At 36.3% G+C, this 72,089-nt stretch overlaps 1 long non-coding RNA gene and 1 pseudogene across 1 annotated transcript; both read right to left on the bottom strand.

Moving 5' to 3' along the window:
* Positions 1-11,627: 11,627 nt before the first annotated feature.
* Positions 11,628-19,783, bottom strand: LOC114077654. The gene is made up of 4 exons (XR_003579000.1): positions 19,647-19,783; positions 18,923-19,066; positions 18,707-18,786; positions 11,628-12,261 (listed from the first exon to the last, which is right to left on the bottom strand). It is a non-coding gene; the product is annotated as an uncharacterized LOC114077654 (long non-coding RNA).
* Positions 19,784-21,079: 1,296 nt separating this feature from the next.
* LOC114077653 lies at positions 21,080-42,205 on the bottom strand (annotated as a pseudogene).
* Between the last annotated feature and the right edge of the window lie 29,884 nt (positions 42,206-72,089).

The raw sequence follows: 72,089 nt of genomic DNA, 5'->3' as shown, positions 1-72,089 counted from the left end.
TTCAAAAAAAGGATGTAGAATATGTTTAACACTTCGTATTCATCTCGAAAACGCGTTTTCTCCTCTTTGATTTAATTAACTATCTTCTATAGGAGACCCTTTTTTTGTCCAATCAAAAATGATTTATCAGTTCAGAATCTGCAATTCAATATAGATGGATATATACCCGATCTATATGTCTCGCTTCCTATCATTTTGCCATTCACTTTGGAGTACATTATCTAGTTCAACCTTTGAGAAGTTGAGCTATAAGATTAAAATGTGTCATCTTTGAACTGTTAAGTGATGTATTAATTAGAAGTAGTATATTAAAATGCATTGCACTATTTTCTTTCTTAATAAAGGTTTTCTCCCATTGAATTTTCATGGTAAGGATTTTAATGACTCATCTCATAATGCATATTATAAAATATATGTACTCTTTTTTCTTCACTAAGATTTTCGCAATTGAATTTTTATTAGTAAGGTTTTAACAAGGCACATTATCTATTAAGATATGAACATTGTTCAACCCCTTATCTAATGACTCAATTGGATGGAAGCATTGGCAAGGTTTTAACGCATGTCGACTTTGTCACTTGCATAAGCCAAGGGAACAAATATGCAAGGCTAAGTTGGCGACAGACTGTTGATAAAGCTGATATGCCCAAATTTACTTCTCGAAAAGAATTATTAGCGGTCGTATCAAGTAAAGAACTCAATTATGAGGTTGGGGTCGATCCAACGAGAAAAATGATTTAGACTTAACTTTAACCTACAATTACTTCTATTTAATCAAGTCCTTTCCGAAAACAGTTAACAAAAGAGGGGTTTTAAATGACAAAAGGAATTAATATTTCTAAGTAAACAAGTAGCAAGCATGAATATTTGATATTTATCAAGTGATGAGGGTAACTAGAGCATAAGTATTCCCCACAGGTTCATAACGCGGTAATTCTAGCTATAACAATTCTTTCCTAGTATCTTGCATGCAAAGTGGTAAGTTATGTATCTCTACTTACTTGGTCCGACAACTAGGGAATTTTACTCCGCACTTTGGTATGGATACGTGTGTATGCTTTACTAAACCTTACCTTTACCTCATATTAAGCATCATAATCGATGTATGGATTAGTTGTTACTTCGCACCAATCGACACTAGCCTATTTGATAGTGTATACTAAATCTACGTGATAATTCTTTTATTATTATCTACCTCCTTGGTCCGAAAAGTAGCAACAAGGCGAGTTCTAACACGTGCACTCGTTAAAAAAACTTCTAAACAAAAGAATTATCAATACATGCAAGACACTATTCTAGAATTGTTATTTTAGCTAGTTTTAACCTTGTTATTTACCCATGGTTCCCACAACCCTATTTATGGATTTAGTTACCCATGTTAACAATCACACAATTCATATTGATTAGACAAGAATTCATGTACTTACTTTGATGGGATTGAAGAAAATCCAGAAAATTACTTAAATAAATCAAAGTCTTGCAACAAATGATTCCGAAAAGTAAAATATTTCCCAAAATTTCAAGTTCAACAACTAGGATAATAAAACTGAAAAATACCAAAGAGTCTAACCCCAAAAACGAGGTTTTTACAAGTATTTATAACAAATAAGTCCTAACATAAAAAAGAAATCTATTCAAGGAAAATCTGCCCAAAAACACATTTGAGTCTATGACCGGACCGACAGTCCGTCGAGGCCTCCCGTCGTTCCACACTTAGAATCTTTTTCAGATGCTTTCTTATCCAACTAACTATTACCATCGACTGACCAGGATGACGGTCCGTTGACTGCACGACATTACGTCGATGGCTTCCGTTTCTCCACATTTATAATCTTTTCAAGACGGGTATTGGGGATACTTTCTGTTAGAAATGACGGATGTGCAGGATGGTCCGTCGATATATTCTATAGACCCACACTTTGTTAGAATTCCCCGATATTTCTTCAGTATCATTTTCTTCAGACAATGGTTGCTACCTACGGACCTTCGAGGGGTCGACGGACCGTCGATGGCTCCGTAGGTCATCACTTCTGCAATTTCAGCATAGTTCTTCCGTCTTTTCATTCTGGATAGTTTTCCAAAAAACAATGAGAAAAATACATTAAAACTACTACAAAAAGGCCTTAGACACACACTAAACTTGAAGAAAAAGCATTGGAAGTACCGTGAACCACGGTACATCAACACCCTCAACTTAAATTTGTTGTTTGTCCTCAAGCGACGCACTATGACTCACCATAAAACCTTTGTACAAGACTATCTTATTTTAGCTTTCGCAATCATCTAACTATCAATCCCGATTATTTTCATCATGTTTATGCATGCTATCACTATTAGGATCGCTCATGTGGATCAGACCATGACACAGACTCACCACACACCGACACCTATCCTCTTTGATCTCTCACCAAGGTACCAATTTTCTGGTATTGCAACTAGTGTCCTCACTTCAAAACAATATCCTCAGTTTTCATGCAATGATTTCAGTTTGAGTATAAGTATTATTTTTTTCAACACTCGTTCTCAAAATAACTACATACCTCATTTATACTTGTTTCCATAGGCTTGCCCTTATTTTCACTGTTTTAAGTTCATCATAATAGACTCTTAGGATCACGATAGGACTTTCTTAGCTTGTAACTTAGGCTCAGGGTCAGGTAGGGTACATTTGGATGTACTTTAGTGACTTATTTCCCTCCATTACATAACGGCTAAGCGTCCTATCTTTTCATAGTTTTATTCCTCCCTATTTCTTAATTTTCTTATATTCTTTCGCCTTACTTTTCTCCATTCTTTCTCCTTTTGTGTAAGTGATTTGTTTTAAAAAAATTCACTTTGATTTCATATTTTATTGAGTCACTTTTGTTTTGTTCTTTCTCTTTCTTTATTCTTTCAACCCCACTTTCCGGAGTATTCCTCAACTAGCCACCCTCTACTCATGGTTTTGTTATGAGTCAAGGTACACAATACCCAAGGTTGGTTCAGGGCCACGACAAGGTTGTTTTTCTGCATTAGTCACCCTCAACTTATGCTTTTGGCATAAGTTGAGTTGCACGTGTCCAAGGAGGGACCAGGGCCAACACATTGTTCCCGAAAAAGATCAGTTGGGGTGAAAAAGAAAGGTCTATTTTAAACTCAAATCATTTGGATCAAGAAGGGATTAATTTCATTCGGTTTTCGGTTATCTAGGCTAAAGATTGGCTGTCTTGAACAAGGGCCTATGATCTTTTCCTAATTGTCTATAACAGCTTACTTTTAGCAGGACTAAGCAGGCAAGTTCTAGCTCATTACCAATGGTGGACTTTTCAGATTTTCCTCACACTCACTTGACATCTCATTACTCTAACAGATTATCAGACACCTAGTTCGAGTTTTAGATTTAGGGTCATGCACTGGTGTATCTCTATGTCATGCTTAGAGCTACACATTCATCAGCTACTATGCCTAGTCATGCATCATTTTCTTTAAATCAGGATATCATTTTGTTTAGCCATCATGCTTCAGGTTCCATTTCTATACTATGTACAAAAGATACCAATATGCCGGTTCAACAATAAAATAACCATTCTCTTGGGGAAAATGAACACATACAAGAAAACCCCAAGAGAGGATCTTGAGTTGGGCTACTCAGACTTCACCCTAGCACTCACTTTCCATTTACCTCACCCCCAACAAAAAGACATGTAATTGTCCCCAATACATAAAAGTATATAAAATAGGGTGGTAGGTGAAGCAAACCTGAAGCGCAAAGCGTGGACGATCAACATGTTGACCCCTACGTCGACAGTACACTAACTTAGAAAAATTTAAATAACATACCTGGGCACAACGAATCCTACAGACGGTCCGTCGATGGGTGCACCAGACCAATTTTCTGCAGATTTCTGGTGATTTGGTCCCTGCACATTTAACACCCATTAAGCTAATATTTTTGTGTTTACTGGATATTTTTTTTAACACGGACACTACTCTAAGCTCTAGCCAACACTTATAAAGAAAAAAAAAGAATATGCAGACGTGACATAAGTAATAAAAGCAAAAATAATGCATCTATGCCTAGAAAATCACGAAAAACCTATAGATGGCTAGAGGATACATATTGGGTTGCCTCCCAATCAGCAGTTGATTTAACGTTGTGGCACGACGGAGGACTCTTGATTACTCAGACTTCATCAAGATTGTATGCCTGGATCACTTCATTCGTCATTTCAGCATGCCCTAGATAGATTTTGATTCGCTTCCCATTCATCGTGAACCTTACACCCTCCTTGTTCTCCAACTCAACTGCACTTAAGGGAATAGTTGGGTGATCAAATAGGGACCAGTCCATTTGGTCTTGAGTTTGCCCAGAAACAAGCGCAACCTAGAATTGAGCAAAAGCACTAAATCTCCAACCAAAAAATTGTGTTTCTCAATCTTTTGGTCATGGTATTTCTTCATCTTTTCTTTGTAGAGGGTTGAACTTTCATATGCCTTAAAGCGAAATTCATCAAGCTCATTCCACCCGTTTAACCTCTATTCATCAAGGTGAAATCTTCTTCTTTTTTTTGTTTCTTTTCCTGTAATCCATAAACACCCTCCATCCAGTCATCGATCTCGTCGGGACAAACTCATTTTTCTCATTGGGGACCACAGTCATTCCCCCTTTCTTAGGTACACACTGAAAAAAGGCATACCCAACCACTATCAGCGATTGGATATATCACTCCAGCATCCAACCACTTAATAATTTCCTTCTTCACCACCTCTTGCATAGGTGGATTTAAACGTCTCTGGTGCTCAATACTTGGCTTATGATTGGGCATGAGTTGGATTTTATGTGAATAAATCTCGGGATGGATCCCAATAATATCCGCAATAGTCCACCCAATAGCTCTTTTGAACCTTTTTAACACCTCCACCAAACTCTCAACTTGATGCACAGCCAAATCTGATGCAATAATTGTCGGCAATGTGTCACCTTTTCCCAAGAATACATAGCCTTAAGTTCTACTTTTCGAGCCTCCTCTATAGATGGTTTTACGGTTGGAGACTCGCAATGCTTCATTACTAAATCCAACTTCTTTGGTTTAAACCGAACATCACCTCGATCCAGTGTCACGACCAATGACCCATAGTCTTCAATGCAATCACTATCAAAATTCATGATCACTGCCTCTAGTGCTTCTACACCTAGACACTCTTCTATTTGTACCTCTCAACCCTGTAACATATGGCAGATACCGATTGGATATCACCACTCTGCCTCATGGACCTACAAATGTTGTAAGTCACTTCTTCGTTGTTCAACTGAAATTCTATTTGCCCTTTCTCCATATCAACCAAGGTTCTACTCGTAGAAAGGAATGGCCTCCCAAGAATAATAGGCACCTCAAAATCGATCTCACAATCTAGAAAAATCGGATGGAAATATGAATGATTCCACCTTTACTAACACATCGTAAAGTATCCCAATAAGCCTCTTCACCATTCGATCGGCCATTAGTAGCCGCATCGCAGTGGGCTTTGGGTCACCCAAACCCAACTTCTTGGTAATAGAGAGAGACATGAGATTTATGTTTGCCCCAAGATCACATAATGTTTTTGCAAAGTGTAATAACCCGATTATACATGGAATAGTGAAGGCACCGGATCTTCTTTCTTTTACTCTAAAGACCAAGTAGAAATATTACTACAATGCTGCATTTTATCATCATCCTCAAAACTGACCCATCTTTTCTTAGTGACCATATCTTCCATGAACTTGGCATAACCGGGCATTTGTTCAAGAGCTTCTATCAAAGGAACATTGATGGAATGTTGTTTGAGCATAATGATAAAACACCGTTATTTACCATCCTCGGTCTTTTCACTAACCGTTGTGGGAATGGAGGTGGTGGTCTAGGCATGGGGGTCACCTTTTGGAGTACCTCAACTTCTTTCCCCTTTTTGTCTCGTAACTCACCACTAACCTCCACTACCTCATCATCACCCCTTACAACATTTTCTACACTAGACGGCATCGGTGGGTCAATGGTTTGCCTACCACCTCGAGTTGTGACTGCCATACAATGTCCCCCATTTTTCGAATTTTGGACAGTATTGCTAGGAAGAGTGCCCAATTGGCGTGGGTTCATAGTCGAAGATAATTGGGCCATCTGCAACTCAAGATGCTTGATCGAAATTGCATGTGCATCAACTTTTTGCTCAATACTCGCTAAGTCACTCCTCAACTCTTTAGTGTGCTCTTCACTAGCATCAAACCTCATTATCATTTTTTGCAACATATCCTCAACTCGCGCCATACTGCCTTCACCATCCCTAGGAGCAACTTCATGATTTTGAGGTGGAATATAGGGCCACTCCTATCATTTCTGTTACCATAGTTACCTCGATTGAAGTTGTTGTTGCAATTGTAATTCCCATCTCGGACATAAAGACCCTCTCGGTTTATTATAGTTCTGACCTTGATTTCGTTGACCTTGGCGCCAATTCTCCTAATTGGAGCCTTGGGCGTTTGGTCGGAAACCCCCCGTCTGCTCATATACTACATAAGAGTCCTCCTCATAGTAATACTCATCAGTCGGCGGTGGTGGTTTAGACAAGTAGTTCACAGTATTTACCTTTTCTGCACCCCAGTGACGTGTTTCAACACAACGCAAGCTCAGTTCTCATTTGACCCATCGCGAATCTCATTTGTGGCTGGGTAGTGTGCAGATTGCACTACAAAAGTGTTTCGCCCAGTATCTGACTTCCTAGTGCTCCAAGCTTTATTATTTCGGGAGATTTTGTCTAACTTCTCAACGATCTCAGCATAAGGACACTCCCCATAAGAAGCACCCGCTATCATATCAAGTACTTCTTTATTATTATCATCTTGTCCCTGATAGAAGGACTCTTTCAGTGACTCATCATTTATGCGGTGATTGGCGAAACTTCTCAAAAACGAGGTGAACCTATCCCAAGAACTACTGACTGGTTCTCCCGGTAATGCCACAAAGTTGTTCACCCTATCTTTGTGGTTTAGCTTCTTAGACAATAGGTAGTAACGTGCTAAGAATACATCCCTCAATTGATTCGAAGTAGATTGAGTTATAGGGGAGCTCGGTAAACCATGTCGCATCCTCTCGCATCAGTGAGAGAGGGAACACTCTTAATCCAATGAAATCCATGTTCAAATCACGACTCCCCATTTAAATCTTACACACCGACCTCACTTTGGCGATGTGGGCATGTGGGTCCTCAGAAAATAGTTGCAAAAACAAACCTCTAGCTGTGTGCATTTGCATCAAACTACTAGTTACCACAAAAGTATGACCCTGTGGTAGAAGAGGTAGGACAAGTGGACCGTCAGAGTCAGTGATGTTTACATTTCCTCTACAGTACTCTTGATGGCATGGAGTGGGAGGTTGCCTCCTTATTTCACCTTCCCAACGATTTTCAGCTAATAATTGATCATGAGCTTCAACCGGTGGTGGAATTTCCTGGTCGATCTCATCCTCAAGATAACCCAGATTTTGGTTCGTTCTGCGCAGTGTACAGTACAGTTTGGGGTCGGGTGAGAGTATGGGTTCTCCACTACTCCATATACTTGGCATACACTGAAGTTAGATATGCAAGAGACAAAAACAAAGAGAAAAATTAAAATTAGGAAATTATTGACTAAAATCTGGCAATATGCTTAAAGTTAATCGAAAAGCTACTTTTCCCGGCGGCGGCACTAAAATTTGATACGCTCAAATTTTCTTCTTGAAAAGAAGTACAAGTGGTCGTATCAAGTAAAGAACCCAACTATTCGGTTGGGGTCGATCCCACGAGGAAAATGATTTAGACATAACTTTAACCTATAATTACTTCTATTTAATCAAGTCCTTTCCGAAAACAGGTAACAAAAGGGGGGTTTTAAGTAACAAAAGGAATAAAATATTTCTAAGTAAACAAGTATCAAGTATGAATATTTGATATTTATCAAGTGATGAGAGTAACTAGGGCATAAGTGTTCCTAACAGGTTCATAACGCGGAATTCTAGCTATAACAATCCTTCCATAGTATCCTGCATGCAAAGTGGTAAGTTATGTATTCCTAATTCCTTGGTCCGGCAACTAGAGAATTTTACTCCGCACCTTGGTCCTTATACATGTGTAAGCTTTACTAAACCTTAGTTTTACCTCATATTAAGAATCATAATCGATGTATGGCTTATTTGTTACTTCGCACCAATCGACACTAACCTATTAGATAGTGTATACTAAATCTACGTTGATAATTCTTTTCTTATTATCTACCTCCTTGGTCCGACCAGTAAAAACAAGGCGAGTTTTAACACGTGCACTCGTTAAAAATACTTTTAAAGCAAAAAAATTATCAAAACATGCAAGACACTATTCTAGAATTGTTATTTTAGCTAGTTTTACTTTGTTAGTTACTCATGGTTCCCACAACCCTAGTTATGGATTTAGTTACCCATGTTAACAATCACACAATTCATATTGATTAGACAAGAATTCATGTACTTACTTTGATGATATTGAAGAAAATCCAGAAAATTACTTGAATAAAACAAAGTCTTGCAACAAACGATTCCGGAAAGTAGAATATTTCCCAAAATCTCAAGTTCAAGAACTATATAATAAAACTGAAAAATACAAAAGTGTCTAACCCTGAAAACAAGGTTTTTACAAGTATTTATAATAAATAAGTCCTAACATAAAAAGGAAATCTATTTAAGTAAAATCTGCCCAAAAACGCATCTGAGTCGACGACCAGACCAACAGACCGTCGAGGCCACGACGGACCGTCAAGGCCACGACGGACCGTCAAGGCCTCCCGTTGTTCCACACTTAGAACCTTTTTCAGCTGCTTTCTTCTCCAACTAACTGTAACAATCGACAGACCAGGATGACAGTTCGTTGAGTTCACGACGGTCCATTTATGGCTTCTGCTTCTCCACACTTAGAATCTTTTCAAGACGGGTACTAGGGCTACTTTCTGTTAGCAATGACGGATGTGCAGGACGGTCCTTCGTGGAGATGACAGTTCATCGATAGCTTCCGTAGACCCACACCTGGTCAGAATTCCCCGATCTTCCTTCAGCAACATTTTCTTCAGACGACGGTTGCCACCTACGGACCGTCGATGGCTCCGTAGGTCATCACTTCTGCAACTTCAGCACAGTTCTTCTGCGTTTTCATTCTGGACAGTTTTCCAAAAAATAAAGAGAAAAATACATTAAAACTACTATAAAAAGGCCTTAGACACATACTAAACTTAAGAAAAAAGCATTGAAAGTACCGTGAAACCACGGTACATCAAAAGCTAAGGTGTGCACAATCGCAAGTGAAGCCCAAGCACTTGAGAGAAAGAAAGCTTGGTGAAGATTTGACAAGGTGAAGTCTTAACAATGTCACGTGGGAATGACATTGATATTCATAGAAATGACAAAGGAAAACGACCGGCAAAGATAAGGCAGCAATGCAAGGGGCATTCATGCCGATGTGAGATAAGGGACTGACATGATTTGGAATTGGTGTGACAACATTGAGTGGGAGCAATGGAAGACTGAAAAGTCTAAGTAAGGTGGTGGTATGCATGTGTATAACTCCATTAGAAGACAAGAAAAGCCAACGGCAGTTACAAAGCACATGCCAGTGACATGACTAGCGGTTATAAAAAGTGCAACCTTATCCTATTTCGAACGAGACTTGATTTTGGTGCCTAGTTTTAATTAACTTGAATATCCCAAATAATTGTTGGTTATCAACTACATAGAATAGGATCATGATAATGTCAACAAGTGTTTCCTTCCTTTTATGCCACATGTCAGTTCCTTTTATGCCACATTTCAGCAGTTGATTGCACAAAGAATTATGAATGTGCATGCTCAAAGAGGAATTTCAATTTTATTCTCTAACTATTAAGAAATACTAAATAGAGGGTGAATCTTAGCATAAAGTTTAGGGTATTCTTATAGTGCTGAGGCTGGTACAAATAAGTGTTCTTGTATTTACTTTAAATAATACGAGTTGGGGCAAGTTTTCTATAAAGTTGATTGTCTTATTCTCTTTTCCTACATTGTTTTGGCTATCTTCTATGTCGTTTGCCGAATGTTTTATGTTGCCTAATAACGTCCAAGTGCTAGTCTTAAAACATTACTACTTCTATTTCGAGTATAGCCAAACCGCTCCTAAATTTTGCTACAGGCGTGGGCTGCCGAACATAATAAATTAGTGAACTAATTAGTATTCAAATATCAACTCCCGTATCAAACATCCAAGTGGGAGTGTTGTAAACTATGTGGATGACCATGTGACCATTTATTGTACCTAACTATTATGCACCAGTAATGAGGTCAGCAGATTATAACACATTTCTATGGCTAAGTAGCTTGAATTCACGAGGCTCATAAATAGCTTATTAGTTACTCATCAGTATGAGAAAAACACAAAAAAATGAAAACCAAATTGCTTACTACTACGTTTTCTCTTTTTTTTTTCTTCCTATCATTTTATTGTACTACAAAACATGTTTTATCATATAGGCTATAAAATTTGGACACAAAGTCACTTGAAGCAAAGTTTACTTAAACACAACGTTACTTTATTTGGACACAAAATATATTGTGAGGCTACACATTGTATAACACAAAGTATACAGTGTGAATTAGGGGTGTAAGATATGTCAGTTTGTTTAGGTTTTTCATTAAAATAGACCTAAATCGTTTATGTTGGTTTATTAAATCTAGAAGCAAATCAAACACATAAAGACAGGTTTTCCGAATTTCAATTTTGGTTAGGTTTTTCAATTTTTTCAATTTGTTCGATTTTTAAGAAGTATACGATGTTTGATAAAGAGATCAACTATATTTTTATTTACCTGTATGATATAAAAATGTTAAATAAATATAAATCTTCAAAAAGACGATAAAATTCACATTAGTACAAAATATTTTTATTGAAATATTAACATTCATCATATTAAATTTACAAGATTAAAGACTATAGTCAAACTGAATACAAAACAAAATATTTAGGAAATAAATTGTTAACTTCGAATTTGAAAAATTATAACAATATAATTGTATTTTCCGATCTTAATACAAAATAAAATAATTACAAATTTTACAAGCCTAAATTTGAAAAAATATATCTATACATTAAAAACTATAAACTAACTAAAAGTATATTAACAAAGTAAATTATATATATATACACACACACATGTTTGAGTTTAGCTGGACTTTGTCATTTAATTCCAAACTAATCCAAGAGCGATCGATTTCTCTCAACATCAAACCAAGCCAAGAGTGATCAATTTTTCTCTAACACCAAAATCAAACCGCAAATCATTTTTTTTAAATTTAATTTAGTTTGTCGATTCCATTTGGCTTGTAAACCACTAGTGTGAATAACCGTTTTACTAACACATTTTCACTACTGACTTATTTATTGACAATATTTATTTTGTGATTTTAATATCATCACCCATATCTTGTACTATTTTTTATTCATTTTTCAATAAAAACACCTTATATAGTTAATTTTAATAGAATAAAAAAAATGTGTGAAGCACGAATTAATTATTTACATCACCATTACTAGTTTTGCTTTTGGTCTAGAGATTCAAAACCCGATACAAATAAGTTAATTTGGCATTTGAAAATTCCAAGCCAACCCAATCCATATACACCCCCTTTTTCTAATGATGAGGTAATTTTGTTATAAATGACCAGAACATGAACTTCAGGCTCAGAGCATAGGTTTACCAAAGACACCAAAAAGAATCATACAAGTAATAGAACGCAAATACTTGGTTTTTGCGGATACTTTTGCAACATGAAACTTCAGGCTCAGAGCATAGCCTCATCAAGACCCCAAAAGGAATCATGGTTACTAAACCTGTGGCTTTTTTTGACAGTCTATACATCATGAATGTGTGAATTTACATCGACAAGCAGATATTTCCAAAGAATTCCAGATTCTCCTGGTATATAATACTGCAGCACCTTGTATTTGTTAGTTTTACTCTCCAAGTATGTCAAGCGCCAATGCATCAGTCAATATCTGAGAGAAGCTGCTTCATTTTCTTATACGTCATAAAGACAATACCAATACTAGGCACAACCTTGTAATATTCAGGCAAAATTCCTCTGTATAAACCACGTAGGCCCTCTGTCCGGATAATATGACTGAATGTACCAAACAAACCAGTCTTATAAACATGGGCCCGACCACCTGCTCCTTCCAATTGTATTCGGCGCCTCACAAGATCCAAAGGAAATGTTACTGCAAAAGCATCCATGACATAGAGATGAAAATGCTAAAAACATCGACCACGTTTAATGTTAGCGGAAACGTGAAACTAAAGAACAAGGAATAACAACAATATTTAACGTGGTTCGGATCAAAATGATCCTACGTCCACCAAAGAACAACTGCACCAATATTTATTTCACTATACAAAGAATATAAGTGAAATACTACAAGAGAGAGAACACAATGCCTTAGAAGGTGAGAAGGCAAGTGAAAGGATGATTTGAAAATGAATTAAGAGCTACCTATTTATAGGAATAAATTCATCCTATTGATGTCATCCATGACATCACTATGTGTCAAAATTGTCAAGGTTAAGATAGCAAACCATTTTATGGTTTGCCTAACTTTCACCTACCAAGATACAATCTTTGACTTGTATTTTGTACTAATTATCTTCCTACCAAATATTCATATTAATTCATCTTCCATTTAGTTTGATTCCACAAGAACCAAAACCAACTCTTTCAATCTCCACCTTGGTTTGTGTTCCAAGCATGCGTATAAACAACTCCGGCCAAAACTTCTAAGCTTACTGGGCAATCCCATTGTAAGAAACAAGAAGAATCAAACCTTTGTTGAACATACCAGCTCCACCTAGCAGTTGTTCTCTTAGAGTTGCATCATACTCCCGCCAAGTCCTTGCAGTGTGCAAACTTGGCAAGCGGGACTATTTTGGTCAACATGTCTGCAGCGTTATCGTCTGTGATAACCTTCTCAACCTTGATAGCTCCCTTTTCTACGACATCTCGAATAAAATGAAATCTGACATCAATGTGTTTGGTGCGCTCATGAAATCTTTGATTTTTAATCAAATGAATAGCACTTTGACTATCACATTTTAGAATTGATTTAAGCTGAGCTGAACTCAATTCTGCCACCAAACCTTTCAACCAGATAGCTTCTTTCACTGCCTCCGTTGCTGCCATATATTCTGCCTCTGTTGTAGACAAAGCGACAATCGACTGTAAAGTCGATTTCCAACTAACGGCACTGCCAACGAGAGTAAAGATGTATCCAGTTGTGGACCTCCTTCGATCAAGATCCCCTGCATAGTCAGAATCAACATAACCGAGAATTGAAATACCTTCACTTTTCCGAAAGGTTAGGCCAACATCAGGAGCTCCTTTGAGATATCTCAATATCCACTTGACAGCTTCCCAATGCCTTTTTCCTGGATTTGCCATGTACTTGCTTACTACACTTACAGATTGGGCAATATCTGGACGTGTGCATACCATAGCATACATAATGCTACCAACTGCACTCGCATAAGGAACCTTTGACATATGCTCCACCTCATCCATAGATTGAGGCATTTGTAACTCTGAAAGCTTGAAATGAGAAGCTAAAGGTGTACTTACAGGCTTGCTCATATCCATATTGAATCTTTCAAGAACTTTTCGGATGTACCTCTTCTGAGAAAGATGTACAACACCATTTTCTCTTGAAATTTCCATTCCAAGGATTTTCTTTGCAACTCCTAGATCCTTCATGTCAAATTCCTTGCTCAACAGTTTCTTCAAAATATTTATCTCTGTGATGTTGTTAGCAGCAATAAGCATATCATCAACATACAACAAAAGATAAATCATAGAGTTACCAGACATCTTCTTGTGATACACACAACTATCAAATGCACTCCTCGAAAATCCATGTGTAGTCATGAATGCATCAAACCTCTTGTACCACTGTCTAGGGGATTGCTTCAAACCATACAAAGACTTCTTCAGTTGGCATACATGGTCTTCTTTTCCTTCAGCTAGGAAACCTTCAGGCTGATCCATATAGATTGTCTCTTCTAGATCACCATGTAAAAAAGCAGTTTTGACATCAAGCTGTTGAAGCTCTAAATCAAATTGTGCAACCAATGCTAGCAGCACGCGAATTGAGCTATGTTTCACGACTGGAGAAAAGATCTCATTGTAGTCAATTCCCTCCTTCTGACTGAAACCCTTTGCAACCAATCTCGCCTTGAACCTAGCAGCTTCCACTTCTGGAATACCTTCTTTCTTTTTGTAGACCCATTTGCATCCAACTGTCCTCATCCCCTTTGGCCTTTTAACTAAGACCCATGTCTCATTTCTGTGAAGAGACTCCATCTCTTCCATCATGGCCAACTGCCATTGTGCAGCATCTTTGCAAGAAGTTGCTTCAATATACGAAGAGGGCTCGAGATCCTTAATCTCTTCTTCTGCAGCTACGAACGCTTGTGCAATCAGATTTTCTTGCTCTATAAGACGTTCCGGTTTCCGTATCCGCCTTTTGTCCCTTCCCTTCGCAATTGTGTATGGTTCATTGGAAGCAAGTTCTTCTGCATCTTTTGACTCATCACTTTGAGTCTCTTGATCCCGTTTCTTGGTAAGCTCCACCGGTAGCTCCACCTGCTCGTTGTTCTCGTTTCTAGATAACTCCATAGAAACTTTACGAGGATCAAGTATAGAGGATTCATCAAAGGTAACATCTCTACTAACTACAAATTTGAGTAAAGACAAACACCATAGTTTGTACCCTTTTACTCCATCAACATACCCTACGAATATGGCCTTTTTAGCCCTTGGTTCAAGCTTACCTTCATTAACATGATAATAAGTTGGACACCCAAATATTCGCAAGTATGAATAGTTAGAGGGTTCACCTGACCAGACCTCATTCGGAGTCTTAAAGTCAATCGCTGATGCTGGAGACCGATTGACAATATGAGAAGCAGTATGAACTGCTTCAGCCCAAAATACTTTGGACATCTTAGCTTGTAAGAGCATACAACGAGCCTTCTCAAGAAGAGTTCTGTTCATTCTCTCGGCAACTCCATTCTGCTGTGGTGTGTGCCTGACCGTCTTATGCCTTGCGATCCCATGAACCTTGCAGAAATCATTGAACTCTTCACTGCAAAACTCCAAGCCATTGTCCGTGCGAAGATACTTGATTTTCCTCTCAATTTGATTTTCAACCAAAATCTTCCACTCTTTAAATGCTTCAAAAGCATCACCTTTTGTCTTCAGGAAACGCACCCAAACCTTTCGTGAAAAATCATCAATGAATGTGAGAAGATACCTCTTTCCTCCCTTTGATGGAAGCTTAGAGGGACCCCATAAATCTGAATGGATGTAGTCTAGCACCCCTCCCGTCTTGTGCTTGCCAGTGCTGAAGCTGACCTTTTTCTGCTTCCCTAAGACGCAGTGCTCACAAAATTCAAGTGTGCTGATCTTCTCACCATTCAAAAGGTTGCGGTTGCTCAACATCTCCAATCCTCGTGCGCTCATATGGCCTAGTCTCATGTGCCATAATTTTGCCTTGTCATCATTAGATAACTGCACTGTAGATGCATTTACAGAGCCAATAATGGTGCTTCCCGCAAGTGTGTAGAGGCCATCCTCCAGCTTGGCCTTCAACATGACTAAAGACCCTTTAGTCACTTTCATAGTTCCTCCTTCACTCATGTACTTATAGCCTTGTTTATCTAAAGTACCCAGGGAGATCAAATTCTTCTTTAGATCAGGAACATGACGGACTTCTGTAATAGTCCTCATGATTCCATCATGGCAGCGAACATGAACTGAACCAATGCCAACTATTTTACAAGTTGCATTATTGCCCATTAATACAGTTCCTCTGCTTGTTTCATAGCTGCTGAACCAATCTTTTCGGAATGTCATATGCAGAGTACAACCAGAGTCTAAGATCCATTTGTTGTCATAGACTCCATTATTGCATGATGTTGTTAGTACATAATCATCATCATTATCATGTACTTTCTCAACAATGGATGCACTCGCCTTTTCTTTGGACTTCGACATAGGGCAATCTCGTTCAAAGTGCCCCTTCTTGTGACAGCCCCAACACTCCGCATTCTTTTTGTTCACACGAGACTTTGATCTGTACTTCGATTTGCTCCTTCCCTTTTGGCTAGTACGACCTCTTACAAAGAGTCCACTAGCTTCGTCACTTTTGTCTCCTTCAAAATGCATCCGCACATCACAAGAGTTTAGTGCTTGCCGCACTTGCTCAAGTTTAATAGGTTGTTTGCTATACATCATTGAATTCTCAATATCACGATATTTTGAAGTCAATGAAAATAGTAAAGAACATGCAAGTGTCTCCTCGTCCTTTTTAATTCCAGCAGTTTGTAAGTCCATCACAAGTTTATTGAACGCATCTAGATGGTCTTGCAACAAAGTACCTGAATCCATCTTAAATGTATGAAGACGCCGTTGTAACAACATCCTTGTTGTCACTGACTGGTCCTGGTAAAGCCCTTCCAGCTTTTCCCATAACTCTTTGGCCGTCTCTTCGGTACTTGTACTCACTTCACAAAGTACGTTAGGTGCAAGGGACAGTTGGATTGCACTCAATGCATCTCCTTCAATCTTTTCTTTGTCGGAATCCGATATCTTATCGGGGTACTTTCCGTCAATAGCATGGATTGAACCTTCCCTCCGCAGTAACGCTATCATCTGGATTTTCCAGATATTGAAGTTGTTGCGCCCACTAAATCTATCAATTTCAAACTTCAAGGAACTCTTTTTTTTTTTACTTGTTCTTCCTTTTCTACTACAATGTATTTGGAACTATAGAAAACCAAAGTAATCCTTTTCTGATGTGGAAGTTCAGACTGTGCTGCAACCACAGAGCATACTCAGACAGAACCTTGCTCTGATACCAATTGTTAGCGGAAACGTGAAACTAAAGAACAAGGAAGAACAACAATATTTAACGTGGTTCGGATCAAAATGATCCTACGTCCACCAAAGAACAACTGCACCAATATTTATTTCACTATACAAAGAATATAAGTGAAATACTACAAGAGAGAGAACACAATGCCTTAGAAGGTGAGAAGGCAAGTGAAAGGATGATTTGAAAATGAATTAAGAGCTACCTATTTATAGGAATAAATTCATCCTATTGATGTCATCCATGACATCACTATGTGTAAAAATTGTCAAGGTTAAGATAGTAAACCATTTTATGGTTTGCCTAACTTTCACCTACCAAGATACAATCTTTGACTTGTATTTTGTACTAATTATCTTCCTACCAAATATTCATATTAATTCATCTTCCATTTAGTTTGATTCCACAAGAACCAAAACCAACTCTTTCATTTAAGTAATGAATTGAAAAGCAATTGATCACTTACGACAATCAATAATATCAAAATGGGAACACTGAAAGTGATTGCCCATCCATTAGACATCAAAATAAATTAGAAGACAAAACATGTGCTAGTTAGTGTTAACTCATCAAGTAGGAGAGCCACCATGAGGTGTAGGTATGGTGCCTTGGTAGAGCAAAGTGATGCGACTCTAAAAGAAGTGCTCGCCATAGTGGCGCAAGTTTTAGAGGCATCACATGAGAGCTCCTGTCTGGATTTCGGTTGTACTCGAGAAAAACAATGGAAAAAAAATAGAAGGAGTCTAGATTACTATCTGCATACACAGATGGAGACGCAGTATAACTGTATGCTGCTACAATGCAAGAAAAGGTGGAGAGAAAATAGGTCCTAAATGCCTTTTCACTTTGCTCCAGGAAGGTTTCTCATCTTCTTTCTTGATGATTAAAAATTCCATCAATTTTTAAGTTTTAATTTCTTCTCTTGCGTCCTCATCCTGTTATTGTTCAACTTCTGTCTGTCTAATTTCTTTTCTTCTTGTTCTTCTGATCATCTTTCCCACTTTGATCTTTCTCCTATTCCTTCTATTCTGCTAGCTCTTCTACAGCTATAGTATGTGTTCTTTTTTTTGTTCCTTGTTTTTTACCAATCGCCTCAGGATAGTTTTGTACCACTTTTTCCTTTTAAATCACGGGTGCTTGTTCAATGGAATAACATAAAACCAACTGGGACTACATAAACTATTTTTATATCCCAATTTCATATCACTATTTGTCAATATAAGTTTCTATTCTTTAGGAAGGAATAACATAATACTGGGATAATGCATCTAATCTGGTAAGATTTTAATAAAAAAGCATGCTCCACAATGCCGAAGCCTCCTATTCTATACCAACAGATGCATAATTGGGACTTCAGATATGCAATGGGATGGAATGGATGCAATCATGAACTTCTTATAGGTTTTCTCCTCACTTTGTTAACTTGTTATTTAGTTGGTGCCATTGACATTGATTCAGTTGCTCAGTGTATTCATGTTATTTCTCTGCGATCATGAACTTCTTATATGTTTTCTCCTCTCACTTTGTTAACTTGTTATTTAGTTTGTGCAATTGACATTGATTCAGTTGCCCAGCGCATTCATGTTATTTCTCTGTTGTCCCTATCTTTTTTTAGGGTTTCTGCGAAATACACGGAATTGTCCATATTTTACACACAAAGACCAGCATAAACAGATGTAGTTCTAGACCGGTCCTACAATTGATTTTTGAAACAGAACATTTCAAGCCTAATTGACAAGCATACCTCAATGAGGAAGCCTCTCACACTTTGATTACTGCAAATACATATGGCTCCCGTGCAAAGATCCACCATGGTGGAGCCAACTGCATGTTTGAAGATGCAAATTATCAATTTAATGAATGAGAGGAATACTATATCTGACATTTCGAGCCAGAAACAATAAGTTAGTGTCGAGAAAGACAAGGAAGCAAATTATTTTTTAGGAGTGAACTCTCTTACTAAATTCAAATGCCAGATAAAAGTGCTCAATCTCAGGCTCTAAGAGTCGGTCCAGTTAGAAACTTAGTGAGAAGCCAGCAGCCTAACCTCTTTGCATCAAAAGCCATGAGACAGCTCCATGCATCGACATCTACATTCAAATACCTGAAATATTGTGTAAGAGTATACTAGTTAAGGGTAAGGCCTAATACTGTATATGTAGAACAAAGTTAGTGCCCCACCAATTTTGAGCTGGAGAAACAACTTGTTGACCACAATGTCAGCTTTTCTATATCTTCATCTATTTTGTGAAGAATATAGAATCACAATTAAATATTCCATTTAATATGGAGAGCCAACACAACACATGTATCAAAGAGAAGCATAGTATAGAAAAGTTTCTTATAAGGTGCCAGACTGCCAGGAGAAATAGCCCAGAGGGAGATAAACAAGTGTTTTCTTCTGCCCCAACACATGGAATAGGAAGCATGTAGAAATTGAAAGCTTTGGCAGTATAGATATGTCTCCGTGTAGTAACCAGACATTGAGATAAAAAAATTCAGAGGCAACAACACATTAAAAGAATGTGGTGATCAACACCCACAAGCTGGGGGATATTAGACAAAATTCAAGAAATATAGTTAAGACAATACTTTTCCTCATCACTATTTCCCTGTAGAGAAATCAAAACATAATTGGAAGCTCAAAATTTCTACCACGTTTCATGTTACATTAGATTAGTAACCTTTTGATGACGCAACACCTGAAAGACTTCCACAAGCAAGGCTGACCAAGACAGTCGAATCATCTGGTCTGAAATAAGCAGGTGTAAATGCGGAAGCTAGCAAAGCGAACCTCGAAAGACCAAGAGTAAGAAGACAACGAGAAATATACCAAAAGACACAAAGATTTAACGTGGTTCGGTCAATCGACCTACGTCGACAAAGCAGATGAGCAATCCACTATAAATATGAGAGTACAAAATACAGAGGGAAACAACCTCAACCAAATTCACCCAGAATACATGGGAGGTTCACACAAGTGATAATAAATAAAGCTTGTGACCCACAATTTCTCCCTCTAACCAAAAACTCTCAAAGCCCTTAAGACTACATTGTGAATGCTGATTAAGTTAGAAGGAACATGTCTATTTATAGAGTCCTAAACCTTTTCCTACTAGAAAAATGATTAGTCAATCCAAACCTTTTCCTAAAAGGAAAATCTATTTATGGTAAGAAATCAGGACAAATAAAACCCAACAAATCTCCCCCTTGGCCTGAATTTCTAACAAAATAAATTTGTCCACCTTCTTGACTTAATCTTCAACAACTTGCTTCTCTGCTCCATAATCTCCTTTGCAAAATTTATGTCTCAACACAGAGAACCTCTCTGAAACAATTTCTCCAACAAAATCTTCATTACTGTCAAAAAGGGTGCGGCTAGAACTACACCCGTCAAGATGAACACCTCTTTCTAACCTGGTTCAATCTTCGATTATCGAACCACTGTACCTGACTCCGTCATTGAATCTGGCTCTGATATCAGTTGTTAGGACCGAAAATCAGCAGGTGTAAACGCGGAAGCTAGCAAAGCAAACCTCGAAAGACCACGAGTAAGAGGACAACGAGAAATATACCAAAAGACACAAAGATTTACCTTGGTTCGGTCAATCGACCTACGTCCACAAAGGAGTTGAGCAATCCACTATAAATATGACAGTACAAAATACAGAGGGAAACAACCTCAACCAAATTCACTCAGAATACATGGGAGGTTCACACAAGTGATAACGTATCAAGCTTGTGACCCACAATTTCTCCCTCTAACCAAAAACTCTCAAAGCCCTTAAGACTACATTGTGAATGCTGATAAAGTTAGAAGGAACATGTCTCTATTTATAGAGTCCTAAACCTTTTCCTACTAGAAAAACGATTAGTCAATCCAAAACCTTTTCCTAAAAGGAAAACCTATTTATGGTAAGAAATCAGGACAAATAAAACCCAACACAACACATTAACAGAATGCGGTGATCAACACCCACAAGCTTGGGGATATTAGACAAAATTCAAGAAACATAGTTAAGACAATACTTTTCCTCATCACTATTTCCCTGTAGAGAAATCAAAACATAATTGGAAGCTCAAAATTTCTAACCACGTTTCATGTTACATCAGATTACTAACCTGTTGATGACGCAACACCTGAAACACTTCCACAAGCAAGGCTAACCAAGACAGTTGAATCATCTGGTCTGATTTCAAGAAGTGTGTTAATATAATTCTATCTAGAGGTTAATACACAAAGGAAAAAACTTGAGAACAGACAGTACCACTCTTATCAAATATTACCTATGAGACTGCCAGTATTATCTCACAGTGTCATAAACAGAAAAGTTGATTGCCAGATTCGGGCCTACCCCCTTCATGAGATTGAGATATTCATTCAGCATAATAAATCAGAAAACACTATTCAGCGCAGGGAGAATCTTAAGGACAGGAAGAGATACCAATAGAGTAGCACCCATTCCTTTATACAGGCCGGCTATCCCTTCATCCCTACTGATGGTTTGTAATGCATGCAATATCCCTCTGTAATATATTATATTTGTCTACAAAACTCAATATGAGCAAAAGAATAAAATACAGGACATAACTTAAAGGATAGACAGCAACCCGAACTATTTGAAAAATAACAAAACTGGGCAATGATAATTTGTATAACAAAACTATGTAAGAATAAACTCCTTCAACATTTTTGCAATTGATGTACAACTCATTTACTAGTGAATAATTAAAGAAGAGCCTCCTAAAGCTAAAATCTGATCTATGTAAAAAGTATCTATTAAACAAATGTTGTCAACGGCTTACCTAAAAGGTTTAAACCCTAAACCAGTTGAAAAACAAACCACATACATGTTTTGCTTAGGGGGCATATCAGCGAAGCCACCAAGGCTCTAAGGCATATGTTTCTTTGCCAATGGGCATAATCTTTGAAGAGATGACTCTAAAAAATAAATATCATATTATTGATTTTAGAATAAGTAAAAGTAAGATTGAATACATGTACTGCCAGTTTAGTCAAGATGAGAAAAGTGATGTTGAGGTGAAAGTAGACGGAATTGTGGCGCATAAATGCAAACAGCTCTTAGATATCTAAGCTCTTTGTTCCAGATAAAATTGCCCCTAGGGTTTTGGTCTAATAGTAAGAGCGCAACTCATAATGTGGGGGTCAGGAAAATCAAATCCTGCCGCAAACAAAGGCCTGCTAATTGAATGGAAAAGGGTACATGGGTGGGTCCATCAGCTATCGAGTTTCAAGTGTGCACCACCGACACTCGAGGATTTCTCAATTGTCATGAAAAAATCAAAATCAAATGGTTTAAATAGAGAAGTGCTGCCAAGATGTCTAGCAAAGTGAAAGATAAGCTCTATATTAGCTACAATCCAACAATTATATACGAGTAAATGTTGGGCAACTAAAGCCAAATACTTTAACTGGATGAGTGTCACAAAATGTTGGGCAACTAAAGCCAAATACATCAACTGGATGAGTGTCACAGAGATGTGGTATGATAAGACAAATGTGTGGTCATACAAAGATTATACAAGATTAAAAATGACCAAGGTTTCCAGAAAAGGTGCAAATAACACACGTTGATGATGAAATAATAGAATGTCACTTGAGAAGATTTGATCATGTCCCGCATCAATCTTGAGATATTCTGATCGATGGATATTAAAAAGAGACGAGGTAGACCTACCATTAGATGGGAGGTAGTTATCTAGATAGATCTAAAATTTCTTCAAATCATAAACATGGGAAAATATATGGGTCTTGCTAAACTACACATGTAATAGATTAGCAATATACACATTTTTTAAACCTAAATTGCCCTTGCAACTAACTAAAATATTGGGACTTCAAAAGTAGTTTGATATTCAAATATTGACCTAAGTAACATTTTTTATTATGAACCAATTCGATCCTCACCCCTCCACCGTTCACATAGTTAACTTAGAAACAAAAGAAACTACCATAAAGAAAAGAAAAAGAAGAGCAAAAGAAAAAATCAGTTATTTTTCGTTTCAAAAATAAAAATCAACAAAATAAATATTACTTGATTGATAACAAATTTACGCCAAACTCTTTAAAATGCTTCCAGGCACGGTTACCATGACAAATTTTTAGAGAACCCTTCTGGGAAAGCCCCCTCTCCGGCGATCTTCTATTGCCGGACTTCTTCCAAATCCTTTCTTCTTTCTCCCTTTATTTCAAAACATCCACCATGGCAGATGATACCATCTACTTCGCGGTGGGTTTCAAATTCTACGACATCACAAGGGTAGTCTCCAAAGCAGAAACTTGGTACGACTGGGCAGAGAGAGGGCGAAATAGGGTGACAGGAATACGTGAGCAAGAAGACAATGGAGTGGCTTTTCTATGCCCTTACGGAAGCTTCGAAGGGCCAAGGCAACTCTGTTCGTAGATGGAAGATATGGGATCACTCCACAGAATTTTTCTGCTCAAGAATTTCAATAAAGATGGAAGGTATATTAGCATCATAGAAACACAGGGGAAGAGGAGAGCTGTCATCTTTATTCCAAAGTGGTCTTTAAATTCCAGTTGGATGGACATATCAACTAAAATAACCAGATTCATTAATGCAAAGGCCCAAAAGATATCTACGGTTGTTCACAGGAAACAGAGGAGGGTTTATTGAATTTTGATTCTGTCTGGAATAATAAATGGACAACAAGAGAAATAAATGCTGCAAAGATTCAACAAAAAGGAAACTCGATTATTATCTCTGAGACCACAACAAAGAGTCAAAACGAACTTCTAGAAAAAGTGTGGTGGGAAGTCTCCCGGAGAAGATTCCCAATGTCACTCTGTCGGATGTTCGTCGGTGGGTTGTGAGCTCATGGAAACATTATCAGGCCATCAACATATATGAGCTGGGTCATAACTGATTTCTCTTTGAGTTCCCAAATAAAACCGCTACAGACCATACTATCAGTGGGGAATGGTTCTGGATATCTCATAAACTTTCTCTGGAATGAAGGTCGCCGACCTCAACCGCCACACCTGAAAGGTTGAACCAAGTATGGATTAGGGTAGTGGGCATACACTTTCAACTTTGGTCCCAAAAAGTTTTCCTTGAGATCGGAAACTTATGTGGTGGTTGGATTCAAACTGAAAAGAGAAACTGAGTTGCGAAATCATCTTAAATGGGTGAGAGATTTAAGATAAGAGGAGATGGAGACAATAATCTGAGTTTTGTAGAACTGGTACACGAAGGGTTGACCTTCAAGGTACAAATATGGGTAGAGGCGCCGGTAAGAATTATCTTCGTGTACCTTCATCCCCTTATTTATGAAGATAGTATGAGGCAGATCAACAGTTATAAGGGGAAGGAAATTGCTAAAGTGACTTCAATAGTCAAAGGGGCAAAAGAACTAAAGATCTTGTAATGTGGTAGCATCTTTAGAAGCAAGGGAACAAGAAGTAAGGGGGGATAAACTATGTCAGGTGATCAATGATAGTCAACATCATATCATGGAATGTGAGGGGTTTGAACCAGGCGAACAAAAGGTGTATATTCAAGAACTTAATTCATATCTAGAAAGCTGACATTTATTGCTTTCAAGAGACGAAAATTGAGGGAGAGATTGAGAGCTTCGTGAAAGATTCATGGGCCAACAGATGGGTTAAATATTGCCAACTGGAAGCCAATGGAACCAGAGGTGGTATTTTAATTATGCTGGATGAAAGAGTGTGGTCAGGCGAAATTAGCAGCCTAGGAGCTCACTCTATTACATTTAAGCTCACTGGGATAAACCAAGACTTAATTTGGTTTCTCATAGGCATTTATGCTCCAAATAGTAGGTAAGAAAGAGAGGAAGATCGGTGGGAAGTTGGCTCTGCTAGAGGTTTATTTGATGACCCGTGTGTGGTTTGCGGAGATGTTAACACATCGATTTATCTGAAAAAAAGAATTGCACAAAAATATCTAGAAAACTGACAGATCTATCTGACTTTATAAAGGACATGGTATTGTTAGATCCCCATCTAGTAGGGGGCAAGTATACTTGGAGGAAAGGGGACAGGCATGACACATCATCCAACATAGATAGATTTCTCTTGTCTAATGAATGGGATGAAATATTCAGAAATATCAACCAAACATTATTGCACAAGGTTACCTCTGACCATAATCCCATAATGCTTCAAAGTGGGAATGGAAACCTATGAGGTCCAAATTTGAAAATTGGTTGCTACACACAGAGGGTTTCCTGGATAGAGTAAAGGAATGGTGGAGCTATATAGTATGTGAAGGGATGCCAGTGTTTATCCTAGCTTTCGAACTTAAATCTCTTTAAGGATATATTGAGGAAATGGAGTAAAACATCCAAAGGAAACTTAGCCTCTCAGAAACAGAGTGTTCTTAATCAAATTGCAGAATTGGAAGAAGTGGAAGATCAAAGAGCTCTTCATGAAGATGAGTTTCAACTGAAGGTTGATCTCCTTATGGAGTTTGAAAATTTAGCAAAATTTGAGGAGATATTTTGGCAACAAAGATCGAGGGTTAATTGGTTGAAGCGGGAGATAAGAACACAAAGTTCTTTCACAAAATTGCTTACTCTTACCGGAGATACAATAACATTGATGAATTAAATGTGGATGGTGAAGCAACCAAAGATCCAGAGTTATTAAAACAAGAAATCATAGACTTCTACCCAAAGTTATATTCTAAAACTGAGACATGAAGACCCTCTGGTGGCTGCAGAGAAGGGCACAAATTTCTTAAGAAGACAAAAGGATGCTACAGGGGGGATTTAAGAACCAAGAGATATGGAAGTCTATAAAGCTTTGTGCTGGAGACAAAGCTCCGGGTCCTGATAGTTACACCATGGCCTTCTGTACCCACTGTTGGGAGGTTGTTCGGGAAGAAGGTCATTGTTGCAGTAAAAAATTTCCAGGAGAGATGTTTCTTTGAGAAAAGATTCAACTCCACTTACATAGCGTTAATTCCCAAAAAGATGGGTGCAAAGAAACTCACAGATTTTAGCTCATTAGCTTAATTGGTGGTGTGTATAAAATAATCTCCAAGGTGTTAACTGAGGCTCAAAATAGTTATGCATAAGCTAGTGGACACACAACAACTTGCTCTCATTAAAGGAAGACAGATCATGAATGCTATTTTGATGGCTAATGAATGTATGGATTCTAGGATTTGAAGCAAGGTGCCAGCCATTTTATGCAAGCTGGACATTCAGAAAGCATATGACCATCTTAACTGGAATTTTTTGCTGGAGACGTTATCCAAAAGAGGTTTTGGTGGTAGATGGATGAGATGGATAAAGTTTTGTATTAGTACTATGAAATATTTTGTTCTCATTCAATGGATCTCCTATTGGTTTCTTCTCTTCACAGAGAGGATTAAGACAGGGAGATCCCCTATCTCCTTTCTTATTCATTATAGTTATGGAGGGACTCAATGATATGATATGTTGAAGATTGCTCAAGAGAAACTATGGTTGAAGGGCATCAGAGTATCAAATAGAGTGGGTTGTGACATGGAGATCACACACTTACAATATGAATATGATACTCTGCTTTTCTGTGATGCCAACAGAAATCAACGGATGGTTCTCATAGTTCTATTTGTGCTATTTGAAGCCATATCAAGACTACATATCAATTGGGGAAAAAGCTTTCTATACCAAGCGAATGACGTCACCAATCTAATCTCTCTGGTTGGTACACTTGGGGGAAGGACTTGTGAATTATCAACTGTATATTTGGGCATGCCACTAGGAGCAAAAAGCAAGTCCTCAGGAATCTGGAATGAGGTGGTTGAGAAGTGTGAAAAAAATTGGTCAACTGGAAGAGTCAATATCTCTCCCTTGGCGGGAGACTCACTCTCATCAATAGTGTTCTCGACTCCATGCCTACCTACATGATGTCTATCTTTCCTATCACAGATGGGTTCATTGACAAACTTGATGCAATAAGAAGGAGTTTCCTATGGGAAGGAAATAGTGACACTAAAAAATTCCACTCAATTAAGTAGGATGAATTGATTGGGAGCAAATAGAAAGGAGGGCTTGGGGTAAGAAATTTGAAGATGCAAAACCAAAGCCTTATGATGAAATGGCTAAGGAGACTAGCATCTAGTGAACAATCACTATGGAAAGAACTTATTAAGCAGAAGTATTAAATGGGGGATAATTGGTCTACCAAAATGGTCACTAGTACTTATGGAACTAGCATCTGGAGGGCCATCGGAAACCTTTAGCCAAAATTAAGAGAAAATTGCAGCATTAGAGTAGGAAATGGCAGGAAGGTCTTCTTATGGGAGTAGAACTATTTAGAACAAGGCTCCTTAAAAACCCTCTTACGAGATATCTACATTCTGAACCAACAACGATAAGACACTATAGCAGAAGTTTGGTCAAATCAGGGATGGAATTTGAGTTTTAGAAGACCTTTAAACGATTGGGAGATCAAAAGGCTAGTAGATTTCTTTCTAATCCTTGAACAATTCAAAGGAACCTCCACCCACCAAGATAGATTGATTTGGAATCATAACTGCAACGGAAATTTTAGAGTGAAGGAAGCTTACAAAAAGTTTAACTCTTTCACCCATCAGGTTACTGGCTGGCCGGCCATGGAATCTTATCTGGAAATTTAAAATACCTCCTAAAGTGTCCTGCTTCACTTGGCTACTAGTGAAGCAGGCTGTCTTGACTCAGGAGAACCTCATGAAAAGGGGTATCCAATTGAGTCCTAGGTGTTTCTTGTGAGGAAAAGAGGATGAAACAGTCAACCACCTCTTTCTTCACTGTAGGATCACTAATATTTTGTGGAGCATTTTCATCAATTCAAAGGACCTTCTTTGGGTGATGCGAAGAAATATTGTCCAGGCCCAGAAGATATGGAGTAGCTTTGCCTACATTTCTGGTCACAAATAAAGATGAAAGATCATCCCAACCTTTATCTGCTGGTCTGTGTTGAAAGACAGGAAGATCAGATGCTTCCAGAACAAAACTAACAGCATCCAGAAGATAAAGATGAATTGCTTGGTTTTATTCCATTTTTGGTGTAAACAGGAGTTTATGGAAGATCTAGAATCAGAAATGAATGCTTTAGGCACCTTGTAAGTTTTGTTTATTTAGGATTGAAGATCCTCCAGATAATCATTTGTAATTAGTAAATCTGTAACAAGTTGTGGCAGGTTTTATTTTTTGGAATATAATATAAGACTGTTACCTTCTAAAAAAATTAAAAATGTTACTAAACCAACTAGTAGGGGCAATTCTCCTTCTATCTTTGTTTTTTGCTTGCACACCAGCTTTCTCTCAGCTATAGATTACTTTAGTATTCTTTCCAGGCATAGTCCATGAGATGCCTTTGAGATTTAAGAAAACCTTCTGTAGTTTTCAGTAACTTTGCAATGAAGAAATAGATAGTTAACTGTCTCACCATTTTCCCAAAAAAGAACCTAGGACAAAGTGGTATCCCTCTCCTCGTCAGATTGTCGTGGGTGAGAGTCGCTTCCTTGACTAGCAGCTAGATAAAGCAGGCGACTTTGTGTCGTGTAGTTGTATATGCACAGTGTCCGATTCGTCCACATGTAACCAGTGCTTACTTTGCACAAACCCTTCTTACTACCTTTCCACTTTAAGATTTCTTGACCTACCTCTAGTCCATTGAATTCTTTTATGATACTGAAGAAATTTGTTATTCTTTGGATCTCTCAGTCATTTAATTGTCTTCTAAAGTTGAAGCTCCATCCAGGGGGTATCCCAAAATGTGCAATAGTCTTTTGTTGGTGAGAGACTAATGCATAAATATCTAGGAACAATTTTTTCCAGTCTTCCTGCCTCATGCCATTCAAATTTCTAAAAATCAGTTCTAGCTGCATTTACCAATCCAATCGTAATGTTATTTTCAATTTACTCGAGTTCTGGCCCTATTTACCAATCCAATCATAATGTTGGTTTTCAATTTACTTGATAGCGTTCTGATAGAATTCCATAAACAAATTTCATAGGGTGTCGTTATTTCTTTAGTCATCGAGTGGTCTTCCTTATCATACTTAGCTTAGCATTAATAACATCCCCCATCGAGCGTGGCTCTAATAACTGTACTTTCATAACCCATCCGAAGGGCCTTGCTTTGGAATTTTAAGTTCTTGATTCTCATCCCCTTGACTTATACCATATGTCATTGCTTACCATTTGAAAAAATTATATTTCTTCATTTATTGTTTCTTGCAAGAGAAATATCCTCCTCACCTTGTCCATTTCATGATAACCCCTGTCGGAATGGGAAAACAAACATCATGTAGGTTGGGAGTAAATAAAGGATTCAGTTGACGAGAGTTAGTTTGCCTCCCTTGGAGGGATATTGAGTCTCCCATTTAGCAAATTTCTTTTCACACCTTTCAATTACACTACTTCATATTTCAGTTGATTGTTAATTTTCTCCCCATTTCATCACTTGAAATATGGTGGGTAGATTACCCGATTCCCCACCTAGGAGTGCATTCAAAACCTCCATGTTTTGCATTTCATTAACAGGAAACTTTTCCTCCAATTAATGAAACCCAAAAATCCCTTCAAAAAGTACAAAAACCATCCTCAAGGTCTTGACTTGATCCTCTACATCACATAGTATACGAATATCATCCACATATTACAAGTGAGTTATCTTTGGGCTCTTTTGTCCAATTCTGGCCACATCAAATCCTCTAAGATACCCATTTATGTTTGATGTTTTGAACATGCTATCAAGACACTCCATAGTTATTAAGTAGAGAAAAGGTGACAAAGGACCTCTTTGACTTAAACCCTTTTGTGTACTGACAAATAACGTTAGTGATCCATTGATAAGCACTAAAAATATCCAAATCAATCTGCAGTGTTTGACCCATTCTATCCAATTTTGACTAAAACCTATTCTTCTCATAAAATCCATAAGTACTCCCATTTAACATGGGCATATGCCTTCTTCATGTCTCGCTTATACATGACTCCGGATTTTTTTCTAGTTGGTCGAGAGTTGACAACTTCATTAGTTATTAGCATTGCATCCACGTTTACCTTTGATGGATGTCATTTGTTACGAATCAATCAACTTGGTTATCATAACTCTCAATATTTCTATCAATAATTTGGCAAATAATTGGTCATAACACCAACCAAACTTATTGGTGCGAAATCCCTCAACTATTTGGCTCCTTTTTTCTTTGGAATAAGAGTTATGAAAGTGGCACTAAGACTTCTTTCAAATATTTTGTGTTCATGGAAACACTTAAAGGCCAGCATGATGTTTTGATTTAGTATATCCCAACATTTCATGAAGTGACCCTTTTTTTTTTTTTGAGGATGCTAACACTAATCTATATATTCACAAGTAAACTACATCCAAAATATGTAGTCCCCATTAAAAGGTATTACAGTCGAGTCATATTGTCGTCTATCACCTCTACTTCTTAAAATAATCTAAAAAATCCCAGATATCTTCTGCTTGGACTAAAATGATCTCTTTACACCAAACACAAAATAACGCTAGACAATTCATCTTGGAGCTCTAAAGTCCATTATGCTTGTCATCAAAACACCTCAGATTTCTCTCTTTCCATACAGTCCACCATATGGTTGCTGGGACAATTTTTCATCTCTCCTCCTTACCATCACCATTCCAACTGTTAAGGACTCCTCTAATGCTCCTTGTCTTTACCCAATTTATTTTTCTCAAGATGATGAACATCCTCCAAAGCTGCTCCGTCCATTTGCAGTGCAAGAAGAGATGGCTAATTGTCTCCACTTGTTCCCACTTAAGAAGCATCTTGAACATAATTGAAATTTCCATTTGTTCAAATTGTCACGTGTCAGTACTGATTCCTTATCCAGCAACCATACAAAGCAATTAACTTTGTATGGGATCTTGGTCTTCCATATCATCTTCCATGGCCAGATTTCCTCCCTATGATTTTATCTATTCAATATTCTATAGGCTGAGTTCGCAGAAAAAATATTGTTTGTTTCTTTCTTCCATACTATGGTATCCCTTTCTTCAAATAGATTGTTGAAGCTGGCCATAATGGTGTAAAAAGTTGCTACTGTTCCCGCTTCCCAATTGTTCAAGTTTCTCCTTAAGTTTAGGTTCCATCCTTGTGAGATCCACATAATGTTGTAATGGTGCAGCACCTATCTAGTTATCATTCCAAAAAGAAATCTTTTGTCCATTACCTACTTTGTAGTTAATTCTTCTCTTCAGCAAGGGCCATAAATTTCTGATCGCTCTTAAAACTGTGGTATGGAGACCATGTTTGTTGTCCAGTTATCTTCCATCCCATACTTGGAAATAATGACTTCCTTCCAAAACATGTTATCATTTGTTCCAAGTTTCCACAACCATTTCATCGTTAGACTCTGAATATGTGCTTTCATGTTTCTCATACCAATCCCTCCTGCTTTCCTTTCCCACTATCAGTTCCTCCCATTTAACTAGGTGGAATTTCTCTTTCTTCATGCTTTGCCAAAAGAAATCTCTTCTGATTTTGTCAATTCTTGTTATCACATTTGCTGGTATTGAGAAGATAGATATCATGTATGCTGGCAGTGCATCTAATACACTGTTCACCAAGGTGAGTCTTCCTCCTCTAGAAAAGTATTGACTCTTCCAATTTGACAACTTCTTCTCACATTTCTCCAGTAAACCGTTCCATATTGTTGTGGAGTTGTTATTTGCTCTCTAAAGGCATACCCAAATATATAGTTGGGATTTTCCCCACTGTCCCTCCTAGCTTTGTGGCCAAGCTTTCCAGTTCCCCAATTTCATTTATGGGATATATGAAGATTTCTTCCAATTAATATGAAAACCTGACACGACTTCAAAGATAATAAAGATAGCCCTTAGAATCAAAATATGTTCTTCCACTACATCGCAAAAAACTAGGGTATCGTCTGCATATTGCAAATGAGTGATCTCCAAACTATTTACATCACCAATTTGAAAACCTCTAATTTATCCCTTCACTTTAGTTGTGGGCAGTAAGCTACTCAAGCCCTCCATTGCTAGAATAAACAAGAATGGTAATAACGGGTCAACCTGCCTTAATCCTCTATGAGAAGGAAAAAAACCATTTAGTTTCCTATTTATCAAGACTGAACATTTTACTGTACTAATACAGTGCTGAATCCATTTGATCCATCTAGCTCCGAACCCTATATTTCCATCATCTGAATTAGAAAGCCCCAATTTATATGATCATAAGCTTTCTGTATATCTAGTTTGCATAGAATACCCGGTAGCTTACTCCTTCGTCTTGATTCCATACACTCATTTGCAATTAGAATGGCATCCATAATTTGTCTTCCTTTTTGGAATGCCATCTGTTGTCTATCCACCAGTTTATGGATGACCGTCTTCAATCTTTCTGCCAAGAGCTTAGCAATAATCTTGTGAACTCCCCCAATCAAACTGATAGGTCTGTAATCATTTAACTCTACTGCTTCAGTCTTCTTGGGGATTATAGCCACAAAAGTCGCATTAAAACTTTTTTCAAAGAAGCATTCCTCGTGGAAGTTTTGCACAACTGTAACTAAATCACTCTTGATGATCTCCCAAAAGTGTTTTAAAAAGTCCATGGAGAATCCAGCAGGGCCAGGGGCTTTGTCTCCTGCACAAGCTTTGATGCTCTCCAGTATTTCGTGCTCCTCAAAGTTTGCCATCAAAAAGATGTTATTTGCTTCTTCATTCTTGGGGCAGTCTCTCATCTCTAATTGAGGCCTCAACCTTTCTGTCTCTTTGTAGAGATTCTCATACTAGGAAACTATTTCATTGTTTGTCTCCTCTGGCTCTGTCACTATCTCTCCCCTAATTTTCAACTTGTCTATGGGTTAGCTCTTCTGTGTGCATTTGTTGTTCTATGGAAAAAACTTGTATTTCTATAACCATGTTTCAACAAGTTGCCCTAGATCTTTGCCTCCATGCTATCTCTTTATGTTTGACAATGTCTCCAAATTCCATGTAGAGGGTAAGCCTTGAGACAATCTCCTCCCCCACTAACAATCTCTACTCCTTTATCCTATCCAACTCAACAAGTTTGTTAGGATACTTTGTTTCTGCATTTTTAGATTACCTTGGATTGTTTTGCTCCATTCCTTCAGATTTATTTTCAGTGCCTTTAATATGGCCCCTAGAATGCAATCAGGTTTCCATTGTAGTTGAAAGATTCCCACCAATTCTTGACTTTGCCATTGGAATATTCTGAACGTAACCACCAGTTCTCAAATTTGAAATATGCTTACTTGTTTCCCGAAGAGAATCGAGAATGAAGTTTTCATTCTGTACATGCCAGATCATGATTCAGTAACTGCATCCAATTTCAAAAAAAATACCAATTGTGTCGAGCTTCCCATTTCCCACTGACCACATTGTAGCAACAATGGTGTACGATCTGAGATCACCCTTTGTAAGGTGGACTGTCTAATTTTCCTGAAGCTAGTATCCCATTCTTCATAAAAGAGAAATTTGTCCAACCTCCCCGCACTGATACGTCTGTCTCCCTTTCTCCAAGTGTACTTGCCCCACACTAGTTTCGGATCAACTAGTCCCATATCTTCAATAAACTTAGAAAAGTCTGTCATAGCCTTGTTAATTCTATTAGAACTCTTCTTTTCTAAGGGATGTCTTGTTGTATTGAAATCTCCACGTAGCACCCAAGGGCCTGAGGTTATACCTCTAGCTGCTCCAATATCCCACCATGTTTCTTCCCTTTCCTTCCTGTAATTAGGAGCATAAACTCCTGTCAAGTGCCATTGAAACTCTAGGTTTTTCCCCGTAAAGCTGCAAGTAATTGTGTACATGCCTTGACTGATCACTCCTTCCCATTCCCTTGTGTCCAAAGTGATCACTACTCCACCTCTAGTGCCACTAGCCTCTTGTTGAAAATAGTTTGACCATTTATTTCCCCACACTTCCTTTATCATTTTTCCAATGTCTCCTTCTAACTTAGTTTCCTGTAAACACACTACATCAACCTTCCCGGATTGCAACATATTTTTTATCATACTTCTCTTTTTTGCACAGTTTAACCCCCTCACATTCCATGATACTACGTTCAACTTCATTTATTCTTGATGGCTAGGTACCCCCCTACTTCTACTGCCATTACTTATGAAGTTGGATTCTATCACTAACATCTTCAACTCATACACCCCCTTCATTTTTATTATTAATGAGTCCGCTTTTTTCTATGCACTTTCCAGCTTGTTATTGTCTATCCTCAAAAACAATTTTTTTGTTGTTTCTTCACATTCTCTGAAATCTACTCCAAATTCTGCACTCAGCCTCATAATAGTTTGTTGAATCCATTCTGAGGGGCTAAGACACTGCTTCTCTTCATTTGGCATTTGAATTCTCAAAGGTCTTGTTTTCCCTGCTATTATGTTTGTTTCTTCTCCATCATTTGTTTCCATTTGTCTCTCTCTTTCTTTGTCATGCTTCTTCCTAATTGATGTGTAACTCAACTTCTACTGGTGCAGTTGTCTTCATTTGCATGCAATCAATTGCTCGACTTTCTCCTTTGCCCTGCAGATTCCTCGTCTCTTCACCGCTATTGGAAGTTGTGTTGTTTTGTGCATTGGCCAATATTTCAATGTTTATTATGTTGACCAGCTAGTCTTTTGAATTATAGCCATTATATTGGAAATAAGCAATTGGGTCAAGTAGGCCCAATTGATCTATTTTTTAAATTTGGCCCAATATATCTGCACTTCTAATTTGGCCCATAGTTGCTGAAAGAGACCCTTTGTCCTTTTCCCCCTTTCCATGTGTTACAGTAATCAAAAATCCACCTACCTTGGATGTGCCTACATGTGAAAACTGTGGAAATGTCACTTTTTTCACCAAAAAGTCATGCTCTCTATTGTCCTCTGCACAATACCTTTAACCATTTTTCTTGTCTCTTCTTTCTTTATCGTCAGCGGTGTCTCACACCATATCGGAATTTGGTAGACGAAACCTCCACTGCTAACCTCCATCCTCGGAACTCTTGCTCCATCTCCCTTCACCTTGATGCGAGCTCAATGAAGATGATTTTTCAGTTTGGCCTCCTCTTCCGTCTCGATAAAGCCTCCAGATCTCTCTCTGATAAGTTTGAAGGTTTCCTCTGTGCATAGATTCAGAGGAAGACCTAAAACTCTAATCCGGTAGTTGGTTTCCACCATTCTAGCTTCAGCGGCATTCTCCTCGAAGACCATTCCCCCTCCATAACGTGAGCTACTGTCTTCCGTGACGGGAACTCGAACAAGAACATGCCATTATTCATAGCGTATACACTGATGCCTTTGTCTGTCTTCCAAGTTTTTCTTGCCCATCTTCTCACATCGTGCAGTTGTGGCATTTTAGAGGAACCATGCTAAAACTTGTCTGCTATGCACATGTTCAGTAGATCCCTGTTAGAGGCTTTCGTCTCTCCAGAAATTTTGATGCCACTTGCTCTGTTTGTATCTTCGCCTTCTTTGTGCTCTCCGTCATCCATCTACTAGACTTGAAGGCATCTTTGTATGAAGATTCAATTTTCTTTGTAGACACTTGCTGGTGCTTCTGTACTATTTCTGGTTCATATATGAACTTTGCTATTTTGTGAGCAAGGTTCCACCATACCTCTCTGAAATTAGTTTCAGGTGTAATAATTACCGCTTTGTTTTGTCCTTGTATGGCTATAAAGCTATGTATCTTCCAATCTCATTGTTTCTAAGAGCAAAAATAGTCTGAGAAGTGGTATTTTGTTTTCCATCTCCTAACTACCTTTCCCTGTTCCTTTGACGCTTCAAAAAATACTATTGTTAGCCATCTCAGGACTTCATGGCTAATTTTAACTTTCGAGATACATGTCTGCTGTGTCCGACCATTCATACCATGATTCTGCCTCCGTTTGAAATTTTGTGATCTCATATGACTTAAAACCAGCATTGTAGTAGATGTTATTTTCCCCAATTGAGCAAGACTTTAAGCATGACTTTAACATCTTACTGAAAAAAGTTTTGTTCCTATTCCTATTATGAATGGTCAAAGAAAATAAAGCTTTTTTGTGTTTTTTGAGAAATGTAACAAAACAATTTTCATGAAGTGACCCATTATGAAGACATATGGGCCTGGTGCTTTGTCCAATACACATCATTTTAGACATCTCAAAACTTAACTCTCCTCAATAACCCCTTATAGCATCCCTATTTTCTCATCGGTTAGTCCAGAACAGTTAAGAACCAAATATGTTAGTCCCTAGCTTGTGGTTTCAAAATATAACTTCCTGTAATATTCCACAATTTCCCTGTTAATTTTCCAGGATCTTAAGATAATTATCCTTGAATCATGAGTTAGTCAATGTTGTTGAGCCTTTATTGATCATTTGCTATATTGTGAAAACCAGTAGTGTTTCTATCACTCTTTAAGCCACAATGACTTTGAATTTTTCCTCCAAGATATTTTATTTTTAATAAATTCCTCATACTCTAGACTCTAGTAGACTTGCTGCCCTCCTTTTTGTCTCCTCTTTTGTCAGCCTTCTTTCTTCACCGTCTTTCTTCCATCATTCTGTCAAACTCTACTACTTCCATTCTCCGCCTTCCAAAAAATTTGAAAGGCCTCCTCTAATCCTTAATTCTATCATTGAATCCTTTTGTGACAAGACACCAATATTCAAATTAAAGTAGCTCTTCTTCTTGTTCCACACTTCCCCTTGTAAGGCATTAGGTGATTGATCATATCAATCCTAGAGGCTATCTTCTGGGTATTCCCTTTGAACCAACTATAATTTTAGTCTTCAAGTTACATATCAATCAACTTAAGTCTTTAATGACATCAACGAATTCTCTCATACCTTTTGATCTTCTTAGAAAATATCTCATTTCAACTTCAACTTTGCTAGTATGTGTGGCCACATTAAAATCCACACATATTACACAAGGACCTTATTGCCCCTGTCTCCTCCAAAACTGATCTTCTTTATATGCAAAAGTTGGGAGCATATACACCACTGATATGACAAGAATTCTAGCAATTATTCCTCAAACTTGCTAGTTAACAATCAAGCACCTACTTTTAGGATTTCTCTCGTACATGCTTGATTGTCCTATAGCAACAATATAGCCCCTCTGGTGCTTCTAACTTTTAAGCAAGCAATTTTAACCCACCTCAAATTTGTTTCACCTCTTCAATTAATTCCCCTCAAATTTAGTTGCAACAATTTAGTTTCTTACAGACAAATAATAGTTGCATTCCATTCTATTATTGAACTCTTGACTAATATTATTTTATTCCTATTGTTTAACCCCCTAACATTTAATGAGAGTAAATTGAAATTCACCAATTATTGCTTGTTTCAGTTCTACCCATATATTCCCACTGTTTTTGAATTTGGCATTAAAAGATACAAGACATATACTATTTCACCCACAATGATGTTTCCCTTTCCTTGCATATTACTTATTGTTGTTGGTGTTGCAGTGGTTTTCCATTCTCAATGTTCCATTCCCCCACTATAGCAAGTGAGTTTCTCTTCCCCTACCTTAATTAATCTATGTTGGATATTATTGGTTTTCTTTTCCTCCACCAACTGCATGCTGGTTGTTTCTTTTAATTATTTCTCAACTTCTACGGTCACTTCTCCTGACATGTTCATTGTCTCCCTCTCCTCAAATATCAATAAAATTCGAATCTACATGGTTGTTGGCTATGTTACTGGGACATATCGAACTTCAGAGTTTCAATAGAGATGTCCCAACTCTGTTCCAAAGCATTGTTGTTGTTTAAGTCATTAAAAAAGACTTGGATTGAGAAATCAAGCCCACCTTTTCTTGAAATTGTGGGCTCTTTATTGGGCTTCAAAAATTGGCCCAGTTTTTCAATTATATTTAAATTAGTCACATGCTTCTCATATGCTCCTCTTTACTTATCTAAACATTGCGACAATTTTTGGCTAGTCGCCTTCCTCGTATTATGTTGTTGGCAAATCCCTAGAAAAGTTGAATTATTGTACTTCACAATAATAGGAACAATCTATTATCCTCTTTATAACAGGATTAATTGGGTCCTAGTCTATCCTTTCTTCTCCAGCTACTCTTCCGTCCATTTTCAGTGATTCTTTGAATCTGGTTTTACTTTCTGACCAGATCAAAAAATAGTACTTGATACCGTTTCTTGATATGCCACTTCTTTAGGTATATTCTTCCCATCGTCGGAAATCAAGATTCTAGCCCATTACATGTGGTTCTCAGCTCCGTTTCTTCTTCAGTGCACCACTCATCACCCACATAGGTTTCCAATTACTTGGAAGAGTGTTTGACGCCATAGATGCAGAGGGATTTCGATAATTTTGGATGAAGTTATGATGGACAATGTATGATTAGGTACACAACCTACCATTAGGTTCCCACCACTCTAGGTTTAAAGTTTAATTCTTCCAACTTCACTGCGCTTGTAAGATTTTGCTTAGTCATGTGCTTGTTGGGGAATTCGAAAAGGGGGATACATTTCATAAATGTTCACCTCGAAAGCCTACTTTTAGAGCATACTTGACCAACTTTTTATTTTTGCTAGGAGTGATTTTTCTTCACTCCTTTCTTCTAGTCCTTCTAGTTTCCTTACCAGACACCTTTTCAATACGAGTGTCGTAGCTATCTTATTGAATCTAACTTCAATGTTTCCATCCTTGTTTTGATGTCTATATCTCGTGCATTTTTGGAATGCCATTTACTATAACGTACAACTCTCGTGTTAGGGTAGTTTACATCCATTACTCTAGAGGGCCTATTACTATCATTCTTTCAGGCAGATGATGAGATTCTCAATCTTAAATTCAAAGTATAGCCATCCAACATCAACTTTGGGATGGCTTGAACAAATCTCCCCTGTTATCAATAGTTACGATTCTTATAAACCTCTCATGCTCATTGTACTTCCTTGTTTAAAATGTTGAACCCCTTTCTTTGCATTTTTCACCTTCTGATCTTCATATGGTAAGCTAGAAGCTTCTCTTAGCATGGCACAAATACACTCCATAATTTTGCGGCTCATCCGGAATCTCCTCTTCATCTTAAGGATTCTCTCTTCCGGTGTTGTGAAAGGAGATCACCTAAAGCGAGAGCTGAGGCAAGGCGACCCCTCATCGCCTTTTAGTTTTGTGGCAAGGGGATCTTCAAAAAAAAATATGCCACAGGTACAATAGGCGAGCGGCAAGAAAAGCGATAAAGGCATCGCCTTTTGTATTTTCTTAAAAAAGGCGATAAATTTAGGGTTTAAAAGGTAGAATGTCATTTTAGAGTTTACGACTGGACTCCTCCGGTGACTAGCGAAACTTTTCCGCCTACTCCAAAATCCAACCAATACATATATCATCATTTCTTCTTCAGATTTCTTCTTCCTCGATTTTTTTCCTTCTTCTTTGGACTTCAGAGGAACTTCTACCTCTGTTTTAACTTTTGTTTTATTTTTTTCTCATTCAAGTTCTAGACTTTCAGTATTTACTATCTATTTTCAGTTTTCGAATTAAAATATTTACTAATATGTTATTGCTTTTGATATTTTGATTATTTACATATGTAATTACATATTTTAATTTTTGGTATTAATTGGTGCCGCACATAAAAAAGGCAAGCGCCTCGCCGCTCGCCTCGCCTTGCCACCTTTTATCGCCTTTCTTTGTCTAAAACACAACTCTACACCCATTCATACCACTCTGCATTCTCAAAATTCTATCTTGTTATATCAAACAAACTTAAATCCTACACTGAAATAGATAACTCAAGTTAGATGAGAAAAGAAGGTCGGGAACTCCGGCAGAAACCTAGTGGAGAGAAAGAAACCCCCCCACCCCACCCCACCCCAAGAAGTAGGAGAGTGTGTTTTGGAGAATGTGTCTACGAGCATTTCTTTTCTGATGAATTTCAAACAACCTAGATAAGAATGAATTATACATATTTTAAAATTCTTTCTTATTTAAAACTAGTTGTTTATTAGAGCTTAAAGTTTCAACAGACCTTAGAACCTATCTTTTATGTGTATTTCTCCACTTATAACACTAACTATTGAAGCTCAAGAAAAAATTGCTACATTCTATTTACAACACTTGTCGTAACTCACATTCCATTACCAACACCGTTCCCCTTTCCCCTAGGAAACGACAATCAAAATAATCAGATTGAAAAAATGTGTTAGAACTCAACCAAGGACAAAACCTTGTATTTTGGTTGGGAAGCGGGTAGAAGGCAGACAAGTACTCCTCAAAGTTTTGAACCAGTGGAGTGGGGCCGAAATCCAAGTCAAAATTTCTACGGAACAAAAACGGGCAAAATAGGCAAAAGGGCCCTATTCTTGTTTGATGTTAGCTTTTTGACATTGGAAATAAGACTGCAAACAATAGAACACTTATTATAGCACAAAACTTTTCCTATTAACCAAATTTAAAAAAATTCAAACCAAATCTAGTGTGTAAGCTTCACTCTCATTTGAAGTAGCAAACCACGATAATTAAAAAAATATAAATTAGGGAAAAAAGAGATACATAAGATATTAAATACAAAATGGTCAGAACGTGACCCAAAAAATACAACTAAAAAGGATGAGATGGTGACCACAAGAGGAGGTCGCTAAAACCAAGTCTAGAGAATGAAAAGAAGGTGGTGGTGGTGACAACAACTGAATCTAAAGAATGAAAAGTAGAAAATGGTAGAGAAGAAAATAGAATGTCAGTTAGTTGATGAACCGAACAAAAAAGAAAGAAGGATAGAAAGGCATTTGGTATTGTTGGTACAAGCCTATGTGACCACCCACATGACCAAAGTTTGATCCAGCTAGAATCCCATTTTATTGTTTTGTCATCAAAAAAAAGAATTGAAAAGGAAGAAGGTTGTGTCACCAATTGAATATGAAGACCACACAGGGCAACCCTATGCACAATGCATCCGCTTTAGTGGAAAGTTATTACTTCACTAGGTTTTTGGTGTAAAAAACAAAACATAGAAGAGGAAATCCAACCAGCGGATTTAATGGGATCTTTGTAAGTATCTTTCATCGTACACCAATTAAAAGTAGCATTTTTTTATAATTATTTTCCAAGGCATTGTGGATAATACATTAATTGGCAAATCAAAAGATGGCTCCAAAACCAAAATTGTTATTGGATCCAAATCAAATTTCCATAAATTAAATCAAAACACCATCAGAATTCCACTCACCTGAGCAGCAAGGCGTGTCCTAACAAGATCCAACGGGTATGTAACAGAAGCAGCAGTTATTCCAGCCAAACAACCACCTACAAGTCGTATACAAAGGTCTGCAGCTATAAACTCTCATTGGCTTTCAACTCCTAAAATTAACTGCAACACCTGTTGCATATAATATGAAGAAAAAGCAAACATTTTAGACAGCTGAGATACGGAAATTAGTGGCACTATTACTTTGAAATATAGAGTTCACAGAACGTTTGTACAAACATTCTTGTAGCGTTCAAAGGCATAAAAGCTGATAGAGGAATATGGAAACTGATGAGCAATTGTTACCAAATTACCCTTCCAAAATGCCCTAAATCCTTATTCACGTACAATACTTGAAGCCTCTTTCCATATACTAGCCTTTTTTAAGCTAGCAGCATTCGCGTGAATTCCTTGTCGTTGTTGCCGGCCAAAGATATAGAGGAAAATAGGCATAAGCTTCTATAGTTGGCCAAAGATACAGAGGAAAATAGGCATAAGCTTCTATAGTTTCTCTGTGTATAACTCCATCACTTACTAATGAATTCAATAAAAATCACATAGAAAAATAAAAGATCACAGTGAAACCAAGTTTCGGTTGATATCAGAATAATCAACCTCATGTAAAAATTAGAACCTGAAAAGAGAATAGTAAGTCTCGCTAGAGGGGCAGTGCATGTCTTGCTAATGGCACCAGCAACACCACCGGCAAGAAGCTGAGGAACCGTTCTGATCTGAGACTAATGACGGTGCTGAGTAACCAATTTTCGAGAAGGTCCGCCTTCCACAACACTGCTCGACCGGCGGCGCTACTTTCTCCATCCATCACTACTCCTACCCTGGCTTCAGTCTGTATCGTACTCTACCCAATAGATTGAGCGTAATTTTTGTTTTGGTTTCCATCGATTGTTTTGCTACCTTCGTTTGAACAAGTGATACTCAAGCCGACTGGCATATCTTAACTTTGTTTTACCAAAAAACCCAATCACTTATCCACCTACCTTAAGTCTTAACGTGCTCTCAACTAATCCTTGAATCAACTCTAACTTTTTGTGGAAGTACCAGTTCCTACCTATTTTTATTTGTTTGAGTCATTTTATTTCATTCATAATTTAAAAAAAAAACTGTACAGTTAAACGATAAAATATGTACAATTTTAGTGTACTAAAATATTATTTAAATATGTGATTTTAAACATGTCATATTGAAACGTTAAAGTAAAAATTGTCATGAAAACGGGAAGACATTTTTAATAAATATTTCAAAAGAAAGTAAGACAAACAAATTAAAATTAAAATATATAAATATTAATTAAAATTCAAAACATATCAATTTCCGAATGTCCAAAAACAACCAATTCATGACAGGTACATAAGGGGATTGACTCAAGGACTCATTACAATTGAGTTTATTAGTATTTAAGCATCATTTATTTACACTTAGTGAATGTGTTAAACTTAATCATTCATATTTAAGTGATGCGTCTATTCATTTTCAACGTCTAAATTGTAACCATTATGATCTTAATTACCAAGTGTGTTTGTTTTTCATAATTTACAACTGCTTAATGAGTCTGAATAAGTTTTAATGATTAGGATGTATAACAGTCTTTATCTCATTAAAGTCAGTCCTTGTGCCTACATTTTGGGTGAACCAACACTCAGAACCATTATCGGTCCTAATTGAACTCTTTGTCTGCTTACTACTATACTAAAGGCTATAACATATATATGGATGATTTTAAAAAGATGATTTAGAAACAAACTCAACAACTTCATAGTTAAAAATTTGAAATTTGTACAACATACAAATATTTGTAAAGCAATGGTGAAATCTATAATGACGAAATGGTCTAGTGGACCCTTGTATGCGTTTGTATTCTGAACTCTTTTACTTGACTGTTTGTTAACTAAAGCCTTAAGCTCAATTAAAATGAAACTTTTCAACCTTTCCAAGCATGTGTGTAGTTCACTCTCCCTAACATAAATGACATGCCATATCCACATCATATATATTAATACCATGTCATAATTATTTTTGAATTATTAACTAAAAACACACTTAAATAAAAAAATTTAAAAAATCATTTCTCTCACTTTTCCTCCACCTCCCTCAATCCACAACCACAAAAATTTTCCTCCACCTCCTTCAACCAACAAGCAAACGCAGAGACAAAATATGGAAACCCAAAATTAATTTCTCAAATTATCTAGTGAGACGTAGTTATTATCCTATAGAATCACTTTTCTTCTTCCTTTAATTTCAATTTCAATTGATAATTTGGGCAAGCCAACCATAAAAAAATTAGAATTTTTTTCATTGATCTAAAATGCTTAAGCTAAGAAAATTTACCTGATTCCACTTTTACAGCTTAGTTGAGCACACTTAAATTTTATGGTGCTATATAGACTAACAAACAATCTCCCTTCTCCTAATTTTTTTCTTCTTTGAAAATGAGTATGAATCTAAAAAAACACAAGTCAAATCCAGATCTCAAAACTCATACGAGCAGACAATGTTTCTAAAGTTGAATTTTATAGTAGATTTTTAAAGCTCGAACAACACGACCACGCACAATAAAACCCAGATCTCAAAACAGAAAAAAGAAATCTATGAATAGAAGTGGGTGAAGCAAGCAATTGGAGCAAAATCGCCCTCAAAACAATATCGTCACATAACCACCGTAGAAGACCAATAACCACCGGAGCGAAATCAGCCTTCTTGTTCAACATCTGAAACTTCCATTGATATTGCTATAACTCACCAAAACACCTACTCATTAACGGAGGTTCAATGGAAAAAATAGACGGAGATGCAGATGAAAACGCAGTCGCAAGGTCCACCAAGATCTGTGTCGATTTCTCAGAACGTCGGAGCAAAGGGAGAAAAAAAGAGAACGTCAGAGCAAGGGACAAGAAACATGGGGTTGGGATCCTTAATTTGTTTTTTCCTTTTTCTATTTTTATTATTTAATTATTTTAAAAGAAAATTAATACTTTCACTCGCCTTTTAAAGTGTGATACAACCTGCACTACAAAAAAATAGTGTTTAACGACATATATTAGCAACGAAATCAATTTCGTCTCTATAGAACAACGGATTAGCAATGAAGTAGCCATTACATTGCAAAAATTACAAATATTTTTTGAGTTATTATACATTAACGGATTGTGACGGGATATGTTTTTTGTCACTAAACAATAGCGGGTAACTTTAGCACCTTAAATTTCTATACGAATTTCGCAACAAAGTAGGTGTTACAAATTTAACAATATAATGCGACAGAATGAGTGACGGAATAGGGTTGCTAGAATTCTAAATATATTTTTATGGAATTTAAATTATGTAGTGACAAAATTTCCGTTGCTAAAATTTAATGTAGATAATTTAATTTATTGTTAGCGATGGATGTCATAATCCGTCGCTAAGTTTGTTGCTATTTTTTTAATCAAGTCACACTCATCAGTCCATTGAAAACACAAAAAGGAAACGAAATGTTACAATCCCTAAAAAATAGGGTATTCTCCCAACAGCAGCAATAGCAGCTTAGTGAAATTGCTCCCGTCTATTAGGTATTGCTTCTTTCGATTTCTCCCATCTCCTGCTCCTTTCTAAGGTGAAATTGCTTTTGTATCATTCATCCTCAGGAGAAAGGTGATCTTCTGCCTTATCTCGTTCTTTCTTTTCGATTGATATGCGTCTTGTACTGATTCGATCCTCCCTTATCATGAACTAGTTGTTGTTTTCTTTGTATATTTAGGCATTAATAACTCTTCTATTTTAGTCCATATAATGGTTGGCTTGATCATTAACTACATGAGATGTTTAAATGTTAGGATTTTGATTGACTAATGATTATGAATCGGTGATTTAACTGATTAATTCATTCAAATTCCGCTCTTTGTTTGAAACTTTGTGATTTCTCTGTATCAAGTGCCCTAAAGTGCTACCACTATTTAGTCTCACTATGTTGGTAATTTCTCTTTTTTCATCTATTCCGTGAGCTTCTAGTGCGGTGACGAGGATGGTGTTCACTTCTATTTGGTGAAAAATAACTAGGAGAACGGATGGGGTTAACAGGGAAGACCATTAGTCTTCTGGAACTTGCTTGGATACGTGATGTTAAGCTTCACTATGGCTTTTACTTGATTAAATATTACTTGCTATTGATGTACACATTATGAGATTCTTGTATTTATTTATTGTATGTTCTCTTTTGACTTGCCCTTTTAGCTGGTACCCTTTTTTTCATAACAACTAATAGTTAGAAAGCCTTAAGTTATTCTTGGAACACTTGATGATAGTGTGTTCAAATAAAAAGTATACTAAGTAGTTCCTTACAAATGTGATGCTAATTTGGTTTTGCATTGCTTTTGGCAACATATAACTTCTGCTATTTTCTTATACAACTTCTTTGTCCTTCCTTTTTTGGAACATGTGCTCTGTGTTAAGTTGTTTGGTTTAAGAGAGAATTCATTATTTTAACTTATCAGGAAAAAAAGAAGAAGAATTCATTGTTTTAGCCTTTTGCATTTGGGAAGAGTTGATCCAAAATTTATGTTTTTGAATATTTTTCACATCTATTTTAGTCTCTAACCTTGCTTGCTTTTCTTTTCTTGACAAAATTCTCGATATCTAAAAATTACAGTGACAAGAAGTCTCCAAACTTTTCACTGTCACTGTCCGGAGAAAGGTAACGTTTTCTCCATAATCTTCTCCTCGTCTTCTTCTATTCATGATATGCCTCGCTAGTCTGTTGTTGTATCATTGTTGTTTGTAGATGAGAACTGATAACTTTAATTTGCTATACATGTGTTCTTAATGAATTTCCCTGATTCATATTAATGTGGTAGTTGGCTTTTATATTTAGTATTTAGTATTGTTGCTTACATGGTCCTTTTTGTTTGAATTTGTTTTCGCTGACTGCTCTTCGCTATGTCATAGAATGTATGTTCTTTGTTTTCATTGTCCGTAAGCCTCTATTTTACATTAAGTTTTGCTACTGTTAATGACTCTTTCTTTTCAAAATAAAGATAGAATCTTGAAGCTAAATAAGATGAATAAGGATAAAACTTAATTTAGTTTGATTATTTTGGTATTGAATATACTTATTTAGGTGATTTGGTATTTAAGATTGCAGTTTTGATTTAAAAAAATTTCTGCCTCAACTTTCTTTCTCCTTCATCTATTTCCTCTAATTCGCATTTGTTTTGAAGGTAAACCATCTGGTGTTTGTGAAGCTCGAAGAAAGACATAAAATTTTGGTTAGTGTTCTGTTTCCTCTTCTTCTTCTTCTTTCCACTATTATAAAAAGATTTTTTGTTAAAGTAGAAAAGAAAAATGTTGCTTCAACTATCTCATATCAGTGTTGGAAGAAAATAAATGACAGGATGAACAAAAACAAGTGAATAAAAAAAAAAGTAAATAGAAAAAAATAGTTAAAAAGCTTCCACATAAAAGGAACTAGGTTAGCAAACTGCTTGTTTAGTAGAAAGTTTTTCACGTAATGTGCTTCTGTTTGTTGCTGATGAAATGCAATATTGGCTCCAAATTTATTTCTTGCTCTAGTTTCTCACGCACTGGAAAATGTTGTTTTTACTGTAATGCTCTAATACCTTTTGTTTGTCATCAATTTTGGGGGATTAAGTCTGCCTAGTGAAGAACTTTAAAAAGTGTTTTTGTTTTGCCGAAATGCATGTTTTGTTCTTTTTTGATGAATATGAATTTTGATTTATGATAGCCCTCCTAAAAAACTTTTCTTATTTATACAGGCGGGAACCTTTTCAAGTATGCTCTAGTTTCATATCCAAATCTTTTAAAAGTGAGGTTGATCCCAATGGAATCGATTGGAAAGGTGTCACGACCCGGATTCTAGAATCCGAATCACAACCAGCGTCGTTGACCTCTCAGAGTTCACAGACAAGCCTCATCTTGCATTCATCACATTCATATGGTTAATTTTAGCAGAAAATTTAATACTTCTAAACGTATGAAGTATACATAGACTACATATAGTTATTTCATGAATTCATCATATACTAAGCTCAACATAAATGGAACAACAGTCGATCATAAGAGTCAATTCCAAACAGAATAAGAATATATCATCAATAAGTTTGCCAAACACGGCCTTATTACAAAAGCTTCAAAATAAAATTACGAAAGAAACGCAAGGGAAAACATCCACTAGCTTTGTCTAAAACTAAGGCTAGACTAAAACTATAGCATCCTCAAAATCAAGAGGACCTACTAAATGGTATGGACAAATGCTGATGTCCAAACCATTGCAAGAGTCGTCAATATGTCCCTTAACCTGCATCTATAAAATAGTAAATAGTATGGGTTATTACGCCACTTGTACTAATTATGGGTGTATGCACACATACACATAAGGCTATGCATGATCAAAGAGAGCTCTTCCTAAACAACATGCTATTTCTGGAAAGCCTAGTGACTAGACATTCCTAAATTGTTAGATGTGAATTGTGGTATGAATATGATGTATTTTAATGCATTCAAAGCACAAAACTCATTTTCTATATGATTACAAAACATTAGTATCATCAACATGATTTTAGAACAACTCGAGCGAAGATTTGAGATTTTTGATTCTCTTAGGCCGAGAGTTACTCTTTGTACACTTAGGTTATTTTTCAGTCTTTTTCTTCTTCTTGTTGTGTAGTTCAATAATTAATTTGGTCCTATGTTTTACTTACAAGTGCAATGATTCATTGTAGTCCCATATCGACAATGAATCGATGTAAGTAATCCAAGGACTAAAGAATCATTTCCCTACCTTATAATGAGTAATTCTTTACAATAGATTCATTACCTTTCATAAGCAATTCTCTATTGATCATGCCATTGATTTCATTACTTTAATATTTTATATATTATATATTTCATATACATGAGACTTTGGAATCATTGATGTAGCATTAAGACATCTCAAGTGAGGGCCCAACATATGGGACCTCAACCCGAGGTTCTTATTTAGCAAACACAGAATCTGCTTCATTCGTTCATTCGTACTTCACATTATTCATTTAATTCATTCATAGGATGATGTAAACACAAGCTATACCTAGGATGAAGTTTAAGAATCTCATCGGGATCATGAAGTGCAATGAACAAGAATGACCCAATGTCATTACTTGAATCTGATTTCACGTCTTGATTGTCTTGCACAAACACCTTCGAAATCGTTCAATTCATTTATTCGTAGGCTGACGTAAACACCAGCTATACCTAGAATGAAGTTTAAGACTCTCATCGGGATCATGAAGTGCAATGGCCAAGAATGACCTAATGTCATTACTTGAATCTGATTTCACCTCCTGATTGTCTTGCACAAACACCTTCGATATCGTTCATTTCATTATCTTTCATACTTTGAGGAACTCCAACCGTAACAAACATAGATTATATGAGCATCATGAAATCCAGTGTCTACCCCACACCAAAGAGAGGTGGAATCACTGGCTAAAGTGACCCAAAACATGCTAGCGTACATGGGAATTGTACCCCGCCAAATCCCTATATTGGCAGTCTATGTTTAAAGAGTAGGAGATATAAGGAGACCCATACCCAGCATGCCTGACAGTCTCATCTCATGAGAGTTACGTGAACCTCTGCCCTTCCCGGAAGAAGGCATCACCGCTCATAGCTAGCCTATCGGTGCTCAGTATAAAGTTTCATTTCATTCAACTCATACGTCATGGAAGCTGGATTCTAGTATGAGGACATCATATCTTTATAGATTATTCCTTATCTCATCATTAGTATTAATTATACATCAGTCTCAATACTTTCATTAGTGTACATAGAGACTGGTCTCTTCATTATCTTTACACTCTCATAGGTGAGTACGTTTTGATAACATTTACTTAGGCTCATATGAGATTGCTCTCATCTTTCACATTATCCTCTTATCATATTGTCACCACATTCATTAGCATTAGAACATTTGCTTTTCATAATTACTCATCCCTTTTACGTGAATGTTTTCATCATATGCCAATGCACTTGGCCATTTAGTGTGTTTCACACTCTTACTTAACCCTTCTAGGGTTTCATCATTTCATTATATACATCTTAGTTACTCATCCCTTTTTACGTGAATGTTCATTTCATCATCTTTTAGTGTTTACTCAAGCATTATGGAGGCTTGCTTCTAGAATGAGATTTACTTACTCTATTGATGACTGGTCATCCTTACTTAACATTGATGAAATGTGAATTGTTCTTTCATACCATCCTTAATTTACATTAATGAATGTCAATTGTCCTCACATATCATCCTTAGGTGTTAATGAGACTAGTTCCACACATTCTAACTCCTTCATTCGTGAGTATTCTTTTCAAAAATTAGCTTTTGTGTAAGTAAGACTTGTCTCATTTCCTTTAACACCCCATTCTGGTCACTTACTTAATTTAGACCCCTTTATTTATGTTATAACTCACTTTACTTACTTACTTTAGTGTAGTAGCTTCATATCACCGTTTATGGACGATGAGCACTTCATTCAATGAGTTTTATGTGTTTATAAGTCATTCTTGTGGAGCATGTTGGGAGTTGTCCCAATGAATTTTATGGCATTGGTTATGGACTCATTGTTATTACTTTAGAAGTGCTTAATATATATTTGATACTCTTACTACACAAGAATTGTCATATGATTAGTATTGGCTCAAGATTTGGGATGTTAGACTAGCAAATTCATCCTTTTTGGTATAAGCCACTTTTTACGTATGTTCATATTTAAATTGCCATATGTATGAAACCTTAGCCAAAATTTTAATAATTTACATAAGTTCCTAGCCATTAACATACATTCATTTTGACCAAATAGAGTTAGCCAACTTTATTGGAACCATATAGCCAATTTATTCAAGATATGATTTCATAGATGTCTTTGAGCCAATTTTTAGTTTATGGATTTTAGTGTAACGGTTTAAGAACATATTGGACAACATTATATAAATATTTGATGCATTTAACATCTTCATAACATCACAACAACAGGAAGTCAACATTCAGTCAAAGACACATATTCAATTAACACATCACTGACTTAACTTAGCATATTATCGATCCTTAATTATCATGATAAGATTAACTTTATGCAATTACAATGTTATAAGTTCATTAGATACTCATCATAAAATAACAATACATGTTAAGAACATCGAACACCACATACCAACAACACCATATCTAACCTATTAAACATTGAAATCGAAAAGGATACTAGGGAACGGAAGTTCGACGAGAAAGACGGGAACAACCCTAGTTTTTTTTTCAATGTCTTGTGAATTGTTCGAAGGAAAATACTCTTGGAGAAATAACCCCAGGAGATAAACCCATACCTTAAGTAGAACTTTATCTACGAAGACCACCTTGAACGAACCTTGAAAATCGTCTAAGAAATTTTCTATTTTTTTCTTGCGTTTTGTTCACTGTTTTTCTCACGCTTGTTTTCTAGTTTTAGTCATGTATTTGTTTGAGTTTGAACGTGGTTTTTAGGTTTAGTAACATACCTTGGCTTATACAACTTAGGGTTTAATAAGTTAATTAAATAAATTAATTAACTAATTACTAAAAAAAAACCTCCTAAGTTGACTAAAATAGGAGAATGCTGACTTGACCTAAAATCTGAAATTTTTGTGTTTACTATGGTTTATGTCAACATTTTGACTTTATATTAACTAATTAAATTCTTAATTTAATTAATTTAGGGTAAGTAATAAAGTACCCCTAAGTCATTGGAACCATAATCAACCCTTTAGGACCATCCTAGGTTAAGTACTAAAAATGTTTCTTTCATTATAGGAGGTTAACATAAGAATTTCAATTTGACCCCTTTAATTTAATTAATTAAATAAATAATTTGATTAATTAAGTAACCTAGGTTAATTATTAAAGTACCTTTAAGTCGTTATAACCATAACTAATTCTTTGGACCATCCTAGGTTAAATACTAGGTTGTCTTTTTCTTGTCTCAACTGAAATCTTGAAACTTCTTTGTGATTTCGGTTTTGACCCTTTAAATTAATTAATTAAGATGATAAATTAATTAATTAATTAGACTAGGGTAATTACTAAAGTATTCCTAAGTTGTTAGGACCTAAACTAACTCTTTGGACCATCCTAGATTAGGTACTAGGTTGTTCTTTTCTTGTCTTAACCAAAATCTGAAAATTTCCTTTATAGTTTTAATTTTAGCCCTTTTAAATTAATTAATTAATTTGCTAAATAAATTAATTAGGTAACCTAGGGGAATTAATAAAGTACCCCTTATTTGATAGGACCATAACTAACCTTTTGGACCATCCTATGTTAGGTACTAGGTTGTCTCTTTAACTAGTACTAGGTTAGTGTCAACCCGATTTTGGTCCTAGGTTGTCGGGTGTACTAGTGGGTCCATTTAGGTTAGTCTTAGGTTAGTTAGATATTTGGGGCAGTAGGTTAGAGTCTAAAATTGGTTAGGAAGTTAGACCCCACATGAAGTGGTCCCTTATGCACGTTTTTGTCCCCTTAACTAACCTAACCAAATTCGATTGGGGTGGTACCCTCCTTTGGTGCTTCTTCACATGTCTTGCACATGTTGGTGCACATGTGTTGGTTGTACTTTCCTAACTAACTATTATTTATGGTTCCTTTTGAAATGTTTACTTATAATCCCAAGAATCCTCACTATGTCCTTGGGCACTATTTACTCTACATGTTCATTTTAAATGGTTATGTACTATGGTACTAGGCTTGACACTTGGATGCCTAGTACCTAATATGTATTTGTTGGAGATAATTATCACAATTTATTTTAGCTTTGGGTCTTATTTGCATGTACATTTCTAAACAAGCTTGGACTATATTTTGCTTATTTGGGTATATATAGAAATTGGCTAACACCCCTTAGCCATTTTTCTATACTATGTCCAATATTTCTCAATACTGGGCATTAAAATGCATATGTATCCCAATACGTATTCTAACAGACTTATTGGCTCTTCACTAGACATAAGATTTTAAAAGTTGCTTAATATATATTTGATACTCTTACTACACAAGAATTGTCATATGATTAGTATTGGCTCAAGATTTGAGATGTTAGACTAGCAAATTCATCTTTTTTGGTATAAGCCAATTTTTACGTTTGTTCATATTTAAATTGCTATATGTATGAAACCTTAGCCAATATTTTAATCATTTACATAAGTTCCTAGCCAATAGCATACATTCATTTTTACCAAATAGAGTTAACCAATTTTATTGGAAGCAGATAGCCAATTTATTCAAGATATGGTTTCATAGATGTCTTTAAGTCAATTCTTAGTTTATGAATTTTAGTGTAACGTTTCAAGAACATATTGGACAGCATTATATTAACATTTGATGGCTTTAACATCTTCATAACATCACAACAAAATCAAGTCAACATTCATCCAAAGACACATATTCACTTCACACATCACAGACTTAACTTAGCATATTATCGATTCTTAATTATCATGATAAGATTAACTTTATGCAATTACAAGTTCATAAGTTCATTAGATACTCATCATTAAAGAACAATACATGTTAAGAACAGCCAGCACCACATACCAACAATATGATCTCTAACCTATTAAACATTGATATCGAAAAGGATAATAGGGAAGGAAAGTTCCACGAGAACGAAATACTCTTGGAGAAATAACCCCAGGAGAGAAACCCATAACTTAAGTAGAACTTAATCTACGAAGACCACCTTGAACGAACCTTGAAAATCGTTTAAGAAATTTTCTATTTTTTTCTTGTGTTTTGTTCACTGTTTTTCTCACGCTTGTTTTATGGTTTTAGTCGTGTATTTGTTTGAGTTGGAACGTGGTTTTTAGGTTTAGGAACAGAACTTGAATTATTCACCTTAGGGTTTAATAAGTTAATTAAATAAATTAATTAACTAATTACTAAAAAAACCTCCTAAGTTGACTAAACATAGGAGAATGTTGACTTTACCTAAAATCTGAAATTTTGGTGTTGACTATGGTTTAGGTTAACATTTTGAATTTATATTAATTAATTAAATGATTAATTTAATTAATTTAGGGACCTAGTTTAAGTACTAAAGTACCCCTATGCCATTGGAACCATAATCAACCCTTTAGGACCATCCTAGGTTAAGTTCTAAAAATGTTTCTTGCATTATACGAGGTTAGCATAAGAATTTCGGTTCGAACCTTTAATTTAATTAATTAAATGGATAATTTAATTAATTAAATAACCTAGGGTAATTATTAAAGTACCCTTAAGTCTTTATAACCATAACTAATCCTCTGGACCATCCTAGGTTAAATACTAGGTTGTCTTTTTCTTGTCACAACCGAAATCTTGAAACTTCTTTGTCATTTCGGTTTTGACCCTTTAAATTAATTAATTAAAATGATAAATTAATATATTAAGTAGACTAGGGTACTTAATAAAGTATTCCTAAGTTTTGAGGACCTTAACTAACTCTTTGGACCATCCTAAGTTAGGTACTAGGTTGTCCCTTTCTTGTCTTAACCAAAATCTGAAAATTTCCTCTGTAGTTTTGGTTTTAGATCTTTTAAATTAAATAATTAATTTGATAAATAAATTAATTATGTAATCTAGGGGAAATATTAAACTACCCCTTAGTTGATAGGCCCATAACTAACCTTTTGGACCATCCTAGGTTAGGTACTAGGTTGTCTCTTAACCTAGTAATATGTTAGTGTCAACTCGGTTTTGGTCCTAGGTTGTCAGGTGCACTAGTGGGTCCATTTCGGTTATTCCTAGGTTAGTTAGCTATTTGGGGGACAATGTTAGTCTAAAATTCATTAGAAAGTTAGGCCCCACATGGAGTGGTCCCTTATGCAAGTTTTGTCCCCTTAACTACCCTAACCGAATTCGGTTGGGGTGGTCCCCTCCTTTGGTTCTTCTTCACATGTGCTTGCACATGGGTTGATTGTACTTTTCCGACTAACTATTCTTTATGGTTTCTTTGAGAATATTTATTTATTTTCCTAAGGATCGTCACTATGTCCTTGGGCACTATTTACTCTACATGATCGTTTTAAATGGTTATGTACTATGGTACTAGGCTTGACACTTGGATTCCTAGTACCTAATATGTATATTGGAGATAATTATCATAATTTATTTTAGCTTAGGGTCTTCTTTGTAGTTACATTTCTAAACAATCTTGGACTATATTTTGCTTATTTGGTATATATATAAATATGCTAATACCCCTTAGCCATTTTTCTATACTATGCCCAATATTTCTCAATATTGGGCATTAGAATGCCTATGTATCCCCAATACATATTCTAACGGACTTACTGGCTCTTCACTAGACATATGATTTTCCAGAATTTTACATTATCCCCCCCTTAGGAACATTAATCCCCGAATGACACTTACACATCATTTAAACAAAGAGGGTGATTTGAAAGTTACTTTATCACGCTTAGAATTTTCTCCTTTGTGAATATCTGATTCACACATATTTGGATGATGCATATCATTCAAGCTTATCTTAAGCTTCATAATTGAGATTGAGGAATTTCCTTCTCAATTGCACTTAATTTAATGAACATCACAAATCATGCAACACAAAAAACATGCCTATGCTACACAAAAACTGCAACACAAAATGCAAGATAACTTCGTTTTAACTCACAGTTTGCTATTATAAGACATAAGATTAGGGACTTACCACACCAAATCCACTAAAGCACTTAAACTTAGAGTTTCTTAAACATAAAACAGACTTATGAAGATTATATCTAACCTCTTAGATAATATCTTGTTGGCCATAATATTTGAACCTAATGACGCCCAACTCAATTTCAAAGGGACTTGCTACTATGCCATCTACTTCTCTACATACCTCTTCGGCCTTAAGACTTTCTCCTATGGGAGTACTAACTAGAAATGGTTCATGTAAGATCTCAGGAAGTAAGTCAAATTGATTATCCACAAAAGGAGTTACCATAGAAAAGGTAGATCCTGGATCTAATAATGCATAAACAGGAAAGGAGAAGACAAGAAAGTTACCATTATGCACATTCTTGGACTTCTCTTGTTTCTCTCTTCCTTTCAACACATAGAATAGGTTTCTCTTGGGTGGTTCGGCTACAACATTTTGGCCAAGGCTGAGCATCTGCCTTGGACTGTTGGATTTGAACCACGCCGTTCTCATTTTAGCCCAATTTAGTTGGAAACCGAAGCCTTACTACCCTGTTTCTACAGTCTATTATAGCATAAAACTTATGAAGCAAATCCATGTCTAAGCCATATTCTTGAGTTGGTATGTATCCAACTTATTCTTCTCCTCCTTATAATACTCATAGCAGATATTACCATGCATACACTTCTATGCGAACAACCACACCCACCACACGTCTTTCGCCCACGTTGGGAATTTCCATTATGGCCCCTTCCTAGGAAGGCCAAATCTTGAGCCTGGCGCCTTAGACCACTTGTCCATCCTAATTATTGTGTGTATTCTTCTACGCATTCACACAATAAGGAAGTTAGATACTTATATTGGCACAAAGTGTCAAAGCTTTAGATAGCACGATAAAGAGAATAAGAAGGGAGAATTTCCTATCATCGCGTAGTATCTAAGTCATGATTATGGCGTGCCTCACAACCATAAGCTAGAAAATACGTAACATGGTTGTGTTGAGCTTTAGTTCCTATGTATTTTAACCTCATGATCTGATACTAAGTTTGTCACGAACCGGATTCTAGCCGGCGTCGTTGACCTCTCAGAGGTCGTAGACAAGCCTTCATCTTGCATTCATCACATTTATATGGTTAATTTTTTAGCTGAAAATTTAGAACTTTTAAACCTATGAAGTATACATATACTTCATATAGTTATTTCATGAATTCATCATATACTAACCTCAACATAAATGTAACAACCATCTATCATAAGAGTCAATTCAAAACAGAATAAGAATATATCATAAATAAGTTTGCCAAACACGACCTTATTACAAAAGCTTTGAAATGAAATTACGAAAGGAACTCTAGGTACAACGTCCACTAGCTTTGTCTAAAAATAAGGCTAGACTAATACTGTAGCATCCTCGAAATCAAGAGGACCTGCCAAATGGTATGGAGAAATTCTAATGTCCAAACCGTTGCAAGAGTCGTCAATCTATCCCTTAACCTGCATCAATAAAATAGTAAATAGTAGGGGTTAGTACACCACTTGTACTAAGTATGAGTGTATGCACACATACACATAAGGCTATGCATGATCAAAGAAAGCTCAACCTAAACAACATGTTATTTCTGGAAAGGCTAGTGACTAGACTTTCCTAAATCGTTAGATGTGAATTGTGGTATGAATATGATGTATTTTAATGCATTCAAAGAACACAACTAATTTTATATATGATTACAAAAAATTAGTATCATCAACAAAATTATAGAACAACTCATGCAAAGATTTGAGATTTTTGATCCTCATAGGCCGAGAGCTACTCTTTGTACACTTATATTATTTTCAGTCTTTTTCTTCTTGTTGTTGTGTAGTTCAAAAATAATTTTGGTCCTATGTTTTACTTACAAGTGCAATGATTCATTGTAGTCCCATACCCACAATGAATTGATGTAAGTAATCCAAGAACTAAGGAATGATTTTTCTACCTTATAGTTATTCATTCTTTACACTATAGATTCATTACCTTTTATAAGCAATTCACTATTGATCATGACATTGATTTAATTACTTTCATGTATTATATATTATAACTTTCATATACATGAGACTTTGGAATCATTGATGTAGCACTAAGACATCTCAAGTGAGGGCCCAACATATGGGACCTCAACCCGAGGTCCTTCTTTAGCAAACACAGAATCTGCTTCATTCGTTCATTCGTACTTCACATTATTCAATTCATTTATTCGTAGGCTGACGTAAACACCAGCTATACCTAGAATGAAGTTTAAGACTCTCATCGGGATCATGAAGTGCAATGGCCAAGAATGACCTAATGTCATTACTTGAATCTGATTTCACCTCCTGATTGTCTTGCACAAACACCTTCGATATCGTTCATTTCATTATCTTTCATACTTTGAGGAACTCCAACCGTAACAAACATAGATTATATGAGCATCATGAAATCCAGTGTCTACCCCACACCAAAGAGAGGTGGAATCACTGGCTAAAGTGACCCAAAACATGCTAGCGTACATGGGAATTGTACCCCGCCAAATCCCTATATTGGCAGTCTATGTTTAAAGAGTAGGAGATATAAGGAGACCCATACCCAGCATGCCTGACAGTCTCATCTCATGAGAGTTACGTGAACCTCCGCCCTTCCCGAAAGAAGGCATCACCGCTCATAGCTAGCCTATCGGTGCTCAGTATTAAGTTCCATTTCATTCAACTGATATGTCATGGAAGCTGGCTTCTAGTATGAGGACATCATATCTCAATAGACAATTTCTCAACTCATCATTAGTATTAATTATACATCAGTCTCAATACTTTCATTAGTGTGTACATAGAGACTGGTCTCTTCATTATCTTTACACTCTCATAGGTGAGTACGTTGAGATAACATTTACTTAGGCTCATCTGAGATTGCTCTCATCTTTCACATTATCCTCTTATCATATTGTCACCACATTCATTAGCATTAGCACATTTGCTTTTCATAATTACTCATCCCTTTTACGTGAATGTTTTCATCATATGCAAAAGCACTTGACCATTTAGTGTGTTTCACACTCTTACTTAACCCTTCTAGGGTTTCATCATTTCATTATATACATCTTAGTTACTCATACCTTTTTACGTGAATGTTCATTTCATCATCTTTTAGTGTTTACTCAAGCATTATGGAGGCTTGCTTCTAGATTGAGATTTACTTACTCTATTGATTACTGGTCATCCTTACTTTACATTGATGAAATGTGAATTGTTCTTTCATACCATCCTTAATTTACATAAATGAATGTTAATTGTCCTTGCATATCATCCTTAGGTGTTAATGAGACTAGTTTCACACATTCTAACTCCTTCATTCGTGTGTATTCTTTTAAAAAATTAGCTTTGGTGTTAGTAAGACTTGTCTCACTTCCTTTAACACCCCATTCTGGTCACTTACTTAATTTAGACCCCTCTAATTATTTTATAACTCACGTTACTTATTTACTTTGGTGTAGTAGCTTCATATCACCGTTTATGGACGATGAGCACTTCATTCAATGAGTTTCATGTGTTCATAGTTCATTCTTGTGGAGCATGTTGGGAGTTGTCCCAATGAATTTCATGCCATTGGTTATGTATTCATTGTTATTACTTTAGAAGTGCTTAATATATATTTGATACTCTTACTACACAAGAATTGTCATATGATTAGTGTTGGCTAAGGATTTGGGATGTTAGACTAGCAAATTCATCCTTTTTGGTATAAGCCAAGTTTTACGTATGTTCAAATTTAAATTGCCATATGTATGAAACCTTAGCCAATATTTTAATCCTTTACATAAGTTCCTAGCCATTAGCATACATTCATTTTGACTAAATAGAGTTAGCCAACTTTATTGGAACCAGATAGCCAATTTATTCAAAATATGATTTTATAAAGGTATTTGAGCCAATTCTTAGTTTATTGATTTTAGTGTAACAGTTAAAGAACATATTGGACAGAATTATATTAAAATTTGATGCCTTTAACATCTTAATAACATTACAACAACAGAAAGTCAACATTCAACCAAAGACACATATTCACTTAACACATCACGGACTTAACTTAGCATATTATCGATCCTTAATTATCATGATAAGATTAACTTTACGCAATTACAAGTTCATAAGTTCATTCAATACTAATCATTAAAAAATAATACATGTTAAGAACATCCAGCACCACATACCAACAATATGATCTCTAACCTATTAAACATTGAAATCGAAAAGGATACTAGGGAAGGGAAGTTCCACGAGAACGAAGATACTCTAAGAAAAATAACCCCAGGAGATAAACGCATACCTTAAGTAGAACTTAATCTACGAAGACCACCTTGAACGAACCTTGAAAATCGTTTAAGAAATTTTCTATTTTTTTCTTGTGTTTTGTTCACTGTTTTTCTCAAGCTTGTTTTATGGTTTTAGTCGTGTATTTGTTTGAGTTTGAACGTGGTTTTTAGGTTTAGGAACAGAACTTGACTTATTAAACTTAGGTTTTAATAAGTTAATTAAACAAATTAATTTACTAATTACTAAAAAAACCTTCTAAGTTGACTAAACATAGGAGAATGTTGACTTGACCTAAAATCTGAAATTTTGGTGTTGACTATGGTTTAGGTCAACATTTTGACTTTATATTAATTAATTAAATCATTAATTTAATTAATTTAGGGAACTACGGTAAGTACTAAAGTACGCCTATGTCATTTGAACCATAATCAACCCTTTAGGACCACCCTAGGTTAAGTACTAAAAATGTTTCTTGCATTATACGACGTTAGCATAAGAATTTCGGTTTGACCCCTTTAATATAATTAATTAAATGAATAATTTAATTAATTAAGTAATCTAGGTTAATTTTTAAAGTACCTTTAAGTCATTATAACCATAACTAATTCTTTGGACCATCCGAGGTTAAATACTAGGTTATCTTTTTCTTGTCTCAACCGAAATCGTGAAACTTCTTTGTGATTTCGATTTTGACCCTTTAAATTATTTAATTAAGATGATAAATTAATTAATTAATCATCCTAGGGTAATTACTAAAGTATTCCTAAGTTGTTAGGACCTTAACTAACTCTTTGGACCATCCTGATTAGGTACTAGGTTGTCCTTTTCTTGTCTTAACCAAAATGTGAAAATTTCCTTTGTAGTTTCGGTTTTAGCCCTTTTAAATTAATTATTTAATTTGATAAATAAATTAATTAGTTAACCTAGGGGAATTACTAAAGTACCCCTTACTTGATAGGAGCATGACTAATCTTTTGGACCATCCTAGGTTAGGTACTAGGTTGTCTCTTTAACTAGTACTAGGTTAGTGTCAACCCGGTTTTGGTCCTAGGTTGTCGGGTGCACTGGTGGGTTCATTTCGTTAGTCCTAGGTACGTTAGCTATTTGTGGCAGTAGTTTAGAGTAAAAAATTTGTTAGGAAGTAAGGCCCCACATGGAGTGGTCCATTATGCACGTTTTTGTCCCCTTAACTAACCTAACCGAATTCGGTTGGGGTGGTACCCTCCTTTGGTGCTTCTTCACATGTCTTGTACATGTTCTTGCACATGGGTTGGTTGTACTTTCCTAACTAACTATTATTTATGGTTCCTTTTGGAATGTTTACTTATAATCCCAAGGATCCTCACTTTGTCCTTGGGCACTATTTACTCTACACTATCATTTTAAATGGTTATGTACTATGGTACTAGGCTTGATACTTTGATGCCTAGTACCTATATGTATGTTGGAGGTAATTATCACAATTTATTTAGCTTAGGTTCTTCTTTGCATGTACATTTCTAAACAAGCTTGGACTATATTTTGCTTATTTGGGTATATATAGAAATTGGCTAACAACCCTTAGCCATTTTTCTATACTATGTCCAATATTTCTCAATATTGGGTATTGAAATGCCTATGTATCCCCAATACGTATTCTAACGGACTTATTGGATCTTCACTAGACATAGGATTTTCCGGAATGTTACAAAAGGTGTCTCAAATGATGTAAGAAATGGTTATTTTGGAGAATTTAAGGTATAAGTTTTCATATACATAGACAAAATATTAATGTACTACTTTCAAAACTTATTTCAGAAAATTTTTGCTGTGATGTTTCCATTAGTGAAAACGAAGTAAAACACACTGGATGGTTAAGGCAACATTGGACTATAGGAATTTCATTTCTAAAATAAATAAAGGAGGAGTTAGTCCAGGTTATGTACCAGAAAATGTGGGGGAAAGATGGATGGAGCTTTGGGGAAGTGAAAAGTTTATTAGGAAATCAGAAATTAATTCGCAAAATCATCGTGGCGGCTATGAAATTGTTGTTGAGACTCATACTGGGAGCTCTATTTCTATCGGAAAACATCGAAAGAAACTTGTGAGTATATATATTCTACAAACTCTATAACTAACCTTTTCTCTTATATGATATATATAATGTGATTTCTTTTGTATTGGCTATTGAGAAAGGTCAAAATCCCCAGCTAAGTGAGTTACATCTGCATATTCATACACATGGACATGATGGAAAGTCATTTGTTGGTGAGCGTTCTCGAGATATCCATGTAGTCGAAAACTTGGAGGTGTTTCAGTTCTTTCCTACTGGAGTTTATGGTGCAATTTTGTACTATTTTAAAGTGTATTTGTTGCTGCTGTTTGGTATAGTTCTAATGATGTTTAGAGACTTTTCGATGCGATCCTATTGTTGTTTAAGAGAGAAACTACTGCCATTGTTTTGAGGCTTTTCTGGTGCAACTTTAGTGTTGTTTTAATGTGATTCTAGTGTTGTTTTACTGTGACTCTAGTGCAGCACAAAGATTGGAACAAAGAGACACATTTTGTTGTGAATTCCCATGTGGCAGGCATATATCTACCCAGACCAATCAATAGTTGTTTTAATGTGATTCTAGTTTTGTTTTAGTGAGAATTTGTTGTTGCTGTTTTAGTCTAATGTAACCTCGATCAAGTACTCTCCTGTATGATACATCATACAAGCTTGATGTATCATATTGAAGGTAACTGACTCAAGATAGCTTCCAAAAATAATTCCTCAACATCTATTGAAGGTATAGAAGGCTATGGATCGCTCCCCACATAGAGTATGATGAATATCCGTGTAGGTCGATCACTGATGAACTTAGCGAGTGTTGGGATTGGGTTTTGGGGAGAGGAATTTCCCTGAACAGTTAGTTGTCATTGTCAGTGTGGTACAAGTCGCAATTAGCATATAATTATTGACCATGTGGGTGCAGCAAAAAGTCCAAACCCCATTCTTTCATAATGCTAATACTCTGGGGAACTACTTTTGCTGGTGTGAGTATAATTATATGTTGCTAAAAACACAAACTCATGCTTAAAATTATTGCATTTCTACTTGACACCTATTATAATAAGAGATAGCTCATCTTGACATGATCTTCTCTTGGGGTCGATGCTGTCAGCAATTACTTGGCTACCCAGTGTTTATTGCCACAGACACAACAACGAGTACACTAGATAGAGATGAGTATTTTATCAAGTACATTTTTTGATTTGATGGTATTGATAAGTTCTCTTAGAGGGTATGCCAAATTCTAGAAAAATGGTGTACACATCTATGAATTCCATTTTCCTCGCTGAAGTAGGAAGTCAACTTGTGAAGTATTTTATTTCTATCAGTTTGCTCAGTTTCAAAGGGATGCCTCATCCTGCACTAACATATACTACTTTACCTTTGTAAAGAGCAGCTGATATATTCTAAAAAATCATATGGAACAGTACCAAGCTTAACTGAAAGGGACATCTTTACTCTTGGTGTCTCTGCCACTCTCTACTCTGTACAGAGCATTAGTTTGTGTTTGCTTATAATTATATGGATAGTCCATCTTGTTTCAACAACACAATTCTTATTTCATGCTTAAAAGCTTGTGTATTTTTTGCATTTTCCTTCAAAATTTGGTTTGTTCCATATCTTTAATGCTTTGTAATTTTCTCTACTTATTATAGGAAAATATGAAGCAATATTAAAGGAAAAAACATTGTCTCAAGCTGATATTGATTAACTAGTCATCTTGTTCCTATTATTGTTCAGCAGGTGCAAGCATCAATTACTCCATTCGGCAATCCATCGACTGCGTGCCCATGCCTCCTGCTAGTAATGTGGACGAGGTTGATACCTCTATTTCAAGTTGATATCTCCACATATTCAGTTTTTAATAATGTCATACTTTTTGGAAACTAGAAATTGCGCGTATTTTGATGAACATAGGATCATTTAAGAGTACTTGATATTTTTCTTTCGATATTTTTAACTTGAAATATGTTGTTTTGGAGTTTTCTATTTATATATTATGAATCGTCTATGAGTATTATATTATATGAATGCTTCTTAATTTTGGAGTATTTAGTAATTTTAATTTAATTTATTTCAGCAGTGCATACAAATCAAATAACAAGAACAATTTTTAGCAACAAATTTAGCGACTATTTTGTTGTTGTTATGAAAAGAATGTTGGCGACGGATCAACAACAAATAATTGAAGGCCTAATATGTTGTTACAAAATATGTTGTGACAGAAATTTTGTTGCAAATTTATCCAAAATAACGAAATGAATTATGAAATTAGCAGCAAAACTATATAAATATAATGACAATTAGTCCGTCGCTAACATGTGGCGATGGAAATGTTTCGTCACTATCACGTCGCTAAAATTGAGAGGAAACACCATTTTTCGTCATAAATTATGAAAGTAGCAATAAAATTATATGAATATAATGACGTCTAAGTTTTTCACTAACATATGGCGACGGAAGTTATTCGTCACTAGGATGTGGCTAAGCTTGTAAAGAACTCACTTTTTGTCACTAAGAGCTTACTGACGAGCACAATAGCAACAATCACCATTCCGTTGCTAATCCTTTGCTAATCGTGATTAGTGATGTATTTTCATAATAGTGACGAATTGTGTCGGTCGCTATACACAATTTTTTTGTAGTGGAAGATCATTTGGAAAGACCTCCGAAAATTCTCTCACTATAGGGACCGACTATATGGGAAGAATTTGGGAGTCTAAATCTTGGACTCTTACTATATGGTATAAACACCTTCTAGAGATCATTTTACAAGCTTTCAAACAAGAAATTATATGACCTCTAGGAATAGAATTTCCCCCCTTCCACTCTAAAACGGGCTAATTTCGAAAGTTAAACTTCACCACCCTCGTTCTACAATCTATAGAGGCAAAGCAAGCATGCAACCAATCCATAGCAATATGACATCGAAATCAAACATATAAAGTTCTACTAGTTCAACATAATTAAATTTATTGGGCAACATTTTAGGACAATTTCTATACACCCTCTTTGAAATAACTGACTCACCCACCGGCGTAGAAACCATAAAAGGTTCATTTGGAATATTGGGTAAGATCTCAAACTTTTTAGCTAACAAGGGAGTAAGAAAAAATAATGAAGCGCCCACATCAAGTAAAGCATATACATCTATGGAAAAGACTTTTAATATACCGGTCACCACGTCGGTGGAAGTCTCTTGCTCACGCTTAGAGCAGAGAGCATAAAAGCGATTCTTCTTCGGAGCATCATTAGAACAACTTTCTTGTCCACTCTCCTTCTCTTTTCCTTTCAAATTTGGGCAATCTCGAACCTTTGGCCCACTTTTACCATAACCAAAAGCTTTATCCGTTCTCTTAAGACAATCACCATAGTGCTTCTTGCTACACTTTTCACATGTTGGCTTCTTGGTTGGTGAACTAGTATTTCTACTCTTTTAAGTCTTAGGGTTAGACACCCTATCATCCCTAGCCGTAGGGAACTTGGAAGGAACTTGATTAGAAAACCTCTTCTTAAACCTAGGCTTGTCTTCAATCTCAAGCCTGCCTTTTGAAGAACCACTATCAAAAGATCTTTCCCTCTTGGCATCTCTACTCTTCCTCTTAGCCCTTGACTCTTCCACTTTTTGAGCATGAACCATGAGACTAGAAATGTTCATATTGTCATGTAACATAGCCGAATGACATTCCTCTTGTAAGTCATACGACACTCCCATCACAAAGCGATTCATTTCATCTTTAAGGTCGGAAACAAAAGCAGGAGCATATTTTGACAATTGAGTGAATTTCAAGGAGTATTCAAGCACACTCATACATTCTTGATGAAGTTTTATAAACTCTACCACTTTAGCTTCCCGCTTCTCCCTAGGCAATAATCAAGAAAAGCCTTCTTGAACACTTCCCAAGTCACTGGTCCACCCCTTTGACGGCCTATTGTCCATCCATTGGAGATACCAAGTTAGGGCCACACCTTTGATTTGGTAAGTGTCTAACTTGGTCTCTAAAAAAACTAGTAGTCAACCTCATAGAATAGAGGATCTTGTAGATTTCATCAATGAACTCTTGGGGTCTTTTTCAACTTGGACCCATAGAAAGTAGGGGGATTCATCCTAGTGAAATCCCTAAGACGGGAGGTCATGGTAGCAACTTGTTGGTTTGCTCGGGGTACAACCTCCAAAGAAGCTTGGGATGTCATGGATTGAGCTTGAGTAGTGGCAGCTTGTGCTTGGGTAGTAATGGCTTGGGCCATATTGAAAGGAGAACACCTTATGTCACCATCGGTCAAATGAGGAGGATTGACAGAGGATTGGTCATCATTAACATCTTCTTCAAGAGTAGGGACTTGATCACCACAGGGAGAAACTCCCGCATTGGCAATCTCTTCCTATAGTCTTCCTACTATATTCCTTCAAGTATTCATTGCCTATAATCACAATAAAAGGATTAGATGATAAAAGCACATAGAGCTTAATTCTAGAGGCACAATTTTAGACTTCCAAGAAAGTGAGAGTTACCTAAGCATCACATAGATTCCTATTCATAAGTATGACACGCTTCACAATTATGAATACTAACCTACATAGATATGGTTGAGAGAGGTATCGACTCAAAGATATTCAACCTCATGCTCTAATAGCAAATTTGTCACATCCAGGAAATACCCTCTAGATGTAACCGCCGCCGGCGTCCTCTTTGAGGACTAAGACTAGACTCTTAGCTTACATCATTACATTCATAGGTCAAAATTAGCGAAAATTTAAATCTTTTTACTACTTCTACATTGATGTTTACATAGACCTCTACATACACATAGTATAGTTATATCGAGTATACATAGACCCTTCATATATGAAAAATACTTATTCTTCTACTTTTATTGCACATAGATATATAGAACATAACATAGTCTCAAATAGTTGTCTCATCTCATAAACATCTGTAAGAATATAACAATTTGGGCCTAGCCCATACATCAATACAATAAGACCACATATAAGTCATACAATGTTTGGTATCCAAATGAAAAGGAAAGAACATAAGAGTCTTACAAACTAAAGCAACATCATAAGCTGGATATTGGCATTGCCCTCGGAAAGTAAACTACCCAACTTAGATGATTAACAATTCCAACTCTTCTTCAATGTCATCTCCAAAATCCATTCAACGATCGAAACCTAAAATGTTGGGGAAAAGTGAGAAAATGGTGTTAGTACTACTTGTACTAAGTATGAGACCATATGCACACATATCATGAAATCATGATCAAAAGGGACATTTTATAAAAGGATGCAATTTACTTTGAAAAGCTTTATGCACATTCAATAAGACCATACCAATCAATAAGACATATTCATTAAGTCATAGGTATGTGCATCGCAAGACCAACAATGCACAGTCTAGTCAAGTCAACATGCATATAATATAATTGAACACATAGTCAATTAACTTTATCATCAAGTACTAACATCAACAAGCATGAATAAGATTACATTTCAACATAAACAAAGCAAGACAATTACCCATGAACTCCTATTAAATCAGCAAGTGCAATGACCAAGCAAAGCCTTATAGCCTTACTCAATCAAGTAACCCAACAAGAATCATGACCAACATCCAACTTCTCATAGCGTATCAGTAAGGGTACATATCATCATTCTTTAACAATGTAGACCAACACATATTCATAAGTGAAACTGATCAATATACGTGCAAGTTCATCATATACATATAATGTACCATTATAAGCATAGTCATGCATAAGAACATCCTCCAAAGATTTCTTTCAAGGCTAACTAGTTCAATGTTTAGATAGAGTCCCATACCCCCACCTAGACAAAGCTAAACCCCTTAGGTTATCCTAGTTAGAGTTCATTCCTTTACTTCATTTTACCTTTTGGGAATATCTTTCCTAACCGACATAGACCACATGAGATAATGTGGAATCCGGTGTCATAGAACCCTACAACGAAGGAAGGCGGACTACTTTCCAAGGTAGTAACAAAACATGAACATAGCAACTATGTGGATCCACTAACTAGTATTCCTATGGGGTAACATAGTTCAAGAACTAGGAGATATAGTTGGGACCCTCTTTATGACACATGCAATATAGTCTTCAATATCAAGAGTATATTAGTGATCCTATCTTCCCTATATGGGAAGGGACACTCCTCACTCTAGTTCACTCGGTGCTAAGCTAGAGTCCTTTTGAAGTGTCTTTTTAATGTCTTTATTAATCATCATAGCTTATTATAGGTCATAGGGTCTATCCCTTGTATCATCATCATCATCATAGCTCCTTAAGAATTGCATGAGTATAGTTCTTCATTACAATTCATATAAGTGAGGTTAGCACATTTACATATCACTTCATAATAAGGCACATGGTAAATCATCACTATCCTTATAAAATTAACATTTTAGCCAACACCTCACAATCCATAGTAAATACATTTTGATACTCCAATACAACGTCATGACTTAATAACAATTAATCATAATTTAAAGAATAGGGATCATAAGACTTACCAAGTCTCCTTCGTAATTCATCATCAAGGTCTTAAAATCAACCCTTAAATAAACCCAATTAGGGTTTAGTATCATCATATAACACTCACCATCATAACAACAAAGCTAGTTGAATCACTACATCACAATTCATTACTAATTCATAGCTTAAGACAAGAGACATAGGTCAAAGTCATAATCTAGATCAATTACTCAAGGACTATCATGATAGTACTATATTTCACCCTAATATATTCATGATTTATACAATAACATCATATAGTAGTAATTCACTCAATAACCAAGTCAATTGAATTAATATTACCCAATTCATATCAAGATCATAACCTAGGGTTTTAAGGGGAATAGGTCATCTTCTACAAACTAGACCAATCCATCAAGAAATAACATAATTGAGTTAAAATACATGTTAATATATTCATAATATCCAAAATAAATCATAAACATATCAATTTACAATATCAATTTCGAGATAGGAAAAGATCCACTTGAAAACTCAACTTTTGAAATCAATTTGATGAAACCCTTTAAAGAAAGAGGTCTCAAAGGTCTTTTGAAATCAATTTGATGAAACCCTTTAAAGAAAGAGGTCTCAAAGGTGAAAGGAATCACATACATTACTAATTGATGAAGATTTATGGAGAAAATTGATCCTTTTAATCCCTTGAACCCACCTCTAGTTCGGTCTTCAATGGGGTTTCTTTGGGAGAGAGAAAGATGAAAGAAGGAAGAGAGTTTTGGGTTTGGGAATTATGTGGGCTTAGGTTAGTTTAATTAGGTTAGGGATTTATATAAGTGGTAACCTAACTTAATTAGACCTTAATTAACCACTAATTAAACTACTAACTAATAAAACTAATTAAATGGATTAAATGAAAATGTGCAACAAAATCAGTCATCACAGATGACACCACGATCGACGGATCGTGGGTCAATCGACGGCCACTGTGCACCTCCGTGCTGCACATCCATCGATGAGTTCAGAGACTATGAAAAATTAACCTTCCAAGATTTTATCTAGGTGACCATCGATGGAGGAATCTATGCCCAGTCGATTCACCAACAGCCCATTGGTGGCATTCGTTGATCACACTGTCCCGTGACAGCTTTTGGTCACTTTTGCAAGAGTCCTCCTCAAGGGCTCTTGTTTGGTAATTGGGGAGTCATGCAAAAATTTAATACAATGAACTAACTCTAATACGTATTAAACACCCTTCCACCAATTTTTATCATTTTCCAACTCCTAAAAGCTTGTCAAATAGGCTAAGGCACGCTAGTACCTCCTTGAACTAGTTTTCGGACGTAATGGACGTTCTTTGATATTTTGGTTTCTAGATATTCTAAATGAATTATATTCATTAAAATAGACCTTAAAATAGTTTCTAAACATTTTCAAACTTATGTTAGGCTCTAGAACACATCTTGGATTTTCGAAGTGTAACAATGGCGAAATACTAGGTTTTTTATGAAACCCTTGTCTAATAAGTCTTTGAGTTAAATATTTTGTTACTTTAATTTGGATAGATCAATACGGTAAGGAGGGATTTAAATAGGCTTCGTATCCGGAAACAAGACTATGCCAAAATCTATTTCCCACTGTGGATGAATTCCGAGCAAGTCATCGAGGAAGACTTCCAGAATATCCTTCGGTACGGGTACCGACTCTAAAGAAGGAACCTTGGACTCAAGGTCCTTGAACCTCACAATATTGTAGATACATACCCTAGATATCATCTTACAAGATGTTAGGCACGAAATGATTCGAACTTTAGGGACTGAGTTACCCCCCCCCCTTCCATTCTAAGATGGGTTCATTCGAATATTGGAACTTAACTACCCTTGTTCTACAATCGATAGAAGCTCAACAAGAATGCAACCAATCTATCCCTAATATGACATCAAAGTCAAACATATCAATTTCTACCAAATCAACTAATGTAAATTTAATGGGCAATGATATGGGACAACTCCTATAGACTCTTTTAGAAACAATGGAGTCACCCACTGAGGTAGTAACAACAAAAGATTCAACTAAGATGTCGGGTAGCATATCAAACTTTGGAGGTACTAAAGTAGTTACAAATGGTAAAGTAGCACCGTGATCTAATTAATCATAGACATCAATAGAAAACACTTGTAACATACAGGTGACAACATCGGGAGAATCCTCTTGATCACCCATAGAGCGGAGAGTATAGAAGCGGTTTTTTAGGAGCATGGGGATTAGGACCTCTTGATTGTTCTTGGTTATTCTCCTTTACTATAACCTTAATAATGGTAGAATCTATATTTCCATACTTTCCACAACCAAAGCAATTGTCTGTCTACACTAAGCATTCACCCATATGCTTCTTACTACATTTGGTAAAAGTAGGTTTCTCACTAGGTGAATTTCCGCTTCTTTCCCCTTGAGACCTAGGGTTAGACTACCTATACTTACTAGCCTTGGGAAATTTAGTAGGAACTTGGTTGGAGAATCTCTTCTTGAACTTAAGCTTGTCTTGGATTTCAAACTTATCCTTAGAATTACCTTCTTCACAAGACCTTGCCCTCTTATACCCATATTCTTCCTCTTCACCCTACTCTCATCAACTTGTTGAGTATGCATCACCAGAAGACACTATTCCATGATAAATGTCCATGTTATCACGAAGCATCACCAAAAGAAACTATTCCTCAATATCATTGGACACACATGTCACAAACGACTCATTTCATCTCTAGGATTTGACACCAAAGAAGGGGCATACTTAGACAACTTAGTGAATTTCAAAGAGTATTATTGAACACTCAAACCTCCTTGACGAAGGTTGATGAACTCTTCAACTTTATCCTCTTTCTCCCTTGGGAAGAACCTATGAAGTAATGCCCTCCTAAAGACTTCCCAACTTATAGGAACTGCTCTCAAAGCCCTATTTTCATTCCATTGAGTGTACCAAGTTTGAGCCACATCCTTGAGTGGATATGTTTCTATCTCGGCCTTTTCATTTGAACTCACTCCATATCATACAATATATTATAAACCTCACTAATAAAATCTTGGGGGTGTTCATTCTCTTTAGACCCAATGAACATTAGAGGGTTCATCCATGTGAACTCCCTCAAGTGAGAAGCCATGGTACTAGCATTTTGGTTCACATAGGGTCCAACTTCCCTATTTGCGTGAGCCATCATGCCTTGATTTTGAGTAGATAAGGCTTGAGATTGATTATTCATATCTTGATCCAAGTTGATGAAAGCCAACCTTATCTCTCCATGCGTCTTGGCCGGAGGATTGATCGGAGCTTGGTCACCTTCTGGAGCATGTTCTTGAGGAGGAGCTTTATTGTTTTGGGAAGGAACTCTTGTATTAGCAATATCTTCTTCAACTATTCTAGTGGATGCCCTCTTAGTAGTCATATCCTATAACCACATTAAAAAGGTCATAAGAAAAATGACACATAGAGTTACCACTCTTGAGGCACGACTTTCAAGATTACAAAATATGTGAGAATTTCCTAAGAATCACATAGTCTCTTGGGGGTGTACATTCACCTTAGACCCAATGAACATTAGAGGGTTCATCCATGTGAAGTCCCTCAAGTGAGAAGCCATGGTACTAGCATTTTGGTTCACACGGCGTCCAACTTCCCTGTTTGCGTGACCCATCATGCCTTGAGCTTGAGTAGCTAAGGCTTGAGCTTGAGTAGTCATACCTTGATCCAAGTTGATGAAATCCAACCTTATCTCTTCATGCGTCTTGGCCGGAGGATTGACCGGAGCTTGGTCACCTCTGGAGCATGTTCTTGAGGAGGAGCTTTATTGTTTTGGGGAGGAACTCCCGTATTAGCAATATCTTTTTCAACTCTTCTTCTGGATGCCCTCCTAGTACTCATATCCTATAACCAAAATAAGAAGTTTATAAGAAAAATTACACATAGAGTTACCACTCTTGAGGCACGACTTTCAAGATTACCAAAGATGTGAGAATTTCCTAAGCTTCACATAGTCTCTCATTCATAAGTGTGGCACACTTGACACTCATTGAACAGACTCTACGTAGATGTGGTTTAGTGAGACATCAATCCTAAGATTACTCAACCGCATGCTCTAATACCATTTGTTACAAACGAGGAGCACCCCCTAGACATAATCGACATCTTTGTCCTCAAAAATGACTTAGAATAGCCCTTAGCATTCATCATTACATACCATAGGTTGAAAATACGAAAAATTTAAAACTTTACAGTGAAGTATACTTAGACTTCTCACTTATCATATATGGAGTTAACATAGACTCCTCGCTTATCAAGTGTACATAGACTTTTCGTTTATACAATACAGTCAATTCATATA

The sequence above is a fragment of the Solanum pennellii genome, chromosome 6 (genome assembly GCF_001406875.1).
Source record: "Solanum pennellii chromosome 6, SPENNV200".
Classification (NCBI taxonomy): domain Eukaryota; kingdom Viridiplantae; phylum Streptophyta; class Magnoliopsida; order Solanales; family Solanaceae; genus Solanum; species Solanum pennellii.
Note: the sequence above shows the minus strand (reverse complement) of the source record. Positions and strands in the feature narration are given on the sequence as shown.